A 71,643-nucleotide genomic window follows, 5' to 3' on the forward strand; every position below is an offset into this window, starting at 1 on the left:
GGCTGTCAGTGCAGAGGGGGGCAAGAAGCTGGCAGCCACTGTGCACGCATACCCTTGATCCCCCAGATTTCAGTGTGACCTGCTGCCCTAGTTTTTTTTGCTGTCCCTGAAAACCCTGGGATTGAGTCTCTCCTGGGCAGGAGCTGCTGATGGGTTGGATCTCGAAGGGCTGTTACCTGGCTGTGAAGAGTGGGGGCGGTTGGGGGGGGGGACTGGCATCCAATTGCTTTTCTCTCTTTTTTTGGCCATGCGCACGCGGCCCCGGGGCCAGGCATAGAACCCATGCCACAGCAGTGACCCAAGCGGCTGCAGTGACCACGCTGCATCCTTAACCCCTAGGCCAACCAGCAAACTCCACAACTGCTTCCTAAAATGGCCTTTTAAGACTCACCCTCGTTTCAGCCTCCTCTCTCACTTCCTGAGGGATCTAGAGCCATCAATTCCTCCACCTTTCCAATGATGCTGTGGTGTCAGTTGGGATCCTTCTCAGCATCCTTTGCTGCCCGCTTAGGCTTCAGTTCTTTTGGTCCTGCTAAGCTATTTGATTTCCAGCTTCCAAAATTTTGTTTCTATTTTTCTCCTCTCTCATTTCCCCCTGTGTGGTGGTTTATGCCTATGAAAAATTCCACTCACTCTCACTTTAGTAGGGGTTACAAGTGTTCCATCCGTGATTTTTAACAGTCTGTGCACAAATCGCTCTGCATTCTTGATTACTTCCTTTGGATAGCGTCCCAGAAGTGAAATTATTGGGCAGAGTGCGAAATCCTTTTGGAGGCTCCTGATGAATGTTGCCAAATTGCTTTTCGAGAGGATTATATTTTCATCAAGTTTCCATGACTTGCCTCTTTTCCTGAAATTCTGTCTGCCTGAGGTAGGATTATTTTAAAAACACAAAAACACGTGTTATTTTGATGATGGTAATATTAACTAGTTTTGGCCCAGTTCCCCCTAAAGCATGATTTTTTTCAGAGAGAAGCTCCAGGTAGGGGCAGGAGGCGGAACGGTGGATTCAGCTAAATGGCTGGGGGCGGAGAGGTTGGGTGGGGGGAGTGAAGGGGGGAGTTGGACTCTTTTTTTTTTAGGGCCACACCTGCAGCATATGGAGGTTCCCAGGCTAGGGGTCCAATCGGAGCTACAGCCGCCGGCCTACACCACAGTCACAGCAACACAGGATCCGAGCCACGTCTGTGACCTACACCACAGCTCACGGCAACGCCAGATCCTTCACCCACTGAGTGAGGCCAGGGATCCAACCCGAAACTTCATGGTTCCTAGTTGGACCAAAACAGGAACTCCTTGTTTTTACTTTTTTCTTTTTGTTTTGGTTTTTAAATGATTTTTATTTTTTCCATTACACTTGGCTTACAGTGTTCTGTCAATTTTCTACTATACAGCAAGCAAAGTGACCCAGTCACACATACACATATACATTCTTTTTCTCACCTTATCCTCCATCAGGCTCCATCACAAGTGACTAGACAGAGTTCCCAGTGCTACACAGCAGGATCTCCTTGCTTCTCCACTCCAAAGGCAATCGTTTGCATCTATGAACCCCAGCCTCCCAGTCCATCCCACTTCCTCCTCTTCCCCTTTGGCAACCACAAGTCTGTTCTCCAAGTCCATGAGTTTCTTTTCTGTGGAAAGCACTTTTTTTTTTTTTTTTTTTTGCTAGGTGGGTGTTGATAACACTGATGTCCATTTCTCGCTCCAGGATGCAGTCAAGGCCCGCACCTTGTACGTAGATCTTATGTCTCCTTAATCTCCTCCAATATGTGATGGTTATTTAGTCTTTCTTAGTCTCTCGTGGCTAATTGCAGCTTGTCCCTCAGTCTGTCTGCTGTGCTCTCAGGATTCAGTTGAGGTTTTGCATTTTGAGCAAGGTAACCACCACAGGGAGGCTGTGCCCTTCTCACTGCCTCATAGCAGAGGGTACATGGTGTCTACGGGACTTACGACCAGTGATGCTGACCTTGACCACTTGGTTAAAATCGTCTGCCAGGTTTCGTCAGGGCAAATTTACTATTTTTCCCCTCGTAATTAATGAGTATGTAGTGACAAGATAACTTTGAGGTGATGCCAGCATCTCCTTTCTCATACTTGGATCTACTAGTTTTAGCCCCCACTGACCATTTTCTTTGGGGGGGTATACCCATGGCACATGGAAGTTCTGGGTCAGGGATCGAATCCAAGCTGCAGCTGTGAGCTCGGCCACGGCTGCAGCAATGCCATGTCCTTCACCTGATCTGCTGCAGTGGGAACTCCCCCACAGACGATTCTTGCCTGTGGGAATTAAGACCGTGGTGTTTGCCCAGTGGTGATTTTTCCATTCCCATCATTTTTTCTATTTTTTTTTGTCTTTTGTCTTTTTGTTGTTGTTGTTGCTATTTCTTGGGCCGCTCCCGCGGCATATGGAGGTTCCCAGGCTAGGGGTTGAATCGGAGCTGCAGCCACCGGCCTACGCCAGAGCCACAGCAACGCGGGATCCGAGCCGCGTCTGCAACCTACACCACAGCTCACGGCAACGCCGGATCCTTAACCCACTGAGCAAGGGCAGGGACCGAACCCGAAACCTCATGGTTCCTAGTCGGATTCGTTAACCACTGCGCCACGACGGGAACTCCTTTTCTATGTTTTTTCATTGGAATTCTACTCTAAGAAGAACTCTTGCCTCCCCCATTTGTTTATTTATATGTTTATTTTTATCTGGATGGTCGCTTAAGAATTGACTTTATTCTATGGGTTATAAGCCGTTATATCATTATTTATTTTATATTCAAAGTGTCCCCAATTTGGCTACTGGCAGCCCCTTCAAGCTGGCTCCTGTGTCTTTTTAACATGCCCCCAATTTTTTGAGCACCTCCCTCCTTTCTGGCAGCACAAGATTACTCCAGGTTCATCTTATACTGTCCCTGTTCTTAATCTTAGAATCAGCCACTCTTACCAAGGGCTCTTTTCTTTTACTGAAGAAACCAAGACCTAGGCACTAGGTCCTGGGGTGTCCCTGCTTAGAGGCCATCTCAGAGACAGAGCTAGGAAATATATTTCTTTCTTTCTCTCTTTCTCTCTCTCTCTCTCTTTCTTTCTTCCTTTCTTTCTTTATTTCTTTCTTTCTTTCAGAGCTAGGAAATATCTTTCTTTCTTCCTTTCTCTCTCTCTCTCTCTCTCTCTCCCCCTCCCTCCCTCCCTCTCTCTCTCTCTCTCTTTCTTTCTAGGCTGCACCGGCAGCATATGGAGGTTCCCAGGCTAGGGGTCGAATCAGAGCTGCAGCTGCCGGCCTACACCAGAGCCACAGCAACACCAGATCTGAGCCGCGTCTGCAACCTACACCACAGCTCACGGCAACGCTGGATCCTGAACCCACTGAGCGAGGCCAGGGATCGAACACGCAACCTCATGGTTCCTAGTCGGATTCGTTAACCACTGTGCCACGATGGGAACTCCTAGAGCACAATTTTTGTAGATGGTTCTTCTTTCCTCTCTCCTTTTAAACTGAGGTGAAATCCACATAATATAAAATTAGCCATTTGAAAGTGTGTTCGCAGTTCTTTTTGTTTTTAGTTTTATACCATGTAGTCAAAAGGCTTACTTTGGGAGTTCTCATCATGGTGCAGTGGAAACGAAACTGATTAGGAACCATGAGCTTGAGGGTTTGATCCCTGGCCTCGCTCAGTGGGTGAAGGATCCGGCGTTGCCGTGAGCTGTGGTGTAGGTCGCAGATGCACCTCGGATCCTGCGTTGCTGTGGCTGTGGTGTAGGCCGGCAGCTGTAGCTCCGATTGGACCCCTAGCCTGGGAACCTCCATATGCTGCAGATGCGGCCCTAAAAAGCAAAAAAAGAAAGTCTTACTTTCACGTTACTTAGATTATTTCCTCTGTGTAGCAATTTTACTCATTTGTGATTGAGTTGGGCCCATCTGTTATGGTTTGTATTTCATTTTAGTTCAACCTGTATCCTGTTTGACCTTCGTTATTTAGTTGTAGGTCAGGCGAGGCATTCCCATGGTTCTAAGAGTCAGGTTTGTGCAAAAAGGTAGACTCAGAAAAGATTCCCCCCTTCCTCATCCCCCCAGTCCCACCCCCATTCCTCTTTTTTTCCCCCACCCCATTGACACCCACCCCCTGTAGGTATCTCCTTAGCTTCTGGTGTATTCTTTATTCCACACACATGTATATTTTTTGCATCACAGGTGAACGGATACACAGATGTGTTATCTCTCTCTTTTTTTTTTTTTGATTGCACCTGCGTCATGTGGAGATTCCTGGGCCAGGGATCGAACCTGCGCCACAGCAGCCACCAGAGCCACAGCAGTGATGATGCCAGATCCTTAACCGCTAGGCCACCAGGGAACTCAATATTTCCTTCTTTCTTACATGAAAGGTAGCATCTGAGAAATACCCTTGTGTGCTTTGCTTTTTTTTTTCTCACGTCACTGTCAAACTACAAATCTTAATTTGTACTTAATTTGTCATCTTACAAATCAATTCCATATCAGCTCCGAGAGATCTCCTTTATTCGTTTGGAGGGCTGCACAGCACTCCGTTGTGTGGATGTACTGCAGTTCATTCAAACATTCTCTCATGTGAGGGCATTTAGGTTGTTTCCAGTATTTGCAATGACAAACAACACTGCAATAAATAAGCCCAACGCACTGCCTTTTGCTAGAGGAGCTGGCGCAGGATCTGCAGGCAGACCAACAAGTCTGCTGCCAGAGCCGCTGCTCCCTCTGTGCAGCTGCACCACCGCCACCACAGACAGCTCAAGCCTCAGACTATGCCCTGGTCACCCTAGTGGGCTGGGGGTGCTCCCTCTCCTCGTCTGCTTCTCTAAAGCCACTTGAACTGGTTGCTCAGCTCCCCTTGGCTGGCCTCTTCCTCTAGGTTGCCTTCTTGGAGGGTTATTCTATCTGCACATTTCGGGGGCCCCCTGTGTGGGTGTTGACCCACCCCTGCACAGCCCGCAGCTGCGACCGATTTTAAACAAGGACACAAAGAGCTGGGGACACACTGGAGTATGCCTGTGTGCACCTGAGTGCAGCTGTGCCAATATCTGTGGGCGACAGGCCTGGAGTGGGCAGAAAAGCCACATCACCACGCACAGGCAGGGAGCCTGGAGCTTTCGACGGGCCAAGATGGATACTTGGGGCGCCTGGATACTGAGTGTGAATGGACATCTCGAGGCCCCCCATGTGTCCTGCCTGAAGAGGATTCCCTTCTGAGCCTGAGGGAGGGCCAGGCTGGGCTGGCGAGTGCAGGGGCTGCCCAGCTGCCTTTCGTGATCAGCTCAGAGTCTGGATATGGGGAGGGAAGAGAAATGGCCCCAGTCGCAGACTATCTCGCAGCCTGCGGCAACCTGGAGGTTCCTCTGAGCGGGAGCAGAGTCTTGGGCCAGGGATCGGGGTCCCTCCCAAACGGCTGCAGCACTCACCTTGGCTGTAGGAGCACTTTCTGCCAGACAGCCCTCTGCTCCTTCCCTCCATTTACCATCAAATCTAGAATGCCCATGTGCGCCAGGCTCTTGAGAGACTGTATTTCTCCCCCCCTCCCTTTTTTATAGCTTTTTAAGGCTGCACCTGCAGCATACGGAGGTTCCCAGGCTAAGGGTTGAATCAGAGCTGCAGCTGCCGGCCTACACCACAGCCACAGCCACGCCAGATCCGGACCACATCTGCGACCTACAGCACAGCTCACGGCAACGCCGGATCCTTCACCCACTGAGCAAGGCATGGAACCCGCATCCTCACGGATCCAAGTAGGGTTCGTAACCCGCTGAGTCACAAATGGAACTCCAAGTGACAGTGTATTATTTAAACAGACCAATAACCCTGTGAGGGTAAATCTTTTTCTCACCATTTTATGGATGAAGAAAGTGAGATTCAGAGAGGTTAAGCAACCTGCCCAAGGTTACACAGTAACTGGCAGAGTCATGATTTGAAAGCAGGTCTGCCTGCTTCCAGGGCTCTAGATCTTTCCAAAATGAACACAAGTCCAACAAAGTATTTATTTTTACATCTCCGTTCAGGCTCATGCAATCAGTGACAGGCAGAAGTCAGATGCTATAGGGGAGGACTGGGAAAGCAGGAGACCTAAAAATTGGCATTTTGAACAAATTGCTGGGAGCAGCCTCCACATTCTGAAAAGCGGGACTTGACCACAGGGCTGTAGGGACACCGACCTGATAGCTGCCACCAGTGGAGTCTGTTCTATGTCCATTTCTTTGCCCCGGTGGTTATTAAGTAGTTTATATATCACCTTGGGTTCCACAGCTACTCCCCTTGGTTGTGCAGGTCAAGTGAGACCCCAGAAAACCCCAAGAACCCTCTACGTGGGGGTTAATTAGTCCTCTCAGGCACCCAGGGCTGGCTTTGTGAGCATGTGACCTATCCAGTCGCATGGGACCTGTGCTTAGTTTAAGGCACAGCTGGCCCCATCCTGCAATTCTCACATTTTCATTTTGCACTGGGCCCCACAAATTATGTAGCTAGTCCTGCAGCCAAAAGGACAGGGGCCAGTAAAACTCAGAAAAAAACACTCTAATGCCTCCAATCAGACTCCAGGGGACTGAGAATATGGTAAGACGATTTTTTTTTTTTTTGCCTTTTAGGGAGGGCCGTGCCTGTGGCATATGGAAGTTTCCAGGCTAGGAGTCGAATCAGAGATGCAGCTGCCGGCCTACACCACAGCCACAGCCACAACAGATCCGAGCCGTGTCTGTGACCTACACCACAGTTCACGGCCATGCTGGATCCTTAACCCACTGGGTGAGGCCAGGGAGCGAACCTGCATTCCCATGAATACTAGTCAGATTCCTTTCTGCTGAGCCATCAGGGGAACTCCCAGTGCAATGATTTTGTTCTGGCTGGCATCGTCTTGAGTGTGGATTCACTGCTCTCCTGGGTGTTGAAGGGAAGGATGCCATGCTTTGTCCACTCCAGCTGCTGTATCAGTACCACAGACTGGCTGGCTTATAAAGAACAAATATTTAGTTCTCACAGTTCCAGTGGCTGGGAAGTCCAAGACAGCCACACTGGCAGATTCACTATCTGGTGAGGTGAGAGTAATCTTCTTGGTTGATAGCCTGGACTGTCTTGCTGTGTCCTCACGTGGTGGAAAGAGTGGGCGAGCTCCCTGGAGTCTCTTTTATGAGGGCACTAACCCCATTCATGAGGGCCCCACCCACATGACCTAGTTACCTCCCAAAGTCTTTGCCTCCATACGCCATCACACTGGGGGTAAAGATTTCAATCTGTGAATTTTGTGGCGGACACAGTCTGGAGCACATGGTATATGAAGAACCCCGAACAAAAAAGGATTGAAGAACACTGCAGTTCCTGTCATGGCTCAGTGGTTGACGAATCTGACTAGGAACCATGAGGTCACGGGTTCGATCCCTGGCCTCGCTCTGTGAGTTCAGGATCCAGTGTTGCCGTGAGCTGTGGTGTATGTAGGTCGTAGATGTAGCTCGGATCCCATGTTGCGGTGGCTCTGGCATAGGCCGGCGGCTACAGCTCCCATTAGACCCCTAGCCTGGGAACCTCCATACGCTGCGGGTGTGGCCTTAGAAACGACAAGGAAGAAAAAAAAAAAAGGTTGAAGAACACGTTCTCAGCCCGATCATTTTCCGAGCACCTACCCTGTGCCCAGCCCTGTGCTGGCTGCCATGGGGAACACAAAGTGGCCCTGTGCCACTGCCATCCTCAGGGAGCTCCCAGCTGGCTGGGAAGGAGGGGCACAGATCTCTCTGGAATATCCTTGGGATAAGCCTCAAATGGGTGCAGACCTGGGGTTCAGGGGTACAGAGGTGGGATTTGGAGAGAGCTCGCTGTGGGGCTGGGCTGTTGGGAAAAGCTTCCTGTCAAGGGAGTGCTTGGGTCTTAAATGAGGCCTGGGACTTAGCAAGTGGAGGAACACAACCGTGCAAGCCTCATTCCCGGGTCTGGGTACATAACACACTCCTTCCTGGTGGGTCTGGCTTTTGAATCCATCACAAGAGACTGGAGTTGAGGAGTATTTCAAGTTGGGTTCTCTGGAAGCAGACACTGAGAGTTCAGAGTATGTGTTTGTTTCCTGTGGCTGCTGTAACAAATGACTCGGAAGTGAGGGTCTTAAAACAATAGAAATGTATCCGCTCAGAGACAGAGGAGGCAGAAGGTCTAAGATCAGTTTCACTGGACAAAAACAACTGGTTGGGAAGGGTGGTCAGTCCTCACCCTCCAGACCAAGCCAGGAGGCAACAGCTTCAAAGACTCTCAGGCAGCCCAAGCATGCCCTTCCAGAAGCTTGGCCTGGCAACCTCACTGTCATGGTTGCCCCGGAAGTAGTGCCTGGAGAGGTCAAAAGGGAAGCCCCAACAGCAACGTAGTGTACCACAAAATATGACTTTTCTTGGCTCATCTTTAAATGTGAGTGAAGAGACCAGAACCGGGCAGGATGGAGGCTGAAGGGGAAGGCAAGAGGAGCCTGGACTGGTAGCAGGAGTTCTAGAACTATCCCAGCAAACCGCTTTTCCTCCCTGGGCCTCAGTTTCCCCTGTCAGCAGCATGAAGCCTGTTAAGCCAGGCATTCTGACCTTATAGGTGGTGATTCAGAGGTAGAAAAGAGGGGGCCAACTGAGAGGGCCCTGGGCGGGTAGAGCTGGCAGGGAGGCTGGGTGAAGGTCCAAGGAGCCCCCACTTCATGTTTGAGGGGCCCAGACGGGAGTTTACATGGAGACCCACTTACCACATGGCTCACTATTTGGAAAGTCCCAAACAAACACACTGCTGAATAAAATATATTCTGTTGGCTGACCTTGAAAAAAAAAATTTTTAGAATGACCTCTAAGGCCAAGATTGAATGAAAATTCTCAGACTCCTTAGAGTCCTGCCCTGGAGGCCGTGTGGAGAGAGCTGGCCCTGGTCCCCAGCTGTGGCTATAGCGAGAATGTTCTACTCACAGACCTCCTGCTCCAGGGAGCAGAGCTGGCTAAATGCCCCGCAGGGTGCTTTGAAATCTGGCTTTGTGGCTGGTGGGGCTGAGGCCACGCTTCCCCCCTGGCTGGTCCCTGAGGCAGGAATACAGGGGCCATGTATTCTTGGTTCCTCTGCTGGCTGGCTTTGCCTCAAGGACACGCTGATGGACTTGGGTTGCCTGGACGGCAGTCTAGGATGCTCGCACCTGACCTCCTCATCCTCACTCGGGGGGTCAGGCAGGCTCGTATGGAGCTTCCAGGCGGCCCTGGCTCCTTTCTCCCTCCCTTCCACGCAAGCATCCTCCTTCATACAATCCTTGCCCATTTAATCCTGTCCTGACACCTGCCTCTCAGCCCCGCCCCGTCCTCCCATCTTCCCTTTTTACTCCTGACTCCTTCCCACACCATGAAATGTCTCTGGGCACCCCTGGAACAGAGGTACCTTCTGTCCGTGTGTTCCCTTGATCTGTAGTCTCCTCACCCCATGGCGTGTGTGGGGAGCGGGGCAGGGCAAGGGCGCAGGAGTAGGAAGGGGCGCTCCCCTTGTCCAAGGCTAACATGCTACTGGCCAGGGGCCTCACCTTCCTGCAGTCTTTCCTCCATGCCAGCCTTCTGAATTCCCCAGGCTCTGTCTCATTGGCCCTGCCTGGGCATGCTTCTGGAACATTCTCTGTAACTACCTGGGCTGGGAGGAGTCAGAATGGATTCCTGACCGTTCACATCTCTGTCTTGTTTCATTAACTCAAGAGTCTGGTGCTGAAGAGAGAAAACAGAGGCTCAACAAGGCCGAGGGGCCACACCCCAGTCCGCCGATGCCCCACCGTGAGCTCTTCCGTGACGGCCCAGCCAGGGCTGGGGGTGGGATGGGGGTCACGCCACCCTATCGATGGGGTGTTCCTCCATCCCTGGGAAAGGAACGGGCCCTTCTCCCCACGTCTAAAAGGGCGCTGCAATGGGAGGCCAAGGATGTGGTCCCCCCGAGGCCAGCAAGACGCCTCAGAACTTCTCATTATACTTGCAGTCCGGGTAGCGGTAGGCAAATCTGGGGTCGCAGGTTCTCAGGGGCCTCAAGATGTCCTTCAGCCGGCTGGCGGCCCCCAGGACCTCGGGGTCTGGCCGGGCCCCCTCCCCACAATGAGCGAGCGCGGCGTCTATCTCCTCCTGCACCGGGGACGGGAACTTGGCCCGGAGAAGGGCGGGCAGCACCTGCCCGCACACCAGCACCAGGCTCTGCTTCTCGGGGATGGCGTCGCAGGAGGGCAGCTCAGCCTGGCAGCCAGAGACCAGGCAGCTAAAGATGTCTTTACTCTCTCCTGTCCGGGCGGCTTCTTGGCTGCCTGCAAGAGAGACGGAGGCTATTACACGCCCTACGGCCTGAGTCCCCCCCCCCCCCCCCCCACGAATTAGACTGGCTGGGCAAAGGGCTTCAGGTGGCCAACCCCTCCGGCCACCAGGAGGTTGAGGGCTCAGGAACACCAGGGCCCCTGCTGAGAACCTGGGAGGGGTGAGGCTGGGGGCAGGGGTCTCTCTGCTCCAACGAGATGAGGCCTGGGCATGGAAGTTTCCAGAACTCGGGCTTCAAATTGTAGGGCTCACAGGTGTATGGTGATGCTCCCAAGATTATGACTGATTTACAGAACTCAAGTAAGTCCCAGGACGGGTTTCATTTGCCCCTTTTAAATACAAAGTTGGGGGAAAGACCAAGCCGTCCAGGACGTGAATTCAACCGGTGGTCGTGGGCCTGACGTTCAGTGGCTTACATGTCCCGAATACTCTAGAATCAGCCCCATTTCTTCTAATGTGACTCTTCGTACTAAAGGCAAATCAGGAAATGAGTTAAGTGTGGGCTAATGGGCCTTTCTTTGTAGGCCTTCTCACATGAACAGAATCAGAAATCGGAGGTTAAAACCCTCGGTCTTATTATTGGGCTCGGAAAAATCTGGTTCCCAGCAGAGACTGGGATGTTTGAAGGGTTCTAGAACCCTGGATGAGCCCGTGCACACCGTGAGAAACATGATTCGCTCATACACCCTGTTTGGTGCCATGCTTTTCCAATTTGAAAACTTAATAAAAAGCCCAGGTGCCCAAAGGGATTGTGAAATGTGCCAGTGAATCAGCCAGATGGTTCAGATAAAGGCTAAAAGCATTGGATGAGAAAGGCTCTAGGAGTTCCCGTCATGGCTCAGTGGTTAACAAATCCGTCTAGGAACCACGAGGTTGCGGGTTCAATCCCTGGCCTCGCTCAGTGGGTTAAGGATCCAGCGTTGCTGTGACCTGTGGTGTAGGTCGCAGACGTAGCTCGGATCCTGAGTTGCTGTGGCTCTGGCGTAGTCCAGCAGCTGTGGCTCCGATTCAACCCCTAGCCTGCGAACCTCCATGTGCCTTGGCTGTGGCCCCAAAAAGACCAAAAAAAAAAAAAAAGAAAGAAAGAAAGGCTCTGATGATGGGGGAGATGGTTCTGGGCGTGGCCGTGTGTGAGGAGGGACAGCGCAGGTCCCTGAGCCCCACAGACCCAATCGGCAGCAGCAGTGCCCCAGGAGGGTGGAGTTGGGGCCGGGCCATGAGGCAAAATGCCCCCTCCCCTGGCCATGGACAAGGTCAAGTTCAGTTCTCCTTGGGAGCAGAGACTCAACAGGGCGAGAGGGGCAGTTTACAAGACAGCCAACAGCCCCCGAACTCGGGCTGACTACACGTGCAGACCCGCAAGGCCCAGGAGTGCCACCCCCTGTCACCCCTCCCTAGCTCCTGTTCCCCTGTGACAGCTGCTTGGCCAGGCCCATGCTGGGTACCTTCCTGCCTGTCGATGACGCCCAGCGTGCTGGCATCTCGGATGAACAGATGCCCGTTGTTGAAGATGCCAAACATGCTGGCGTCCACGTGGGTGAAGTAGAAGAAGTAGTTCAGATCGTTGCTCCTTAGAGACTCCAGGACGCCCAGGAGCTGGTAGGCTAGGTCGGCCGCCTGGTCAGGGGGTGCACCATAGAACTCCTGGAGCGGGCTGGTGCTGGTGCTCACCAGAAATCGGCCACAGGAGCCCAGGTACTTGGGCAGCGGCCAGCCCTCGGCGCCCGGGAAGATCTGCCAAGCCGAGCAGAGGAGGCATTAGAGGATTAGAGAGGAAAACTCCTGGAGGCAGTGCTCTGACTCCCACCAGGAGCAGACAGAGAGATCAGCCTTACACAGGCACCCCCCGTCCCAAGACACTCCAGCAAAGCATCCCTTAAACCTCGTTCACCCCTCCTGGAGCACGGCGATACCCTCCTCCCCCACCTCCACCCCCACTGCCTTTTAATTCTGTTATTTATTTATTTATTGTCTTTTTAGGGCCACACCCGTGGCATATGGAGGTTCCCAGGCTAGGGGTCCAATCGGAGCTGTAGCCGCCGGCCTACACCACAGCCACAGCCACGTGGGATCCGAGCCGCGTCTGCCACCTACACCACAGCTCACGGCAACGCCGGATCGTTCACCCACGGAGCGAGGCCAGGGAGCCAACAGGCATCCTCATGGAGGATACTAGTCTGGTTCTTAACCCACTGAACCACAGCAGGAGCTCCCTAGTTCTATTATTGGTGGAAGGATTTGGGAAAAGCAGCTCTTCTTTCCATAGTGAGGACTGCATTTCAACAGAGTTGCTGTGAACAGAATGCCAACGCGCTTGCCACGATTTTTTAGAGGGTGTTCAGGCTGCAGGAGAATGTTTTTCAGAGTTGTAGAGTTGAAAAGACAGAACGAGCATTTCCGATTTCACAGCTATCACTGCTTAGAAAGAGGCTATGGGGAGGAAAAAAGAGAGGCAACGTCAAGTTGATTTAAAGAAAAATATTTTTAAAAATAACGATGCAGGCACTAGGTTCTGGGATGGGGCCCAAATCATGAAGGTGACCCTTGAGTGACTCAAATTTTAGGAACCACTGCACTGGCCCCGGGCGAATCTGCCTGGCTGGGGTAAGTCCACACTCACAGAGGCTGCTCCCCAACTAACTGGAACGTTCGACAGCCTCACACTTATCTAGGGAAGCACACAGCCCCAGCCAGTCTCCTCCGTCTCCCTGTAAGAGTGCCAGGAGGCTGGGACTGGCATATACCCACTACTATATATAAAACAGATAACCAACAAGGACCTACTACATAGCTCAGGGCACTCTTCTCAATACCTTGTAATGATCTCTAATGGAAAAGAATCTGAAAGAGAATATGTATCGATGCACAACGGAATCATCTTGTTGTATACTTGAAAGTAACACAACAGGACTTTCCATCGTGGCTCAGCGGAAATGAATCTGACTTGCATCCATGAGGACACAGGCTCCATCCCTGGCCGTGGTCAGTGGGTGAAGAATCTGGCACTGCCGTGAGCTGTGGGGTAGGCTGCAGATGTGGCTCGGATCCTACGTGGCTGTGGCTGTGGGGTAGACCGGCAGCCGCAGCTCCGACTGGACCCCTAGCCTGGGAACCTCCATATGCCGTGGGTGTGGCCCTAAAAAGACAAAAGAAAGAAAGAAAGAAACACAGCATTGCAAGTTAACTGTACCTCAATTTTAAAAAGAGAGAGAGAGGAGGGAATCCTGGCCTTTTTTTTTTTTTTTTGGACTATTGAGGCAGCTCTATCTAGAATGTTTCTTTAAACAATGGGAGAAATGACAGAAGCTATAAATACTTAGCGCGCTTTTTTTTTTTTTCCCCTAATTTTCCTTCTTCAAAAAATGAACTCATCCCAAATGAGATCCTGCTGTGTAGCACTGGGACCTCTATCTGGCCACTTCTGATGGAGAAAAAAGAATGCATACATGTATGTGTGACTGGGTCACCTTGCTGTACAGTAGAAAACTGACAGAACACTGTAAACCAGCTATGATGGAAAAAATTGAAATTAACAAAAAAGAAAAAAGAACTCATGCCCTCTTCTGATGATTTTCTGTGGCCCTCTCCATTTCAGCCCACTGACCATGTTCTGAAGACCCTTTTCTTATTTGCCCCACCCACCGGGACCTCTCCCACTGTGAGCCCGGGAGGGCGGCCCAGGGCCCCCCAGCGATGTCTAAATGTGTGGCCAAGGAGCCATCCCTAGGTTGGGGGCAGATCCACGCCATGCCCTTCCTGGAAGTGGCCAGGTCGCTGGCCTTGGCTCCTAAAGGTAGGACAATGGGAGGAGAAGGCCTCCGTGGGTGCAGGACAACCAGCGATTCCTCCTCCTGCTCCAGGATTGAAAATGCCAACGTTACTAGGCAGCTATTCACAGAAAGAGCTTGGACCCCTGAGGTCAGGCAGCTCGGGGTCTGGATTCCATCACTGACACTGGCTAGGGGACTGCGACCAAGTCCTTCACAGCTCTGAGCTCCACTGACTTTGTCTGCAAAAGGGGACAATAATAATAGTCCTGTGGGGTTGTCGAGTTGTCGTGAGCATTCAGTGAGGTGATGATGTGAAAATGCAGCGCAATGCCTGGTACATAGCAGGTGCTCAAGAAATGAGTTGTTAATTTGTACTCAGCCATGATGCCTTTGGCCAATAATATAAAATTAATACCTTCTACTAAAAGAATATATAATCATCTACTATATAGCATAAATAATCAAAATAAATATAACAATGCCTTAGATCATAATTACAATGTACTGTATTATAAACCATTGGAATAAAATATATTCTAAATAATTAGAATAAAATATATTAAAATAATATAGTTATATGTCATTAGAATAAAATATATTATAAATTATTAGAATAAATATAAATATATCATAATTATTCTAATATATTAGAAATAATTATGCTATAGTTCATAACAGTAATAATTATTCTTAACTGCTGTCGCGTGGCTTCTTCCTCCTCCACCTCCTCCTCTATTTGCACCTTCTCTCTCCTTGGCCCCTCCGGTCTCCTCTTTCCCTCTCTCTCCTCTCCCTCCTCCTCTTATTCCTCTTCCTCCTTCATCTCCTCTCCTTTCTCTTGCTCCCTCCTCCTTTCTCTGATCCACCAACCCACTTCCTAGTTTCCTTTGTGCCCGTTAAATACATGTCCAGACTCTTGGGAATCTGGGAGACATGGGTGTGCTGGTGTCCGTGCCCCATAAACACCTGTGGACGTGTTAAGGGGCTGTCTCTACCGCTGGACTGGAAGCTGCATGAGGGCAGGTTCCCCGCCTGTCTTGTTGACCAGTGTGTCCTCAAGTTCTAGTGCATCCTTACTCCTTTTGTAGTGGGAGGGGGCCACTGGCTCCCTGATCAAAGGGAAGGAGAGGTGCGCGCGCATGCATAGTTCTCTAGTCATGTAGCATAGCCTGGTATCCATGAACGCGGGCGCATCTATAGTTGTCTGCCGAAAATGTAGAGTGTACCTGCTAAGGGGGACAAAGAAACTTAGATGTCGCGGGAAAACAAGAGGGGTATATAAGGCGTCCCCTGCGCTGTGTTCGGGGCTCAGCCTCTGGATACTAATCCACTGAGCCAGTGCCTGGCTGGAATAAACGCTGCTTCCTGGTAAAAAGCCTTGATGTCTGGTTTCTCTGCACAGAAGTCCCACTTACAAGTTGGCCATTTCCTTACTGATGGACATTTCAGTTACTTCCATTTTTCTCTCCTTTCCAAGCGCAGCTGCACAGCACATCTCTGAGGGAGTCATTCGTTGGTTATTTCGCCACCTCCTGAGCTTGCTCACATTTTGCTGATCTTTGAGGCACCTGGGCAAAGTTGCCCTCTTTCCCAAAGTCCTTCAGGGCTGTCTCTGGCAGGGACAGTGGCCATTCCCCTCCGGCCCCCTCCCCAGCTCCCACACCTCTTTCCTCTGCCGCGACCACAGCACTTCCCCCCTGCAGAAGCCAACACGTAATTACCAAATGCCACGAAGGTACGAAGGTGGGCTGGTGGCCCCCAGGTGTGCAGGGGAAGGGAGCGAGAGCTCAACCCAGGGCCCGCCCCCTTGGAGTCCGACGTGAATCGCCCCCCTGGACGGGCTTTCCGGGGGTCGCTGCTTCGTACCTGTAGGAGGATGGGATGTGCGTTGACAGCCAGCGTGTAGAGGAGACGCAGCTTGTCGCGGTCGGTGAAGTGGTCCATGAAGATGCTGCCGGCGTCAGCCACCTCCGCGTAGCGCCGGACCACGCGGTCCAGGAGTCGCTGTGATGGGCAGCGCAAGAGAGGGCTGGGCAGGCCCTGCAGGGGGGAGTGGGAGAGACCCTGTGAGAAGGAAAGGGCGCTGAGGGCTCACGGCGGGCAGGCAGGACCTGCTGGTGGGCTGAGATCCCACTACTGGGGAGCCAAGGGGAGAGATGGGGGTGGGGGGTGGAGAGATCTGAGCAGGCTATGTGGGAGGGGCATAGGGTGGGATGGGGTGGGATGCGGTGGGAGGGGGAGGCCAGGGGGCGCCCAGGAGAAGGGACTGAGCCGTCCATCCTGGGGTCAGCGTAGGAAAGCACTGGACAGGCAGCACGCCCCCAGCAGTCAGTTGGCGCTTTGGGCCCCCTCCCTCCCACCCCACCCGCCTCGTGTCTCCACCGCATTCTGTAGCTGGGGAATTGGAAGCTTGCAGAGTGTAGATAACCAGCGGAAGATTCAGGATTTGAACCTGTTATGAACTGCGTTTTTGCCCTCCACCCCCCCAGTTCATATGTTGAAACTCTGAGCTCCAAAGGTGAGGGCGTTAGGAGGCGGGGCTTTGGGGAGGTAATGGGGTCCTGGGCGCGGAGCCCTCGTGAATGGAATTAGTGTCCTTGTAAGAAGAGGCATGAATGAGAGAGCTTGCTTCCTCTCTCTTCTCCATCCGTGCGGAGACCAGGAGGAGACGGCTGGCTGCGAACCTGGAAGAAAGCCTTGACCAGGAACCAACGGGGCTGGCACCTTGATCTTGGACTTCCCAGCCTCCAGAACTGTGAGAAACAGACTTCAGTTTTTAACCCACCCAGTCCACGGATTTCTGTGACGGCAGCTGGAGCTGACTAAGGCAGAACCCGATCTGACAGATTCTTTTTTTTTTTTTTTTTTTTGCTATTTCTTGGGCCGCTCCTGCGGCATATGGAGGTTCCCAGGCTAGGGGTCTAATAGGAGCTGTGGCCGCCAGCCTACGCCAGAGCCACAGCAACGCAGGATCGGAGCCGCGTCTGCAACCTACACCACAGCTCACGGCAACGCCGGATCGTTAACCCACTGAGCAAGGGCAGGGACCGAACCCGCAACCTCATGGTTCCTAGTCGGATTCGTTAACCACTGTGCCACGACGGGAACTCCTGACAGATTCTAATAGATTCTTCTATCCATGCTTTGTCCCCTGCAATAGGTCCTGCCCCTCCCTCCCCGATCCCTGTAAGCTCCCTGGGTGGAGGCCAGAGATGATTCCAAGCTATGGGAACATCTCGTTGCTTCCGACAGTCTTTTCCTACACAGCCTGAAATGCGGGTATTAGAGAGAATTATTGCTGGGGCAGCGGTGGTGGGAAGGAAAGTAATTTCGTCTTCTCTTTTCCAAGAGCCAACTTTTTTTTTGGCTGTGCCCATGGCATGCAGAAGTTTCCAGGCCAGGGATCGAACCCACGCCGTAGCAATGACAATGCCGGAGTTTTAACCCGCTGTACCACCAGGGAACTCCCTTAAAAGCCGACTTTGAAATGAAAGCACCTGTGGGAGAGGAAGGACTCTACTTGGCTGCGACGACAATAATAGGTCATAATTATTGAGTGCTTATTATCCAACAGGGGCTGTTCTAAGCCCCTCACAGGTAGTGTGTTCTTTCATTTCCTTGCCCAGGAGCATAATGAGGTAGGTACAATTATTGCTCCTATTTTAAAGATGGCAATACTGAGATTTAGAGAGACTGAATTGCTCCAGGTCACACATACTGACTCTTTGAACTCAGGCAACATACCAGGTCATTGGTAAGTAGATGGAGCCACTCAGGACCTGCATCCTTATCTTTTTTGGTGGTTTTTTGGCTGCCCCATGGCACATGGGGTTCCGGGCCAGGGATCAGATCTGAGCTGCAGTTGTGACCTATGTGCAGCTGAGGCAATGCCAGATCCTTTTAACCCACTCGGCTGGGCAGGGATTGAAGTGCATCCTAGTGCACTGCAGAGACACCACCGATGCTGTGGTGCCACAGCAGGAACTCCTACGGTCCTTATCTTTCCTGGGGTTGTAACCCTGCAGTTGGGTGAGCTCAGGGCGCTCATTCTTTCACCCACCAGTGTTTGCAGAGCCTCTACCAAGGACCAGGTTGAATTCTAGGCACTGCGGATGCAAGAGGGGACCACAACAGGGCCTGCCCTTTCAGGCCTGTCCGGTGGAGGACACCATTGAGTGCCCGGCCATTAGGATGCAGTACAGGGAGAGCTGTGACTGGTGTTTGATCCAGGAACGCAGGACCCGAGCCTCTTCTGCAACCTACGCCACAGCTCACGGCCACGCCAGATCCTTAACCCACTGAGCGAGGCCAGGGATAGAAACCGCAACCTCATGGTTCCTAGTCGGAATCATTAACCACTGAGCCACGACGGGAACTCCCCATTGTTCCGATTTTAAAAGAAATCAGAACATTTTTGTGGGCTCCACAAAGGCTTCTCGGGAGACAGGGAAGTCTACATGGAGGCCTGAAGCAAGGGTAGAGTGAGGTTGCCAAGTGGGTGGGAGGGCATCTGTGCAAAAACCTTAGTGACTTTGGAGTTCCCTTGTGGTGCAGTGAGTTAAGGATCTGGCATGGTCACTGCAGCGACTTGGCTCACTGCTGTGGCGTGGGTTCGATCCCTGGCCTGGGAACTTTTGCATGCCATGGGTGCAGCCAAAAGCAAAACAAAAGAACAATAACAAAAAACCTTAGTGATGCATATGGCTGCCCAGAATAAAGATTCCCTTCTCAGCTCCCTTTGCAGCTAGGTGTGGTAACATGATGAGGTACTGGCCAATGAAATATAAGTAGAAATTTCTGAGAAAGATCCTTAAAGGGAGCGGGTGTACATCCTTCTTCACTCCGTCTTCCTTCCTGACTGGAATGTGGAAGTGATGGCTGTGCCTGGGCAGCCATTTTGGACCAGGACACGCTAAGGATTGTGGAGCAGAAAAATGGAAGTAGCCTGGATCCCTGACACTTACACAGCCACTCGATCAGCCCCAGGCAGCTATGTATCAGCTTCTGTTATGTAAAAGTGAAGTATATTTTGATCTTTAAGCCATGGTTACTGGGATTTCTTGTCACATGCAGCTGAACTTAATCCTAAATGCCACAGAAGGAGTGAGTGGAGGCAGGAAGGTCAGTTAAGAAGATGCAATGGTTCAGGAGTTCCTCTCGTGGTGCAGCGGAAACGAATCTGACTAGGAACCATGAGGTTGTGGTTTGATCCCTGGCCTCGCTCAGTGGGTTAAGGATCTGGCGTTGCCATAAGCTGTGGTGTAGGTCGCAGATGCGGCTCGGATCCCGCATTGCTGTGGCTGTGGCGTAGGCTGGCAGCTGTAGCTCTGATTCAACCCCTAGCCTAGACTGGGAACCTCCATATGCCATGGGTTCGGCCCTAAAAAGCAATAATAAAATAAAATAAAGAAGGAGAAGAAGATGCAATGGTTCAGATGTGGGAGATAAGAGAATGAAAACTCTAAAGATGTTTGTAGGTAGTAGAATCTACAAGTCTTGGTGATCAGCTAAATGGGGGAGGGGGAGCCAAGGGAAAGAGAGGAGCCGGAGCTGGTACACAACATAAGGGTGGACACCAGAGGTATCACTTGCTAGGGTGATCTTAAAGTGCGCTCAAGGTTCCTTAAAAAACTAAACGTAAAACTACCATATAATCCAGCCATCCCACTCCTGGGCATATAGCCAGAGAAAACTACAATTAAAAATGATACATGCACTCCAATGTTCATTGCAGCACTGTTTATAATAGCCAAGACATGGAAGCAACCTCAATGTCTGTCGACAGAGGAATGGATAAAGATGTGGTCCATATATACAGTGGAATACTATTCAGCCATAAAAAAGATGAAATAATGCCATTTGCAGAAACATGGATGGACCTAGAGATCACTTATATGTGGAATCTAATAAAAATGATACAAAAGAACTTATTTAAAAAACAGAAACAAACTCACAGATTTCAAACCCCACCTTATGGTTACCAGAGGCGAAACTGTTGGGGGAAGGGAAGAATTGGGAGGGTGGGAATAACATATTCACACTAGTGTATAAAGGAGATGATTAGGAGCTCCTGTCGTGGCTCAGTGGTTAAGGAATCCGACTAGGAACCATGAGGTTGCAGGTTCGATCCCTGGCCTTGCTCAGTGGGTTAAGGATCCGGCGTTGCCGTGAGCTGTGGTGTGGGTCGAAGACGTGGCTTGGATCCCGTGTTGCTGTGGCTGTGGTGTAGGCTGGTGGCTATAGCTCCGATTCGACCCCTAGCCTGGGAACCTTCATATGCCGTGGGAGCGGCCCTAGAAAACACATACACACAAAAAGTAGATGATTAACGAGAACCTACTGTATAGCACAGGGAAATCTACCTGATAGTTTGTAATAGCCTATGTGGGAAAAGAGAATGGATGTATTTATGTGTATGACTGAATCACTTTATTGTACACCTGAAACTAATACAACATTGTAAATCACCTATATTCCAATAAAATAAAATTTAAAAAAGCATGTTCACCAGATAGGGACTCCCAGACATTGAAAAACTTATGGTCTCCAGAGTTGGGGGGTGGAGCATGAGCTGGGGCTGTGGGATGGAAATCCTGTGAAATTGGATTGTGATGATCATTATACAACTACAGATGTGATCAATTCATTGGAGTAGTTAAAAAAAATAAAAATAAAAATAAAAAAGCATGTTCACAAATTCTTTGACACCCCTCTCATCAAGGGCGGAGTCTACTTCCCCTCCCCTGGAGTATGCACAGGCTTTGGTGACTCATTTCTAGTGACTGAAATGCTTATGGGAAGGCTGCTGTAAGAGGGCTGAGCCTCAGCTATAAAAGGAGATACGGCTTCTACTTGGCTTGCTCTTGTTCCCAGCCACCATGCTGTAAAGAAGCCCAGGCCACATGGAAAGAAGTCACGATGGCTCGCCCTCACCCAGCTGAGTCCCTGTTTTACAGCGGCTTCAACTTGCTGGCCATGTGACTGAGCCATTTCCAAGAGGGCTCCTCCAAGCGCAGCATCGAACCACACCAGCTGACGCCACACGCAGGTTGGTGAGCCTTCCTTACAGAGCCCCGCCCAAACTGAATATGCATGAGTAAAGTTGACAACTATTGTTGTTTTTAAACCTCTAAGTTTTGAGGGGGTTTGTTACACAAATGTGTGTGTGTGTGTGTGTGTGTGTGTATATATATATATATATATATATATATATAATTTTTTTTTTTAAGGAGGTTCCCAGGCTAGGGGTCAAATTGGAGCTGCAGCTGCCAGCCTACACCACACTCACAGCAATGCAGGATCTGAGCCACGTCTGCAACCTACACCACATCTCACGGCAACGCCGGATCCTTCACCTGCTGAGAAAGGCCAGGGATCGAACTTGCATCCTCACGGATCGTAGTCAGGTTCGTTATCACTGAGCCACACTGGGAACTCCCTCCGTCTATTTCTGTTTGGTATGCGCTGGCCAAGTGCAAGGCCACAGTGTTACTGGCCGATGGCAAACAGACTCGGGAAACCAAACATTGCCAATAAAATAAAGATTGATTTCAAAACCAAATACATACTTTTGGGGGATTTCTCATTGCTTTGGCATTTCTACATCACTACTCCTTTCCGTACACAGGGGCTGCAGCACCAACTCATCATCTCCCGATGAAATGCCAGAGGAAAATCAAAACCAGGCCTTGTGTTGCCCCCTCCCCTTCTCATGCCATTTCCTCAGCCTTGCACTTCCTGCCAGCTGCCACCCCTAGGGAACCAGCCAGCCAGTCAAGGTTGGCGTGGCGCTTGTGCCCGGGCTTTTGTTCGGCCGCACTGTCACGAACCCGGGGTGTCCGTGCTGCGTGGTACTGACAGTGGGGGTCACGCTTGTCCACCACGATCCTTGACAGTCCGTAAAACAGTCAGTGAAATGTAGTGAGTGTGTCATGGTGATGGTGCGTTTTACGTGTCTACGTGGTTAGGCTATGGTGCCCGCTTATTCAATCAAACGCTAGGTGTTGCTGGGACGATGTTGGGTAGGGGTGGTTAACACGGGCAGACCGCTGACTTCTAGTAAAGGAGATGATGTTTGATAATGTGGGTGCTCCTGACCCAAGAGGCTGAAAGGCCTTAACAAGCAAAACTAAAGTGTCCCCGAGGAAGCAGAAATTCTACCCGTGGACCGTAATGTCAGGTCCTGCGCAAGCCTCCTGGCTTGTCCTATGGATTTTGGAACTTGCCAGGCCCTCAATCTCATAAGCCAATTCCTTGAAATAAATATGTTTTGACATATGCTTATAATATATATATAATATGATATATGTTACATATAATACATATTATACTACATATAATTATTATACTATTAATATTATAGTATTGTATATTATGTAGTATAATATATATTTATATTAATTTACACTCTATTAATATTGGTCACCAAATTATCAGTATTGTGTATTTTATTATATTTATCTTCATCCAACATATATATCGCATTTATATAACGTATACCAACACATATCATACACTGGTGCCAAGGGAAAAGCACTCGCTCTTGGCGGAAATGACAGTGACTTTGACGGAAATCTAGATTTCCTTTCACTTTTGAAGCTTCCAGTGAAATCTGAGTACACAGGAAGGAACTTCCCCAAGGAGTCGTTTGACCTTTGGCTGGCTTTTATCCATATCCTCACGTGTGTTTGCTCAGAAAACATCCCCAGCCATCGACAGTGCCCTTGTATAAGGGTTCTTACCAGAACGGAAGCATGAAAGGTAAATTGTCTAGACAAATGCTTTTGTGCCTCCGATGCAGGTACTTAAAAAGTTAACAGAGCTATGCTTGTTGTTCCTGCCTAGAAGCTAGAGATAAGTGCGTCCAAGAGAGCAGGAAGGGGGTTTCCTTAGAGCGGACCACACTTTAGAAGTTACGTGGATCTTCCATAATCTTGCCAGAATTGCCTTAGCCCTTCTCAGGTTCCATGCCATGGGTGAGATCTGCCCTGCCTGAAGGTCCCGTTGGAAGTGGAAGAGGGCAGCAGGGCTGATACGGACGCCTCTGCAGTGACCACTATTTGGAAATACGGTTGGCATGACCCACTTGGGGAAAGGAGGGTGACGCTTGCCAGAAGTGCTAAGGGTCAGGCCACATGGCAAGCCTTTTTCACAGACATAATCTAGGCAGACACAAGGTCTTAAAGCCTTTAGTTCTCTTTGCTCTGTGATGCTGCTGGAAGTTTAAAGTGATTGATTTTTAAAAAGCGTCAACAATTTGTGGAAAATGCGGTGACCTTAATTCTGGCAGCTGGTGCTAGCCAATGTGAATGGGAGGCTGCATTATCAAGGGATCTAGTAAAATTCTCCCATTTTCCAGATGAGAATATTGAGGCACAGACCAGGAAAGGGAGGTGCCTTGTTAGGGATCCTGCTGTTTATTGGAGCATATTATCCTCAAGCTCTTTTCCCATATGAATCATCCCACTTGGTTCTGGATGACTTTTGGCCATTTCCCCAAAGCACATTCTACTCAAAAGGCAAAGATTTATGAAGCAACTTGTGTCCATCAACACAGAGGAATGGATAAAGAAGCTGTGGTATATACATATAATGGAATACTACTCAGCCATAAAACGAGAATGAAATGTTGCCATTTGCAGCAACACGGATGGACTTGGAGGGCACTATGCTAAGTGAATAAGTCAGAGAGAAAAGGACAAAATACTGGACATTTTATCACTTACATGTGGAATCTAAAAAATACAACTAACTAATGAATATAACAAAAAAGAAAGAGACTCACAGATATAGAGAAAAAAACTAGTGGTTACCAGTGGGGAGGGGCAAGGGGGAGGGACAGTATAGAGGCAGGGGCTTAAGAGGTACGAACCATTAGGTATAAAATAAGCTACAAGGATAGCTTGTACAACTTGGGGAATGTAGCCAATATTTGATAATAATAACTATAAATGGAATATAATCTTTACCAATTACGAGGCACTCTATTGTACCCCTGAAACTTAAATAATCGTCTACGTCAGCTCTACTTCAATAAAAAATGATAGAAAAAAGAAAGTTAAAGGTTTACCACCACTGAATACACTTGTTCTGCTGGAAATAAATGTGTAAAAGAAAGACACTAGCTGTTTTTAAAAAGAAAATCTAAGACAAGAAGTGAGGACGCGCCCCCCCCTTTTTTTTTTTTTGCTTTTTGCTATTTCTTTGGGCCGCTCCCACAGCATATGGAGGTTCCCAGGCCAGGGGTCGAATCAGAGCTGTAGCCACCGGCCTACGCCAGAGCCACAGCAATTCGGGATCCGAGTTGCGTCTGCGACCTGCACCACAGCTCACGGCAACGCCGGATCGTTAACCCACTGAGCAAGGGCAGGGACCGAACACACAACCTCATGGTTCCTAGTCGGATTCGTTAACCACTGCACCATGACAGGAACTCCCAGAGGATGCCTTTTAAGATCAGCAATTCGGGGTCACACTGCTAACTGAAGGCACAGTTTGATCCGAGAAAGCAACTTTCTTTCCAAGGATATAGACAACGGACTAACGAAGAGAATTGATTTTCATTTCTCAGATAGAATTTGTTCGTTTGTTCTAAGGTTTTAAGGAACATAAAAATAAGGAAAATAAAATGACGTTTGGAGAGTTCTCCTTATGGCACACCAGAAACGAATCCGGCTAGGATCCATGAGGATGTGGGTTCGATCCCTGGCCTCGATCAGTGGGTTAAGGACCCGAGTTGCCGTGAGCTGCGGTGTAGGTCGCAGACAGGGCTTGGATCCTGCGTTGCTGTGGCTGTGGCATAGGCCGGCAGCTGTAGCTCCGATTTGACCCCTAGCCTGGGAACTAGGGGTCCCAGGTGTGGCCCTAAAAAGCAAGAAAAAAATATGTATATATTATGGTTGTGAATTATGGCATACATCTAAAGACAGCAGATGTGCTGACACTAGTCACTTAATTCCCTCCTTACCCTTTTTTTTTCTTCTTTTCTTTGGTCTTTTTGCCATTTCTGGGACCGCTCCCGCGGCATATGGAGGTTCCCAGGCTAGGGGTCTAATGGGACCTGTAGCCACCGGCCTACGCCAGAGCCACAGCAACGCAGGATCCGAGCTGCGTCTGCAACCTACACCACAGCTCATGGCAACGCCGGATCCTTAACCCACTGAGCAAGAGCAGGGATCGAACCCGCAACCTCATGGTTCCCAGTCAGATTCGTTAACCACTGCGCCACGACGTGAACTCCCCATCCTTACTCTTTTTAAGGGCCGCCACCATCTTCTCTGTGGATGGATCAGGACACAGACGGCGCCCACGCCGTCTATAGAGAAGAGTTAGCCTGTGTACATTGCTTTTATTTTGGCTGCGCCCATGGCATGTAAGTTACCAGGCCGGGGACTGAACCCGTGCCATAGCAGTGACCCGAGCCACAGCAGTGACAATGCCAGATCCTGAACCAGCTGAGCCACCAGGAAACTCTGTACATTTTTTGTTTGTTTGCTTGTTTTTGGTTTCTTTTTAGCCCATGTACTTTCTGCCATGCACCAAGAGGACAGAGGTTTCCAAAGTTAGTCATCCTGGGCATGCTCATTGTGAGATGCTCAAACATTAGGGAACTGTACAGTGTGAATATAAAAAAAAAAGCTCACATCGATGCCCCCGAGGCCACCCTTGTTCTATGTGGGGATGTATGAATAACACACATATAGAGACACCAGAAAAAAAAAAGATCGGGAGTTACTTTTTCGCTTAAGCAGGTTGCCTGTGGCCAGCTCAACTGGAAAGGAGGGAAATCTTGAATAAATGAGTTTTTACTTTTAGCGAATTTACTGTTATCAAGCGTTCCTGGCACCCAGGGAGAAGAGAAAATTCTAGTGCTAAGAAACCTGTGAGTTGACTTTCTGATTGCATACCTCAACACTTTTCACATGACTTAGCTGTTGAATATGCTTGCGAAGCAGGGTGTAGGCTAATTATGTATCATCGTGAATCAAATGTGTCATAATTAGAACAATGATGACTCAATAAGCATATCAGTTGCGGATAATTAAGCCAAAAGTTACGGAACGTTTCTTCAAGCTGCATTGTATTCAAAACCATGAAAAATCCTGTTTGGCTTATGTTATTAAGAAAAAGAGCTTAAGGTTCTTATCCTACTTTAGGAGGTGGATTTCCCTATTAATTAATTAATTAATTAATGTCTCTTTAGGGCTGCACCTGCGGCATATGGAAGTTCCCATACCAGGGGCCGAATTGGAGCTGCAGCTGCCAGCCTACGCCACAGCCACAGCAATGCGGGATCTGAGCCTTGCCTGCCACCTACACCACAGCTCAATGCAACACTGGATCCTTAACCCACTGAGCAAGGCCAGGGATCCGACCCGCATCCTCATGGATCCTAGTTGGGTTTGTTACTTGCTGAGCCACAGTGGGAACTCCTTTTTATTTTATTTTGTTTTGTTTTATTTATTTTGGCTGTGCCCATGGCATTCGTAAGATCCCAGGCCAGAGATCGAACCTGCACCACAGCAGAGACCTGAGCCACAGCAGTGACAACTGCTGGATCCTAAGGATTTGTTACTTGCTGAGCTACCAGGGAACTCCAATTCCCCCTCTTTTATTAAAGTTCTTTCTGATTGTTCTTTTTTTCATCCGAAACCCAAACTCGATGTTAAGTTTTCTTGTTTGTCATCTTTTCATTCTACAAGTGCCGGCCACCACAGTGATTATTTTGGAGAAACCATTTGGATGATTTTAAAAGTTCAGACTTCCAAAAATACCCTCATAAATTTCCGTCTTTTATGTGACTTTATGACACAGCTCATCTCAGCTGCTGTTCCTGCTAGTAGAGGAGGGAGGAGATCTTGTAGAATAGCTGGGCCCCAAACTGTTTCCATTTTGCTTTGAAATCCGTAACATACGGTCAACTCAGGCCCCTTCCCCCATTAGGAAGTTTCCCTCTGCTAACCGGTTGCGTAGGCTGATCAATTCGGGGTCCCTGCAACTCAGTCACTGATGGAAAGTTAGTCACAAAGGGTGGATGGGAAGTCAGCCAAGAATGGGTCCAGAATTTGGAATTTGCCTTGGATCATCTCAGAGTGGATAACATACTCAGGAGGGTTGGAGACATGTTAAAACAACATGAAATCAAAAACGAAACAGGAGTTCCCATCGTGGCACAGCGGAAACGAATCCGACTAGGAACCAGGAGGTTGCGGGTTTGATCCCTGGCCTCGCTCAGTGGGTTAAGGATCTGGTGTTGCTGTGAGCTGCAGTGTAGGTTGCAGATGTGGCTCTTGGATATCTGGCATGGCTGTGGCTGTGGCGTAGGCCCACAGTTGTGGCTCTGATTCAACCCCTAGCCTGGGAACTTCCCTATGCTGCAGGTGCGGCCGTAAACTAAAACAAACAAAAACCAAAAAAACCCCAACTCACTGTGCTTTACACACTGTCAAGTGCTTTGTAAATACAATGTAGTGTCAGCTCCAAGGGTCACTGGGGTCAATGGTAATATGCCTCCTCCTCAAATGCCATGAGAAGTTGGATCTCAGGAGGAAATAAGGTTGCCTTTGGAGGGTCATCAAACAAATGGACTATCTCTCCATTTGGAGAAAAACAGTTGGGAGAGAAGGGTTGGGGAGGGAGCATTACCATCTCGCACCCTGGTTGGAGTGGCCCAGTAGACAGAAGGGATTGGTGGGATGGGGCACTCAGACAGGAGTTGGCCTTGAGGTCTGGGGAAGAGGATGCCCAGCCGGTGGCCTCCAGCAGCGCCACCCACGGGCAGGTGGCCAGGCCAGCGAGGGTCACTTGGTTGACCCCATTTTGGATCAGCGTCCGCCTACCAGGCTTCTGACTACAAGCGGTCTTCCCCTGACGACCCCTACTTGGTGGTGGAGCCAGGATTTGAACCCAGGCCTGTCTCCCAGGCCAGACTGTACTGCTTTCTTGCATGGAAACTCAGCTCTTTGTTGGGCTTTTTCTCTCTGGTACTTGCAGGTGGTCTGGGCCACGAATGCAGGATGTGGGTCCTAGGGGGTCCTCCTTTTACCAGGAACCCCAAGCATCATTGGCAGGCCTATGGCAGCTGTGTTTGGGGGACCTACTTTGGCCACGCCACCTCCCTGACCTCACTCCCTTGCCCATCCACCCTGCCTACCACCTTGGGTCCTGTTGGCAGAAAGATCACTTCAAATCACTCTTCATTAGAAAAGCAAATTCTCACACCAACATCAAATGCTATCACTGACATGTGGAATCTAAAAAAAGGACACAACAAACTTCTTCGCAGAACAGATCCTGACACACAGCCTTTGAAAGACGTATGGTTTCCAAATGAGAGAGGTTAGGGGGTGGGGGAGTGGGGATGCACTGAGGGTTTGGGATGGAAATGCTGTAAAGTTTGGGTGTGATGATTGCTGTACACCTATAAAGGTAATAAAATTCATTAAGTAATTTAAAAAAAAGATTTAAAAAACAGAAATGCAAATTTCAGACCTGCTGAGTCAGAGGCTCTGGGGCTGGGACCCGGCAAGGTGAGCGTTAACCAGCCCTCCAGGGGATTCTGATGCGCGCCCAAGGGTGAGAATAAAATTTAGCCCCCACCCACCTTGTCCTAGTCCTACCGTTGCAACATTTATCTGCTGCTCTTGACACATGCCATAGCTATGGGTTATTTATTTATTTATTTATTTATTGTCTTTTTAGGGCCATGCCTGCAGCATATGGAAGTTCCCAGGCTTGGGGGTCAAATCAGAGCTGCAGCTGGGGGCCTACGCCACAGCCACGCCACAGCCTTAACCCACTGAGCGAGGCCAGGGATCGAACTCGTGTCCTCGTGGACACTAGTCGGGTTTATGACTGCTGAGGCATGATGGGAACGCCCATGTTTTAAAGTTTTATTGACGTACACTTGATTTACAGGGCTGCGATGATGTCTGCTGTACAAGAAAGTGCCTGGGTGATCTGAATTCTCACTTTCATGGCTTTGCCCAGCATGCTCTTTTATTCTCTGGAGGACCTGCTCTGGTCGGGGCAAGCTCCCCTGGCCTCCCGTGCCCCTCGCTGTCAAACCTTTGGCAGCCAGACTGTCACTTGGTGGCCGTCAAGGCCCCTTCTTCCACGAGGGAGTCAACATCTTGGATGACCCTGCTGGTGGAAGTAGTAAGTAGCTTTTTCCTCCTCCTGGAGCCTGTCTCTTTCTTCCTACCTCATCCTCCATCCTGGTGCATTCCAGGGCCCTGGAGGCTCTGCCACTGAAGCATTTGTGGGCTGCTCCAAGATTTTTCACTGTGGCAGATGAAATAATCATTGTGGCAGGCAGTTCAGCCGAGAGCTGAGACAGGCAGGGCAGCTGACAGAGAGTAAAACACATTTCATGGTCTGTCATTTTGATTCAGGTATGGCAAGGCTGGTCATAATTCTCCACTGGGCCATTTCATTTTATATGCTGGGTTTTTTTTTTTTTTCTTTCTCTCTTTCTTTCTTTTTAAATCAAAAGATAGGAAGCCAAGTGCTTCTGACAACTCATTTGTGTGTGAAAAATTGCAGAAACTTTCATAGAAGCTCAGTGGCTTTTGCTGTGCAAAGGTCCTGTGGTCCAGGAAGCTTAGAAAGAATTCTGATTGTCAGGAAAACCTTCAAACCAGCCTTGAGTTTGCTTGGGCGGAGGGACTGCCAGGTTTCTTTTTATCCCTATTCCCTCTGTTGAGGTTGTACCATCTGTATCAGTCAAGGTTCAATCAGAGAAGCAGAATCACTAGTGTTTCATTATTATTATTATTATTATTTTAAATAGTTATTTCCCTTTTTTTAAAAAACAGGATTTGAATTTATATAATTGCCAGCTGACATAGATAAGAATGTTTGCAGCAGCTTTCATTTAAATTAGCCCAAACTAAATATGACCCAAATGTTTATCAGTGGTGGAATGAATACACTGTGACATCATCATCCAATGGAATAGTCTACTGCAATGAAAAAAACCCGAACTATTGATTCATGCACCGACATGGATACATACCATGACAACGTGTTGAGTAGGTACCGTGTAATTCCATTTAAGTGAAATGCAAAACCAAGTAAAAGTAATTACGGTGAGTTAGGTCGGAATAGTGGTTACCACCAGGGAGAGCGTGGGGTGATCAGCTGTTCCAGTTTGCCTGGGACTGAGGGGTTTCCCAGGGTGTGTTACTTTCAGATGGTTGGTCACCCTTGAGGGAGCCTTTTTAGGGAGGGGACAGGAAAGAGCCTTCCAAGAGGTGGGAGATGTACAGCATCTTGATGTGGACGGTGGTTGTATGAATGAACACACGTCAAAATTTAGCTGTACATGTAAGATTTGTGCATTTAAGAAACTAAAGACCTTTGCATAGGGCTGTGGGGAGAATTTTGGTGGATAACAAAACAAAGGCCCAATTTTCACTCTTTTTTTTTTTTCATGGCTGCACCCACGGCATATGGAAGTTCCCAGGTTAGGGGTCGAATCAGAGCTTCAGTGACCAGCCTACACCGCAGCCACAGCAACGCAGGATCTGGACTGCATCTGTGACCTTATGCCACAACTTGTGGCAACGCCAGATCCTTAACCCAGAGATCAAACTCGAATCCTCATGGATACTAGGTGGGTTCTTAGCCACAACGGGAACTTCCTTTTTATTATTGTTAATGTCTGATTTTTTTCTGTTTTGTCTTTTTGCCTTTTCTAGGGCCGCTCCCATGGCATATGGAGGTTCCCAGGCTAGGGGTCAAATCAGAGCTGCACCCGCCAGCCTACACCAGAGCCACAGCAATGTGGGATCCGAGCCGTGTCTGCAACCTACGCCACAGCTCACGGCAATGCCGGATCCTTAACCCACTGAGCAAGGCCAGGGATTGAACCTGCAACCTCATGGTTCCTAGTCAGATTTGTTAACCACTGCGCCATGATGGGAACTGTAGATTTTTTAAAAAAGTTTTTCTAAATTAAAGTATACTTGATTTACAATGTTGTGTCAATTTGTTTCATTTTTAATCAGAGAAAATAATCTTTGGTATTTCTACTTTTTTTTTGTCTTTTTCTGGGGCTGCACCCACGGCACATGGAGGTTCCCAGGCTAGGGGTCTAATCAGAGCTACAGCTGCCAGCCTACACCACAGCCACAGCCACACCAGATCCGAGCCTCATCTGCGACCTACACCACAGCTCACGGCAACACCGGATCCTTGACCCACTGAGCGAGGCCAGGGATCGAACCCGCAACCTCATGGTTCCTAGTCAGATTCGTTAACCACTGCGCCATGATGGGAACTCCTGGTATTTCTACTTTTCAAAATGTATCAAATGTTTTCTGTGGCCTAATGAACAGTTTTTAGAAGGTAGCCAATATATCGATTATTTCCATCATTGATTTTTTTTCAAGTGAATATCTGTACAGATATATTTGTTATATATATATATTATATATAAAACAAAGCGTGACATCTGTTTACTTCCTATTATGTGGACGTAGGTGGAGGCACAGCCAAGCCCCAGGACTCTGAGCCGAGTCACGTTACAGCAAGAGCATCTGTTCCAGAGTCCATCACAACAGGACACAAAGAAAGGAAAGAAATCAAAGAAAGAAGAAAAGATGGCTTGATTCCTTTAGGAAGGAGCTTGATGGGCTAAGATCTAATTTGAGGGAAAGCCGAGTGCCATGAAAACTGTTCTGGATGGTCCATCTTGGCAAAAGTCTAGGCTTCAGTAATGCCTTGGCTGGGGGCTGCTTCTCTTCTGCATTTGCAACTCATTGGGAAGGAACCACTGGCAACTCATGTCATGGAGACTCTCCCTGAGTCATCCATCTCTGGCCTCCTTTTTCTTTCCCAGCTTGGCTTTGTCAAGGCTGGTGAAACCTTTCACTGTCTCCTTTTCACTCATGAGATCCATCAAGAATAATTTAGGAGGGCGTTCCCTTCGTGGCTCAGCGGCTAACGAACCCGAGTAGGACCCATGAGGATGCGGGTTCGATCCCTGGCTTTGCTCAGTGAGTTAAGGAGCCAGCATTGCCCTGAGCTGTGGTGTAGGTCGCAGTCACGGCTCGGATCCGTGTTACGGTAACTGTGGTGTAGGCCAGCGGCTGAGCTCCGATTCGACCCCTAAGCCTGGGAACCTCCATATGCCACGGGTGTGGCAGAAAAAGGAAAAAAAAAAAAAAGGAATTTTTTAGGAGTCATCTTAGAGGATATGGTGGGTGATCTGAGTTCCTTTTCTATGAGCCTATGATACACTGGAGACCTGGAGGTTAATAAGTTAATCACCGTCCCATTCCAAATAACCCCTTTGCCACAAATGCTGAGGTGACGAAATCTCGGGAGTTTTAACCCTAAACAAATCCCATGATTCAAAGTCTTGGTTCTTTCAGCTCTCAACAAGGATGTGATTGAAAGGAGAAAGTGGACTCGGGAGGGCTCGCGTCAATGCCATACAATCTCTCCAGCTGGCTCCTGAAACTCCCATGGGCAACAAAAGAGAAGCACCATCGGGGAGAGGAGGCTCTCATGACATCGCGGTCACAACATGCCTCGGAAGGGGCTCTGCTTCCTGAAGACCGTCCAGCCAGAGGGTGTGTACTGATGTCCTGACAATATTGCCCTGTGTGTGGGCACTTTTAGTTGCTTAAATTTCCTTTTCCACTAATAGTCATTTCATCTTTTGGGGGTTTTCTTTGGCCGCGTCCTCGGCATGTGGAAGTTCCCAGGCTGGGGATCGAACTCTTGCTACAGCAGTGATCCGAGCTGCAGCAGTGATCTTGCACTCCCTAGACCACCAGGGAACTCCTCATTTCATCTTTCATTCCAATGTTAGGTAAGTGTGAAAATGGTACAGCTGCCAATCAGCTGCTTTCCTTTCAGCATCAATATAGCCATGTTATTTTTAAAAACATGACCGCAATTTTTTTTGGAAGGGTCCTTGACCTGGTAGTTTGTGAAGGATTAAAATATTTATAGTCTGGAAACTAATGATTCCAATATAAAATTTCCATCTTCATTCAAACAGTTTATTTAAAATTTTTATTTTTTCTTGTTAGGGCCACACTTGTGGCATATGGAGGTTCCCAGGCTAGGGGGCGAATCAGAGCTGCAGCTGCTGGCCTACGCCACAGCCACAGCAACATCAGATCCGAGCCACTTCTGTGACCTACACCAGAGCTCACGGCAACACCAGATCCTTAACCCACTGAGCGAGGCCAGGGATTGAACCTGTACCGTCATGGCTACTAGTCGGGTTCTTTACCACTGAGCCACAGTGGGAACTCCTCAAACATTTTATCATAGCCTGTCTTGTATAGAACCAGTCAAATATGGTCTTTCTTCCCCATGGGAGTGCCGTCTCGCAGAGTGCAGGGACCTTGTCTTCATGCCCTTATATCTTCCTAGGATCTAGCATATGTCCTGCAAATACCCCTTAAATATTTTTGAATTACATTTAAATGAAAGTGAATTTTATTTGTTTAGCAGTTACCTCTAAACCTACAATCTGATTAAATGGTTAGCGTCATTTCATTTCCCTTATGTATTTATGTAAAAAAGATAATTGAGGCGTTCCCATCCTGGCGCAGCGGGAACGAATCCGACTGGGAACCATGAGGTTGCGAGCTTGATCCCTGGCCTTGCTCAGTGGGTTGAGGATCTGGCGTTGCCGTGAGCTGTGGTGTAGTTCGCAGCTGAGGCTTGGATCTGGTGTGGCTGTGGCATAGGCCAGGAGCTGTAGCTCCAATTAGAGCCTGAGCCTGGGAACCTCCATATACCACACATGTGGCCCTAAAAAAAAAATAATAATAATAACAATAATAATAATAATAACTGAAACCGAGGAAGTTATATTGCCAGCCATCCTTGTTTAAAGCTGCCTGAACACTCTATACCACCATCTAGAGGGGAAAAGGCTCCAGGGTCATCCAGCCGGTTCCCATTTGAGGAAGAAACAGGGTCTGGGTATTGAACAATGTCAGAATCGATTGGCAGCTGAGGGCGATGGGAGGGGGACACGATGGCCACCTCTTGGCGCTTGGCACAACAGTGCAGGAAGCCTTCTTGGTGGTTTTTCCGAGCAAGTCCATCAAGATAAACCCTGGGTGCTGTTCTTGGCTGTGGTTCTATTTGTGGACTAGGAATTTAGGCAGTGGGATATTCCCACGAGAACAATGCAGCTTTGGGAGGAGGAAAGTCAAGGTTTTATTAGCATAAGTGCCCCCCCACACACACACACTGCACTGTTTCACCCTCTTGCTGATGCCTGGTCTGGTCCTGCCTCCTTGCAGTGTATTGCCTGTGGCTCAAGAGTGCCCTTAATATTAAGCCCCACTTGACCCTGCAGGAGGGGAGCCGCGGTCTCGCTCGCTGAGCCTCTGATGGTGATCCCTGGGGGCTTTTCATCCAAGTTGACTTTCTTTATTCAGAAGCAGGACTTGACAGTCAAGGTTCCGGGGCTCCTGCACCAGTCAGCTCCCTCCTGCCTTCAATTTTCTTTTATTTGTTTCTCCGCCATGCCCTGCCTTGCTAGTCCTCTGAGCCGACCTGCGAGTTTCCTGTGGCCCCCTCTGCAGCCTCCAAACACACGTCCTCGGCCCATCCGCACTCAAATACACACACTTGAGGGCCCTGGCCTAGATCCCCGTGGGAAAGTGGCTCTCGAGGCAATCAGAGAAGGCCCACTTAAGCCACGCGCCGAGAGGACCCCTGGAGCTGGCCCAGCGGGTAGCCTCAGTTGGCCTCAGGCCATTCGGTATGAGTTGAAGGATGAGGCAAGTCTTGGCACTGTCCATCCAACCATCTCTCTCCACGTGGCTTCTGAAACCCCCACATCGAAAGAGAAAGACCGTAATTTTCAAATCAGAAATGAGGACTTCATGTCTGACGGGTTATCAGAAAAAATAGGGCAGAGCTATTTGGCCAAATCTGGAGTGAAGAGCCACTCAGAAATAATAGAGTTCACAGACTCACAGACCTGGAGAACAGACTTGTGGTTGCCAAGGGGGAGGTGGGGAGGGAGTGGGATGGACGGGGAGTCTGGGGTTGGGAGATGCAAACTGTTCCATTTAGAGTGGAGACGCAATGAGGTCCTGCTGGACAGCACAGGGAACTATGTCCAATCTCTTGGGATGGACCAGGATGGAAGGTACTATAAGAAAAGGAATATATATGTATGTATGACTGGGTCTCGTTGCTGTTCCACAGAAATGGGCACAACACTGTAAATCACCTACATTTTAATAATAATTAAAAGGAATAGATTTCACCCCATAGTCCAGCTGAGATCATGGCAGACTGCTCGCTTGGAGCACCATGGAGAAGGATTCTGGGGGTACATCTGGGTTTAGTGGGGGGAGTAATGCACGGATGTATTAGGAAGGTTTGAGATAGTCATGGGATGAGCCAGAGGGAGCACTGCAATCTTGGCTTTAGACACAAATGGTTTCTTGGAGGGCAACCAGTGAAATGCTATTAGCTGTCAACATCCTGAAGTGAATTAAATTATTAGTTATTATTAATTAATTAGCTATTGCCAGTCGTCTCGCAGGGCGCTAAGGGAATGGAATCACAGGATTGGTGAAGTTTTTTTTTATGGCTTATTCCTCCTTTTTTTAAATCCAGGTAAAATTTACATCACATAAAATTCGCCATCTGAATTATACATATTCACATTCAAGTTTTTGTTTGAACATCTGTCTTCATCTCTCTTTTGTTTGTTTGTTTGTTTTGTCTTTTTGCCTTTCCTGGGGCCATATGGAGGTTCCCAGGCTAGGGGTCTAATCAGAGCTACAGCTGCCAGCCTACACCAGAGCCACAGCAACGCAGGATCTGAGCTGGGTCTTCGACCTACACCACAGCTCACGGCAACGCCGGATCGTCAACCCACTGAGCAAGGCCGGGGATCGAACACACAACCTCATGGTTCCTAGTTGGACTCGTTAACCACTGCGCCACGACGGGAATTCCAGTCTTCATCTCTCTTAATTGGATAGGTGAGGGTTTTTTTTCTCCCCACCTTTGGCGATAATGGATCCATTTGAAAGGGTTTAATTGGTGGGTTTTGCTAAGACGAAAAGAGTAGGAGTGTAAGTGCTGCCTGGCTGAGGTCTGGGAGGGAAAGGGTACAGAGGTGGGGTCCTAAGGGCGACGGGTCTCTGAAAGGAGGACAGGAGAGGGATGGCAAGGACCTTGAGCTTGGTGGATGTGGATGAAAGATGAATGGGTGTGTCCAGAATGGACAAAATGGCAGCTGATATTTTCCTGGACTTTATAAGGAAAGGAACATTCTCTGGTGGAGATGAAAAGAAAGGCTACAAGAGGGGCCCTTCAAAAAAAAAAAAAAAAGAAAGAAAGAAAAGAAGGCAAATGGTATGGCTTTGACTGTCTTAACAGGATGCTATTAATCAATGCTTTTTTTAGCAGAAAGAAGGAAAGCTGGCTTAACTGTATGTTAATGCAGGATGACACATTTGGTAGAGCGAGTTTGAGCACAACAAACTGAGGAAAGGCATCCGTGTATTACAATGATGCTCTGAATTTCTATGATGATGGACTTTTCTAAAGCATCTTCCTATCGATAAGCTCACTAGGCTGAAGGAATCGGGTAAAGCCGGCACTACTGGTTGCCTTGTAACAAACAGGAAATCAAGGCACCCAGCGCGGTGCCTGGTGAGAGCAGACATGCCATGAGGATTGCTTCAATAAGCGAAGCCCAGACACATCCAATCAAAGAATGTCAGAACGGGGAGGGCCTTTGAGATCATCCAGATGCTTCCCCACCACCACCCTCAACACAGTTCTAGAGGCAGAGGGTCAGGGCGGAGTGGGGAAGTCCCTAGACTTCAAGGTAAGGTCCACTCGTCAGCGAGGGAAAGCCCCAAGCCAATCGCCTGTCCTTTGTCCCTGAACAGGCTGTCATCATGACATCCCCTGCAACAGACACTTTGTGGTGGCATGTGTTCTTGTCTGTCCACACCATTGGGCCGCATGGTCTTGGAGGGCGGAGCTTGTGCCTGATTCATCTTCGTGGGATGCAGTGACCAGGAACCGGAAGCGCTCTGCTCTTCCTGGGTCTCTGCTCCTTCGTGTTCTGCCACGGGTTGGAGTGGCAGAGCCAGGACTCGGCCGCTGCTTCCAGGCCCCAGGGATCTTGTGCCACAATGTCTATACTCATCAAGGTACATGACATTAGATGTACCTGGCAGGTTGCTTTGGATGTTGTAGGCCCCGTGGGATAATCCCCACCGTATTAGGGAAATGAGGGAAAGAGGGAGTTTCTTGAATTCAAAGCCCAAGGCCAGTCGAGCTACTTTCTGAGAAATCTCAAGTGCGCCTTGGGCACCAGGAAGTTCTGTCCTTTGGTACGTTGTCCAGGTCCCAGGTGGAGGTGGTCTGGGGCCAGTGCCTTGGGAACACCATGTCCTTCTGTGTGGGACCTCTCAGCAATGGTGGCAGGAAGAGGTGATGGGGTCTTTCAAGGGGTTCTGAAACAATTCCTTGCGTATCTTGTTTTGCTCTTCCCGAGGACTTCATGCCTATTTGAGGCAAATCAGAGGTCTCATAAGGTCCTTCCCATGCCTCGGGACTAGTTGTGGCCAGCGGGAGAGAGGCACAAGGGCATGACACCTAGGGTGTGTGCCATGGTGTGGGCTTTGACATCTGACTTCTGGCCTCTGGTTCTGTCCATTGGTGAGCAGCCTCCGTAGGGTTCTTCCCACCCGAGCCTCCACTTCCTGTCACCCACACCAAGTCCAAGACCCTTAGGCTGGGTCCTGCCACCACTTCCCCATCCTGGGAACAGCTTGATCTCCTCTGGCTCATTTCCTCTCCACTCCAGGTCAGTGAGCTCTATGACGTGCAGAGTATAAAAAGACCCCATTGCAAAGCTCAAGGTCAGAGGATGGCTAGGTTACCAGCAGCTTGATTACTCTTGATTTCAAAGCAGTTTCTGCACAACCTTAGAGCAAATCCACATGGTCTTGCCACGTGGTTGAGACATCCAGGGATGAGTGATTCTCTTCTGTTCTCTGTGTCACTTGTCTTGAAGAGACCAGGGGGGAAGGTCTGTTCGCGCTCCGAAGTCACCCAGGCAGCCTTATTTGCCCACGTGAAGGGGCTGGTGGCCTGGGGACCTAGAGAAACCGCATGGGGATTGAGGTGAGCCTCTTCTTTCCCACCTTTGCTGAACATGAGTGGATCCCCAATCCTCTGAGATGGCATCTTCTGCCCCAAGGGAGGTGGAGGGAACTGACTGTGACGGTTGGGGTGAAAACCAAATGACACCAGCGATGATAATGCAGGAGGGGACCAGCGCAGGATAGGATGGCACCAGCAGCGTGCTGGAGTTCTGAAGGCAGCCTTCTCCTGGGAGTTGTGGGGGGGGGGGCGCTCTCAGATGGGAGGAGGGAGCTGCTTTCGCAGGGAGGGAATTTGGGTCTTCTTTACCGTGGGAGATCAAAGAGGAAGCTGGTTTTCAAGGTGGGATCTCGGGATCATGAAACAGGGTGCTTCTAAGAGCAGTCACAGTTGAGGGGGTGGCCAAGTCCCCACCCCGCCCCCATCCCTGGAGAATGTTGTAGATGAGCTAAGCCCCGTTGGGGGAAAGACTGGTGAGGGGCATCCATCAGATCTTCAGACCAGAGGTGGCAGCTGGGAACTGTTTCCCAAATAGTTGCTGAGGGTCATATCAGAGAGAATGGAGAATGACAAAGGGAGGGGTCCCTAGGACTAAATCTGTTTATTTCTTTTAATTTTTTTTTTCTTTTTAGGGTTGCACCTATGGGCATATGGAGGTTCCCAGGCTAGGGGTCAAATCAGAGCTGCAGCTGCCAGCCTACCCCACCGCCATGGTAACACCAGATCCAAGCCACGTCTGCAACCTATACCACAGTCACGGCACCGCAGGATCCAAGCCGCATCTGCGACCTACATCACAGCTGGGCAACCCCTGAGCGAGGCCAGGGATGGACGCCACATCCTCACGGATACTAGTCGGGTTCCTTACAGCCGAGCCACAACAGGGACTCCTGACTAAACCCGTTTAGTTCCTGTCTTGTCACAAGCCACTCTGTTTCATGACATTGTTTTGTCCCACTTTAGACAGACTACAACTCCTTTTCTTCAGCTCAGAGGTGAGCTGGGAAAGGCTTCTGCACCCCCCCTCCCCCCACGGCCAGTGCACTCACCTGCACCAGCTCTGGTGTGAGACGCTTGGCCTGCAGCCATTTCTGGAACCTCCCTGTTTTCCGCAGGACACGCTCAATGCTGCAGGTCTTTGGGGCAGCCGCGGAGGCACAGATTCTCCTGTCTGAGATCTCGCTTTGGTTTTTGCTGACCAGCCTCGAGATCTCCACTGGGCGCCAGGTTTTGGCATCATCGGAGTAATTGGCAGGGTAAGACAGCACGTCATCCCCAGGAGGCAGTCGGAGGTGTGAGGCCGGCCAGTTGTCAAACCTGGAAGAAGAGCCCTTTTACCATCAGCCCGGGAAGCTGGTGAGAGGGAGCAAACACTAAGCAGCCACCCGTCACACTGCCAGAGCCAGCGGAGCCCGGGGACAGGGAGTCAGGGGACAAGATCTGGCCTCTTTCTTCTCCTTAGATCAGGGTACCCCACGCTCTTCATGTGAAGATAGCAGCCTACGCGTGCATGTGCCCTTGAGGCTCTTCATACCCCATCCCCACTTTACAGATGTGGAAACGGAGGCTTACAGAGCTCAACTGCCCTGCCCAAGGTCAGACGATGCGTTGCTAAGCAGGGGCACAAACCCAGAGCTGTCTGTCAGCAAAACCCAGGATCTTTCCTTCTTCCTGGCATGGGTCCCAGCAACCACCCAGGCTCTGAACAATGGCTGGGTCTTGAAACCACCGTCCTTTTTTTCTTGTTTAGGCAAAACAAACTTTTTTTTTTTTGGTCTTTTTAGGGCCTCATCCGAGGCATATGGAGGTTCCCAGGCTAGGGGTCGAATCCGAGCCGTAGCCACCGGCCTACGTCAGAGCCACAGCAACGCAGGATCCGAGCCGCATCTGTGACCCACACCACAGCTCGCGGCAATGCCGGATCCCCAAGCCACTGAGCAGGGACAGGGATTGAACCCACAACCTCATGGTTCCTAGTCGGATTTGTTAACCACTGCACCACGACGGGAACTCCCAAGGCAAAATAAACTTTTAACTTTAAAAACTTCCAAAGGTGATTTAGATGGTCCTCATATGGGGAGAACTACTTGTTTAGACAATCTGCAAACGAGAGATAAGTAATGGATGAAGAGACGCTGGCTTTGTTTACATCCAGTGAACTGTTTTAACATAACTGGCCTACAACTGGGGGATTATGAGGCAAATTCGGAGCTAAACAACATCGAACGACAGCCAGGAGAAAAGCGTGTAGACCTTATTTTATGAAAATACAGACAAGTGAACAAAGAGCATTAGAGACGTTGTGTATATTAACCGTAAGTCTGTAAAGATAAAATGCATGGATGCGGAGCCAAGGAGAACATCCAAATTATTCTAAATTATGGGGTTTTTTTTTTTTTTTGGCCTACAAGGTTACTAAGTCTGTAGTTAAGATTTAACTAGCTATAAAATAGTTGTTTTTTATACAAGTGTAGTTGATTTACAATGTTGTGTTAGTTTCAAATGTTCAGCAAAGTGATATACACAGATTCTTTTCCCGTATAGGTTAATACAAGACTTCCCTGTGCTATATGGTAGGCCTTTGTCACTTCTCTATTATATATATAGTAATGTGTCTATGTTAATCCCCAACTCCTAATTTAGCCCTCTCTCTCCACTCCCCTTTGGTAATCATAAGTTTGTTTTCTATATCTGGTACCCCACAACTTTTTGTTTTTGCTTTTTGGCCCATGGACGTTCCCAGGCTAGGGAGTGGAATCGGAGCTGTAGCCGCCGGCCTACACCACAGCCACAGCAACGCGGGATCTGAGCCGTGTCTGTAACCTACACCACAGCTCACGGCAACGCCGGATCCTTAATGCACTGAGCAAGGCCAGGGACTGAACCCACAACCTCATGGTTCCTAGTCGGATTCGATAACCACTGCGCCATGACGGGAACTCCAGTTCATACTTCTTAGAGCAGTTCACCATGCTCTTCCTAAGCCTATCTCCAGCCGCTCCCCTTAGAAGCTTACTTTGGTCTCACCAAACCACTGACCATCCTTGGCTAGACCATATCATTTTGGGCCTTTGAGCTCCCACTCCCCTAGTCACGCACTGATCCCTTTGTCTGAGACACCTTTTTCCTCTTTCTTGCCCGGATAAGCCCTACCCACCCCATTAAAAGACAGACAGGCATCATCTCTTCTGATTCTCACTCCATCGCTCCCCCAGCTGAGATAGATTCCCTCCCCTATGCTGCCATGGCATCCTGTGTAGGACTTTTTTTTTTTTTTTTTGTCTTGTTAGGGCTGCACCCATGGCATATGAAAGTTCCCAGGCTAGGGGTTGAATTGGAGCTGCAGCCGCCAGCCTCCACGACAGCTACAGCAACGCGGGATCCGAGGTGAGCCGTGTCTGCGACCTACACTGCAGCTCACAGCAACACCAGATCCTTAACCCTCGGAGCAGGGCCAGGGATCGAACCTGCGTCCTCATAGATACTAGTCGGGGTCGTTACCACCGAGCCACCACAGGAGCTCCCTGTGTGGGACAGTTTGGATAGTCCTCATACTCTTCTTTAATCATTGCTTCCTGTCTCTGTCTTCCCAGTAGAAAGTCAATTCCTTCAGGGGCCAAGTTTGATCCTCCTTCACCTTTGTAACTCAGTGCCTAGGCGAGTGCTTGGTATCAAGTTAGTACCCAATACACTTGAGGTGGACGGATGGATGGGTGGATGGGTATTTGAATGAAGAGAGGGATGGGTGAGTAGAGGGGTATGTGGAGGGTTGGGATCCACACTGTGGGATGCACGGAGTGATGGCAGGATGGGAGGATGCATGGAAGGTTGCCTGGATGAAGGGGTGGATGGATGGACGATCGAATGTGTAGATAGACATTTATATCAAGAGCTCTGGAGCCCTGAAGCTCCCAAGTCCTCCGAATTGATTGGAGGAAGTGAATTAAAGCAATAATTACTATCACCTTCCGAGGTGAAGAAGACAGATGGAGATAAAGCAGAAGGGAAGGCAAAATCAAGCCTAATGATTTACTTATTTTGCCACGAGTCCTCCACCACTTAAATATTCTTTTTTCCCCCATTTTTAATTTTTTAATTTTTATGTTTTTCCCCATGTTTAAAAAGCCTTCTTGAAGATTAGCTGACTTACTGTAGGAGAAACTGTCCTGATAAAAAAGTAGAAAGGAGAGACCTGGGCCAGGATGACTAAGCCAAGTCCAGCCAATGGCCCCAACCACCCCCCACACGCATCTGCTTCTGTAAAGCTGCTTCCGCGATGACAACCCTGCCTGTTCTCACTCCGGTCCGACCAGCCAAGCCCGGACCAGAAGAGCGAGCCCACAAAAGCCTTGTGAACGCCTTCTTCAGGGGTCAGACTCCGGAGAGCGATCTCCGAGCCTGCCAGTGTAACAAACCTGAGTCCTCCACCCCTCTGAGAGCTCGCTGGGTTTCTCAACGCCGGGTCAAAGAGCTGATGCCCTGCAGCCACAGGGCTGCTGGAGCTGGTACATGGCAGCCCCAGGGCTGGCGCCAGAGCTGATACGCTGCGGCTGCGGCGCAGCTGGGCAGCTGCCGTGACATTACAATGTTGTGAGAATTTCTGCCATACAACAAAGTGATGCAGTTATGTATATACGCACACATCCATTCTCTTTGCTTCTTTTCCCGCAGAGAGGATCACAGAGTATTGAGTAGCGTTCTCTGGGCCATAAAGCAGGTCCCCGTCGGCCAATCATGCCATATATCTCCGTGTGCATATGCCAAGCCCAAACCCCTAGTCCACCCGTCCCCCTCCCCCAGCCTGTCCCCTTTGGTCACCATAAATTAAACAGACTTTGGGAATGGGGCTGGGGTGGGGTGTGAGGCCTAGGGGGTACAGTAAGGAAGGCAAGGTAAGAGCCCAGAAATCCTTAGGAGTGATTCTGATCAGAAATACTGCCCCTCAGTACCCCATCCCCCACCCTTCCCCCCTACCGATTTTTCCCCCATTTTTAATTTTTTAATTTTTATTTTTTGCTCATACATAAACATGGATCCGTCAGATCCTGGCAGATCTTGCCAGTGGTCACTTAGGATTTTCTCCATAGGGATATTATAATTGGAAAAATGGAGTTCCCGCGGTGGCGCAGTGGGTTAAGAATCTGACTTCAGTGGCTTGGGTGGCTGAGGAGGAGCAGGTTCGATCCCTGACCTGGTGCAGTGGGTTAAAGGATCTGGCATTGCTCGGATTTAATCCCTGGCCAGGAAACTTACAAGGGCCTTGGAGGCAGCCAGAAAAAAAAAAAATTCAAAAAGTGGAGAAATTTTGGGAGAGGAACAGGAACAAGATGAACAAACACACCACTGGACAGAGAGGCAAAGGATGTGACCTGGTAGATAATCTAGCAACGAAGAAATACAAATGGCCAATCAGCCTGGAAAAAGGGCTTAACTCAGAAGAAATACAAAATAAAATATCTTAGTGATAGTAAACACTTCCGAGTGTGCAAGAAGTGAGCTCTAGAGGTAGACACTTCCATTTGTATATATATGTATATCTCAAAGTCCTCAAAATTCACTTTATTTCTTGACCTAGAAATTTCACTTTGGGGAATGTTATAGGAATTAATCACTGATGTGATTAAAAGTCTAGGCACAGGGATGTTCAACAGAGCGCTGTTTATAAGAATGAAAAGTGAGGCGTCCCCGTCGTGGCTCAGTGGTTAACGAACCTGACTAGCATCCATGAGGACGCAGGTTCAACCCCTGGCCTCGCGCAATGGGTTAAGGATCTGGTGTTGCCGTGAGCTTGTGGCGTAACAGCTCTGATTGGACCCCTAGCCTGGGAACCTCCATAAGCCGTGGGTGCGGCCCTAAAAGAAAAACAAACAAAAAGAATGAAAAGTGAAAAAAAGTCTAGTTGTCTCACAGGAGTGGGTTATTTAATAGATTCTGGTTGACCGATGCCACTGAATTCTACAAAAACCACTAAAAATCCAATCATGGAGAAGAATTGTTAATGCGGAAAGGCATCATTCCCCGCATATTGCTCAGGAAAAGTTTACAAAAGGGTATGCAGCGTATGATCACATTTTTTGGTTGAAAAGCACTTTAATCCATACTTAGAAAACAAGAGGCAAGGATCATATACCAAAATGTTGACTAAGGCATGATATGATCTCTTGGTGAGGAATTATCCGTGATTTTTATCTTGGGCTTTCTTGAATCAGTATTTCCTGAAAATCGTCAAATAAAGAGGGATCGCTTTTAAAATAAGGACATGGCTGTTTACGATGTAGAGAGAAGGACTCGAAACAACTGCACGTTCCCAGACCCAGTCACTGCCTCTGGCGGCTTCCTTGCGCTGAGGATGTGACTTCTCACCATGAACCCCTCCAAACCGGCCCCGCCTGCAGCTTTCCTGCTTGGATGTGCACACTTCCCTTTCAGGCAGGCACCCATGGAAAATAAATTCTGTGGGAGCTGAAGTAATATCCTGAACTCGACTAGAACACAAACCTATTGGAGGAAATGCTTCCTGAATTTGGCCGCTACCTGCCTGGTGGGAAAAACCCCATTTCTGTCTCGATGGTAAGATTCGGATACTCTTGTTTATTTATCTGGAGGACGCTGTGACCCCAGAGTACTTCCCGAGTTGACTCCCTTAATTTCCCTTCCAGGAGTTCCCGTCAGGGCGCAGCAGTTAACGAATCCGACTAGGAACCATGAGGTTGCGGGTTCGATCCCTGGCCTCACTCAGTGGGTTGCGGATCCGGCGTTGCCGTGAGCTGGGGTGTAGGTCGCATATGTGGCTTGGATCTGGTGTTGCTGTGGCTGTGGTGTAGGCCAGTGGCTACAGCTCCGATTCGACCCCTAGCCTGGGAACCTCCATATGCTGCGGGTGCGGCCCTAGAAAAGACAAAAAAAGACCAAAAAAAAAAAAAATTTCCCTCCCACCTATCTTAAAATAGGTCCATATTCTCAAGGCTTTCTTTCTTCAAGGAGGAACCAGCCCCACTTCCCCTGTGTCTTTGGTCCTCTCCGTCCCATTTCTCTTTTCATTTTTTAAAGTTTTATTGAAGTAGAGTTGATTTACGAGGTTGTGATCATTTCTGCTGGACAGCAAAGTGATTCTGTACACACATCCATTCTCTTCCTGATTCTTTTCCCACACAGATGACCACAGAATACTGGGTAGAGTTCCCTGTGCTCTACAGCAGGTCCCTGGCGGCCAATCATTTCATTCCATATACCTCAGTGTGCATATGGCATTTTTCTTTTCTTTCTTTCTTTCTTTTTTTCTTCTCCCCCTCTTCTTTTTGACACGCCCATGGCATGCAAAAGTTCCCAGGTCAGGGATCAAATCCCCGCCAAAACAGTGACAACCCAGCTCCTTAACCTGATAAGCCACAAGGGAACTCCTGCATCCCATTCTTAGGAGAGAAATCTTGAGTTTCTTTTCTTTTCTTTTCTTTTTCTTTTTTGCATATGGAGGTCCAATCAGAGCTACAGCTACCAGCCTATGTACGCCACAGCCACAGCAATGCTGGATCCCTGACACACTGAGTGAGGCCAGGGATTGAACCTGCATCCTCATGGATACAAGTCAGATTCAGTTCCACTGCATCACAATGGGAACTCCCAAGTTTATTTTCTTTTTTAAGGATTTTTGTTGTTGTTGTCTTTTTGTCTTTTCTAGGGCCGCACCTGTGGCATATGTAGGTTCCCAAGCTAGAGGTCCAATTGGAGCTGTAGCTGCCGGCCTACACCACAGCCAAGGCAATGCCAGATCTGAGCCGTGTCTGTGACCTACACCACAGCTTACAACAACGCCAGATCCCCAACCCACTGAGTGAGGCCAGGGATCGAACCCACAACCTCATGGTTCCTAGTCGGGTTCATTAACCACTGAGCCACGATGGGAACTCCTTTTAAGAAATTTTTAAATAGTTGATTTACAATGCTCTGTCAATTTCTGCTGTACAGCAAAGTGACCCAGTTATATATACATATATATACATTTTTTAAACATTATCCTCCGTCATGTTCCATCACAAGCGACTAGATATAGTTCCCTGTGCTATAAAGTAGGATCTCATTGCTTATCCACTCCAAATGCAATAGTTTGCATCTACTAACCCCAAACTCCCAGTCTTTTTCAGATTCTTTTCCCACACAGATGACCACAGAATACTGGGTAGAGCTCCCTGTGCTCTACAGCAGGTCCCTGGTGGCCAATCATTTCATTCCATATACCTCAGTGTGCATATGGCATTTCTTTTCTTTTCTTTCTTTCTTTCTTTCTTTCTTGGACATACCCATGGCATGCAAAAATTCCCAGGCTAGGGACTGAACCCTTGCCCAACAGTGACAACCCAGCTCCTTAACCTGCTGAGCCACCAGGGAACTCCTCCATTCCGTTTCTGAAGTGGGAAATCTTGAGTTTATTTTCAACATTCTCATCTCTATTTCCTCTCACATTGAGTCAGTCAACAAAATGATTTTCTAGCTGAATTGACTTGCATCCTTCCTAGCCTACTTTTTTTCCCAATGACCTTTCTCTTGGACTAGGAGAACTGGTCTGGCAGCCCCTGGCAGCATCATGAGGCCATTCTGAACACTGCTTTCCCTAAGATCTTTCCAAAATACGGGTCTCATCTTGTCTCCTTAAGAAATGGTCTACCCACTCCTGGGCATCTATCCAGAGAAAACCATGACTCGCAAAGACACATGTACTCCAGTGTTCATTGCAGCACTATTTACAATAGCCAAGACATGGAAACAACCTAAATGTCCATCGACAGAGGAGTGGATCCAGAAGAGGTGGTACATATACACAATGGAATATGACTCAGCCATTAAAAAGAACGAAATACCAGCATTTTTTGCAACATGGGTGGACCTAGAAACTATCATGCTAAGTGAAGTCAGCCATACAATGAGACACCAACATCAAATGCTTTCACTGACATGTGGAATCTGAAAAAAGGATAGACGGAACTTCTTTGCAGAACAGATGCTGACTCACAGACATTGAAAAACTTATGGTCTCTGGAGGAGACAGCTTGGGGGGTGGGGGGAATGTGCCTGGGCTGTGGGATGGAAATCCTGTGAAATCAGATTGTGATGATCATTATACAACTACAGATGTGATAAATTCATTTGAGTATTAAAAAAAATGGAAAAAAAAATAGGAGTTCCCGTCGTGGCACAGTGGTTAACGAATCCGACTAGGAACCATGAGGTTTCAGGTTCGGTCCCTGCCCTTGCTCAGTGGGTTAATGATCCGGCATTGCCGTGAGCTGTGGTGTAGGTTGCAGACGCGGCTCGGATCCCGCATTGCTGTGGCTCTGACCTAGGTCGTAGGCCGGTGGCTGCAGCTCCGATTCAACCCCTAGCCTGGGAACCTCCATATGCCGCGGGAGTGGCCCAACAAATAGCAAAAAAAAAAAAAAAAAAAACCCACAATAATAGTAGGTTGTAAAAAAAAAAAAAAAGAAACGGTCTAATAGAAAAAGTTCACATCAACTCCATATAATATCTCACAAAAGTTCAAAATTTGTCTTGAGGCTTTCTATTTGTTACTTCTGCTTAGTAACTTGGTTGAATAGTCAAATGTGTCTTTGGAAATAAAATGACTGTAAATTAATGCCTTTCCTTTGGTCACCAAATCTTACCAGCCAGAGGCAGGTCCTTAGGAGGAAGGCATAAGAAAAGAGGCCTATTACAAAGGGTCTTTGGTATTGAAAGGGCTGGGAACCATTGGCTCACAGGTTAAGGTCTCGATCCCTTGATACGACATTCAAGGCCCCCACGGAGTTCCCTGGTGGCTCAGCAGGTTAAGGGTCTGGTGTGGTCACTGCTGTGGCTTGGCGAGGTAAAAAAAAAAAGGCCACCTTGCCCCCATCTGACTCTTCCAACCTCCTTCTGCCATGCCCGCCCCCACCCCCTCGACGCCAGCCATGTGGTCCAAGCTCTAGCCACCAAGACTTCTCACCTCTTCCTACGCCTCTGGGCCTGTGCTTAAGCTGATCCTGCTGCCTGGAGCCCCTCTCCTCCCACTAGATTTCAGCTCATCCTTCAAGGCCTTCAAGGCCTCGCTCAGAACACCTTGCCCTGGAGAAGCCTTTTGGAATTAATAACCTCTTCCGGAATCTGCCCAGGGAGAAGGGTCCTTTGCACTTCGTTTCTGGCCTGTATCAGATCAGGCCTTATTGCAGTTATTTGTAACACCGTCCCATCCCCCTCCCCGAACTCCTGGAGGGCAATGACCAGCGTTAGAACGATGTCATTACAGCACATGCTGCATCTTGACCCTGGTAAAGGCTCACTGGCCCTGTGCTGACAGGCTTGAATTCCACATTGCAGCACCATTTTGGGGGGGTGAGAGCCAAGTGCATTGAGATTTGCTAAACTTAGGTTCCCATCTGATCGAGGCAACCTCTCACAACAGAAGACTCGTTGAGAAACTTTGGAGTCAACTGCCTTGGTTTGAACCCCAGATCTGCTACATATTATGGGGTGACCTTGGGCAAGTCACAGAACCCTCCTATGTCTCAGTTCATTTCCTGAATCGCAGATGCAAAACATTAACTCCCAGGATGGTTGTGAGGAGAAAATAAAAATAGCCTTAAAATGGCTGTCACATAGTCAGCCTTCTATACATTTTAGTTTCCGCTTGCTCTGAGAAATGAACTTGGTAAACTTAACGATCCCAGGAGACTCCATTCACAGAAAAGAAACCTTTAAGCTCCCACTTCAAAAGAAAACTTTGGATTTAGCATTCAGAGCTGGAATTTGCCTTCACATCTTACCCCCTCCCTACTCCAACTCGAACCCACCACGGCTCTGATCAAATGGCTTCGTGTCAGCTCCCCACCCACACGTTACTGCCTTGGCAAGAAACTCCTGGACATCGTCACAGGAAGGGAACAGAATCTTGCCCCTCAAGAGTTATCCGATTGAGATTCTGACCTTATTTCTTCTTTAAAGAACTTCTTGCAAATAGATGTTCCGATGCAGGCATTGCATTTATCAAGACCGAGGAGAGTCCTTCCAAAACCGTAGCTGGTTCGGACCCGGGGCACCAGAGAGGGAGAGGGTGAAGCCGGCGTGGAGGAGACAGAACAGCTCAGGCCTGAGACCCACAGCAGCAGGGCTGGCCAGCCCAGGTGGAGGGCGGCCGCCTCAAGCCCCAGCCGGGGCTCCATCCTGGGCTCGGGATTCCAGCTGCAGCCCTGGGCTGCCCACTTAGGGCTGCGCAGAAGCAGGTCTTGGCAAAAGGCTCGGGGGCTGGCTTTAGGGCTCGGACCCCATCCTGGCTTCCCAGGTTTCTCTTTGAGGTTGCTAAAGAGCTTGGGGCTAACGAGGCTGGGGAGGAGGTGAGGAAGTCCACGGAGGGTGCTGATAACACCGGAGTTACTCTTCCTCTGCCCCCACGGCGGGCGGCTGCTGCAAGGCTAGGGAGGGGCTGACGGGTGGATTTCGGGCCAGACAATGGCCAGGGCCTCCCTGTGCAGTCCTTTTGACAAACACAGGATATCCTGGCTGGGTAGGAAAGGTCCATGCAGGATGTATGTCCGACCTGGTTTCCACCTGGGAGTTTCAAAGGATCCTGAAGGCCTCCGCCCTCCACTGTTTTAATTCTGGGTGTTAGCTGGCCCCATGGTCACGTGCGCATGCGCACGCGCATGCAGAGACGCACGTGTGCGCACGCGCGCGCGCACCCCCCCCCTGCACACCCCCTCCTAACCCTCTCTCCCATTCCCCCCTGCAGTGGATAATTCGGCCTGCCCCTTACCCAGTCATAGGTGGCTGTGAAATATCCAGAAGTTAGTTTGTGGCACATTTGCTACAGATTTGACAGGCGATGGCTTTTGGCTGCTTAGGGAATAGAAACGCTCAAGCGAGTCTATGGTTCGCCTGATCTTGCTGATCTTGGGAAGAAAAGAGGGGAAAAGGACCTGGTGGCCGCTGGTGTGCAGAGGGGAGCACCAGAAAGATCCTTGGGCCTACGCCCAGCTGTGTCCGTCTCTCTGAAACTGCGCGACTCAGATTGGGACTTGAACTCACTGTCTTTTTTCTTTTTGTCTTTTTAGGGTCGCACCCGTGGCATATGGAGGTTTCCAGGCAGGGGTCCAATCGGAGCTATAGCTGCCGGCCTGCGCCGCAGCCACAGCTACGCCAGATCTGAGCCTAGTCTGCGACCTACACGATCTAGTGTTGCTGTGGCGTAGGCCAGTAGCGTATGCTTGGGTGCGGCCCTAAAAAGACCAAAAAAAAAAAAAAAAAAAAGAACCATAGTTTCATTCTTCCCCCTGAGTTATTTGTCACTAGAGGTTAAAATAATGGAAAAAATAAAAATCACTAAAAAATAAAAGAGCTTCTCTCAAAAGTCAATCAGACCCTATGACAGATAGCTTTTCTGGAAGCTGACAACAATTCTTCGTGATGTATGCTCCACCATGGCAGAGATTTCTTTAAAATCTGTTTTGCCTCAAGCATCCAGAGCAGTTTGTGGCATATGTTGCCTCATTTTAAGTAAAAACTAGGGATCCGAAGTTAATATCCAGCTGCAGTGACAATGAGATGAACAGATCCCTTCTACATATTGCAAAATCCTCAGTCTCAGGCAGCAAGGACCCTTGCACACCTCCTTCCTCAGTTCTGAGGCTGACAGTTTTCTTGTGACCTTGAATATAAGGTGCTTCCTAATTTCAGAAACAATGAAGATTAAAAAAAAAAAATATGCAGCTCAGCATTGAAGAAATCTGCAAGGCAGCCGACAGCCAGGAGGAGGCACAGCAAGAGCGGTCCTTTGATTTGTCTGATCCTGGAGGTGGACATTGGGGCAAATGGTGAGACGAGGGGAACAAGTAAAGGACCCCACTCTAAGGGCCTTGGCTAGCGGGTCAGTGGTGTGGAGTGTGGCAGGAAAGGTCCATGTGAATGGTATGGGATGGGTTAAATGTGTGAAGAACACTTGGCAGGCTACGCCATGGAGTCAGTTTGAAGAAATGGTATCCAGGGCCAAGGACATGGCGGTAGGAGTGTAAGCAAAGGGAAGGATGTGAGCAGTAATAAGAAGCAGAGTCATGGAGTTCCCCTCGTGGTGCAGTGGTTAACGAATCTGACTAGGAACCATGAGGTTGTGGGTTCGATCCCTGACTTCGATCAGTGGGTTAAGGATCCGGTGTTGCCGTGAGCTGTGGTGTTGGTCACAGACCCGGCTCGGATCCCGTGTGGCTGTGGCTGTGGTGTAGGCGGGTGACTACAGCTCTGATTGGGCCCCTAGCCTGGGAATCTCCATATGCCACGGGTGCGGCCCTAAAAAAAAAATAAAAAAATAAAAAATAAAAAAAAAAGCAGCAAAGTGTGCATGACTTGGAAACTAGGTCAATGAAGAGAATAAAGGAGAAACAAGCATCCGTGGAAACTCAGAACTGAGAGCTTTCAAGTCTGGATGGCTAAGAAAACAATGCAGTTGCCAGACACAGGGAATGAGGAAGAGGAGATGGTGTTGGAAAGAAACAAGAATCCTGGTTTGGGATCTTTTGTTTTGTTTTTTAAATTATTGAAGTTGCCTTACAATGTTGGGCTAGTTTCTGTTGTACAGCAAAGTGACTCAGTTATTCATACATATACATTCTTTTTTAAAATATACCTTTCCATCATGGTCTATCCCAGGAGATTAGATAGAGTTCCCTGTGCTATAAGTAGGACCTCGTTGTCTACCCATTCTAAATGTAATCGTTTGCCTCTACTACCCCCAACCCCCCAGTCCATCCCACTCCCTCTCCACTTCCCCTTGGCAACCACCAGTTGTCTTCTTGTTTGTGGGTCTTGTAGATAGGTTCATTTGTGCTATATTTTAGACTCCACATAAAAATGATATTACACTGTATTTGTTGTTCTCTTTCTGACTTACTTCACGTAGACTCTCTAGTTCCATCCATATTGCTGCAAATGGCATTATTTCATTCTTTTTTATGGCTGAGTAGTATTCCACTATATAGACACCATATCTTCTTTATCTATTCTTCTGTTGAAGGACATTTAGATTGCTTTCATGTCTTTATATTGTGAATAGTGCTGCTATGAACACTGGGGTTCGTGTATCCCTTTGAATCATTGTTTTGTCCAGGTATATGCCCAAGGAGTGGTGTTGCTGGATCATACGGTAGTTCTATTTTTAGTTTTCTGAGGAACCTCCGCACTGTTTTCCACAATGTTTGCATTCCCACGAACAATGTAGGAGTGTTCCCTTTTCCCCACACCGGTTTTGGATCTTTGAATTTATTTATTTATGTTATTACTATTTTATCTTTTCTAAGGCCGCACCCACAGCATATGGAGGTTCCCACACCAGGGGTCTGTCTAATCGGAGCTGTAGCCGCCGGCCCACGCCACAGCCATAGCAACGTGGGATCTGAGCCACATCTGCGACCTACACCACAGCTCACCTCAATGCCGGATCCTTAACCCACTGAGCGAGGCCAGGGATTGAACCCGAAACCTCATGGTTCTTAGTCAGATTCGTTAACCACTGAGCCATGACGAGAACTCCAGATCTTTGAATTTAAAACATTAACTGCTAACATAGGTCTTACTAACTGAGCTCCATGGATATGATTGCTTTGGAATATCAGAATGTGCCCAACTAAACTATTACCCAGTTCTCATATTTCTATCTTGATGATAAGCCTTTAGCCTTAAATGTTGATAGATATCTTACTGAAATCCAATTGTACTGTATCATCGAAGTTCTCCTGTGCCTGTCAGACAAGGAAAGTAAAAAAACAGTAAGGGAGAGGAGCTGTCATGGCATTTTCTTGGTGAACCCCTACAGATCTCCACTGCCTGTTGTACATGCTCACAAACTAATTTTGCTCAATAGTCTAGTCTAGGCTTTCTAGAGGCCATCTGGAAAAAATCAACAGTATATCTGGATATCTTCAATCTCCTGGCATCTCCCTATTCACCATTATAGCAGACGTGGTGGTATATGCTGCTCCGTTGCCTTTCATGAAAGAAGGTGCGGATCAACCATGAGAAGCTCAGTTAACTGGGGCTTTCCAGCTCTTGGCACTTCAGGCTCCATCTGAAGCTTGTCTAAATACTACAAAATCTATTAGCTCATGTGAGAAGTCCCAAGATTTAGTGGGCTCCAGCTGCTCAACTATATGTCATCAAGGAACCTGTGTCTCGCCATCTCTCCATTTTGCATGTCAGTTCTCCCTCCAGGTTGGCTCATAAGTTGGTGGCTGCCCTTTGGGGCATCAGATTCAGACATGTCAGCTCCTCCGGGAAGAAAAGGGGACATCTTTTTTCTTGGAGCAAGAAATTGCTTCCCAGAATTCTCCCTGCAGTGCTCATTGGCTGAAATCCAATTATAGGATATCAATTTGTATAATCAATCCGGTTATGCTATATCAATTATACTATATACAAATCCAATTATATTATAAAACAATTTGATCAAATCCTATCCCATCACTGTGCCAAGGACTGAAATGACCACTCTGGCATGATGGACCACTAAACCCAAACGAGGAGTGGTTAGGTAGGAAGAAAGTGGGGAAATGAATGTTCACGTCTTGGTTTGGGTCGCCCGGAAACAAACTCTGAAACAAAGATTGGAGGATTGAGAGGTGATCTCAGGAAATACTGGTGGGGAGGGGAGAGCTAAGAGAGGGAAATGAAAGAAGCCAAAAAGGAGTACATTGCCAAGCAAGCTGCTACCGTGGACAACTGGGGTTCAGTCCTGCTGAGGAATATCTAGGAGATGGCAGAGAGACCACACACTTCAGAGTTTTTCCAACTGAGGGGCAGGAAGCTGGGGTATTTGTAGACCAACTCTCATCTGCCATTGGTTGAGGGCTTCTCTGGGGTCTATGACCTCCATAGTCGTTCCAGCCTGCCCCACACAGGCGGTCAATAGTCAGAAGAAGGTCTCAGGCAAAATGTTGCAGTGTTTGAAGCTGGAAGCCATCAATCAGTGAGGATGGGAATGAAGAAAGTACCAAGGGCAGGTGGACTGGGGTATCCACAGTTGGCACCAAGGAAAGCCTGCCATCCTCCAATGTCAAGGCTAGTCCAGCAGGAGGAATCACAGAACTTCAGAGACGGAAGCCATCTCAGCTGTTATCTAGACTAGTTTACCTCCTTTACCATTTAACTGGAACCAAAAGATGCCAGTTGATGACTTTGGGATCAATGAATGGCAGATCCCAGGATAGGAATGCTGGCAGGACCAGTGTTTCGGACACCAGCAGAACAGGAGTCTTACTTTTTTGGCAAGAATTTGATATTTCAGATATTGAAGTTATTATGTTTTTTTTGTTTTTTTTTTTTTGCTTTTTAGGGCCGCATATGGCAGTTCCCAGGCTAGGGATCAAATAGCAGCTGTAGTTGCCAGCCTACACCACAGCCACAACAATGCCAGATCCGAGCCGCATCTTCGTCCTACACCACACAGCTCACGGCAACGATGGCTCCTTAACCCACTGAGTGAGGCCAGGGATCGAACAGCATCCTCATGGATAGTAGTCGGGTTCTTAACCCACTGAGCCACAACGGGAACTCTGGAACCATTCAGAATTCTGTGATGCTTCCTTGTGCTAATTTTATAATTTGAGTTAGGTTTATTTTGATTTATAGTATGTATGGGGCGGGATGTACATACTTCGGGTTTTTTCTCAGGTTTCCCACCTAGACTTAAACCCAGGGCTCTGGGCTCAGTCTAGTAAGCATTACCTTACACCAGGCTCTTCCTCCCAAGGGAAGGACTTTCTCTGCTCTGCCCTGGGGCTGCTGTCAACACCAGGCTCCAATGTACCTGGGGCCACCTTGATCTTCTGAGAGTCTTGCCATCCAGACTGACTCAGCATCAAGCCCTGAGCTGCTGAGTGGGAAGATATATGCGGATGGGCCTCAGCATTTCTTGACGTGTCTTCTGGGACAAAACAAATCGACAAGAATGCTCATAGGTTTAACAAGAATAAAGGCCGCTCTGGTTGCATAAACATGGTTCTTGCTGCTCTTGGGTTTAATAGCAGGACTTTTTAGAGCTCTTGAAATGTCACAATGGTCTGTGAAATTCCAACGGAAGAGAAGAATACACAGTGTCTCCTGCGAGTTTTTGAATAAGGTACACTTTCTGGTGGAAACTTTCACAGGCCGGAGTTCCTCACACCCTCGCAGAAATGCTAAGCTGGTCTCCACTTAACCAGTCTTCCTATGAAACTCAGGGAAAGGATGGGGTTTTGAGGCCTGGGCTATGTTCCCCCCGCCCCCCCAGTGGGACATGATATTACGGATGCTGTCATAAAGTACATTCCCGCTTCATTTTCCAGGAGCAGTTGAGGTTTTGCATCTACCCAGCTATAGAGTTGCTTACTCTGTTTGTCTGGTCATCAAAACCAGATGACCCACACCAGGCAAAATGTGAAATCAGATGAGCCACAGAGGTTATGGTCCAACCAGTGAAGCAAACTTCAGGGGCTCCCGAGGACCAGGGACTGGAGACAATTCTTCCCACTTCTTCTTCTTCTTTTTTTTTTTAGTGACTTTTTCTTGGTCTTTTTTTCCTTTTTAGGGCCGAACCTGTGGCATATGGAAGTTCCCAGGCTAGGGGTTGAATCAGAGCTGCAGCTGCAGCCACAACCACAGCAACTTGGGATCCAAGCCCTGTCTGTGACCTACACCACAGCTCATGGCAACGCCAGATCCTTAACTCACTGAGTGAGGCCAGGGATCGAACCCGCATCCTCATGGATGCTAGTCAAGTTCATTATCCCTGAGCCATGATGGGAACTCCCTTCTTTTTCTTTTAATTAAAAAAAATTAAGATATATTTGATTTACAAGGTTGTGTCAATTTCTGCTGTATGGCAAAGTGACCTGGTCATACATATATATACATTCTTTTTCTCATGTTATCTTCCATCATGGTCTATCCCAGGAGATTGGATGTAGTTCCCTGTGTTATACAGCAGGACCTCATTGCTTATCCATTCTAAATGGAATAGCTCGGGGGAGGGGAGGAAGTGGGATGGACTGGGGGTTTGGGGTTAGTAGATGCAAACTATTGCTTTTGGATTGGATAAACAAGGAGATCCTGCTGTATAGCACAGAAAACTAAATCCAGTCACTTGTGATGGAGCATGATGGAGGATAATGTGGACAAAATATATACATATGACTGGGTCACTTTGCTGTATAGCAGAAATTGATGGACCATTATAAATCAAGTTTAATAAAAAATCTTTGAATGTGATTATGTCTTCTTTGGAAAAATATCTATGCAGGTCCTCTGTCCATTTAAAAAAATCAGATCGTTTTTGATGTTGAGGTGTATGAGTTCTTTGTATATTTTTTTGATATTAACTCCTTATTGAATATACTATTTGCAAATATCTTCTCCCATTCAGTAGGCAGCCTTTTCATTTTGCTGATAGTTCCCTTAGCTTTTTTACAAAAAGCCTTTTAATTTGATGTAGTCTCCTGTGTTTATTTCTGCTTTTGTTTCTCTTGCCCAAGGAGACTTCCAAAAAAAATATTGCTAAGGCCAACGTCAGAAAGTGTATTGCCAATGTTTTCTTCTAGGCGTTTTATGGTTTTAGGTCTTCCATTTAAGTCTTTAACCCATTTTGAGTTCATTTTTGTATATGATGTGAGAAAGTGGTCCACCTCTGTTCATGCAGCTGTTCCACCACTTATTGAAGAGACTGTCTTTCCCCTGCAGTATATTCTTGCCTCCCTTGTTGTACATTGACCATAAGTGTGTGGGGGGGGTTCATTTCTGGGCTCTCTATTCTGTTCCATTGATTTATATGTTTGTCTCTGTGCCAGCACCATAATGTTTTGATTATGGTGCATTCGTAGGATAGTCTGAAGTCAATGAGCACGATACCTTCAGCTTTGTTCTTTTTTTTCCTCAAGATTGCTTTGACAATTGAGGGTCTTTTGTCATTCTAAATAAGTTTTAGGATGATTTGTTCTAGTTCTGTGAAAATTTCATGGGTATTTCGATAGGGATTGCATTAAATCTGTAGATTTCTTTGGGTAGTATGGACATTTTAACAATATTAATTCTTTCAAGAACACAGGATATCTTTCCTTTTTTTTACCGTTTTAATTTCCTTCATCAATGTTTTATAGTTTTCAGAGTATAGTTAGTTCTCCTCTTTGGTTAAGTTTCTCTGTAGGTATTTTATTCTTTTTGATGCAATTTAAATGGGAAAAGGTGGGAGGGGTGCAAAGTCCAGGGAAGACCAGGGGCAATTTTCCAAGCGTGTGCTCCCAGTGGAGTCATGAGAGTGGTGACAATACATGTGAAAGGACTCCAACCCTGGGAGCTTCTGGGAAACTTAGCACTCAGTGTTTTTACCCTGGGCTGGTCACGTAGGCACCCTCTGCAGGGCATGCACCCAAATTCCAGACTCCCAGAAGGAGAGCCAGAGTTGAGCATAAACCACCTTGTTTGCATACGCAGTCTAGGCACAGGGAGCCGCCCTTCTCAGGCAAGGAATCTCCGGCATCCCTCCAAATCCAAGTTCTCAGACGCCAGCCAAGGGCCAGCCTGGCCAGGAGGCTTTTCCTAGGATAAGCAGTCGGCCTGCTGTGTTAAAAGACTTTTTTTTTTTTAATATTTTTAAAATTTTTGCTTTTTATGGCCACACCCGCAGCATATAGAAGTTCCCAGGCTAGGGGTCAAATCAGAGCTGCAGCTGCCAGCCTACATCACAGCCACAGCAATGCCCAATCCAAGCCGCATGTGTGACCTACACTGCAGCTCACAGCAACACCGGATCCTTAACCCACTGAGCAAGGCCAGGGATCGAACCTGCATCCTCAAGGAGACAATGTCAGGTTCTTAACTCACTAAGCCACAATGTAAATTCCCCAGATCCTTCTGAGTGTGAGTTCCGGGGAACCACACAGAAGCTGCCTCTGGATGCTCTCCTGCCACTGTAACACAGCCTTGTTCCAGAAAGGGGTACAGGAGACTCAGGAGTACAGGCTGCTCTGAGGATGATGGGCACAGAGAAGAGCCTTAGAAGTTTTCAGCGTCAGTGGCTGTGAGGACAAGGAGCTTTGGCCACTTGGCTGCAGTGGCCTCTAGTGTTGGGTGGAAAACAGAGACTGAAAGTGCCCATTTTCACCTTCTGTCCCTTAACCACTGACAAGGTCTCTTCTTCTTCTTTTTTTTTGCCATTTCTTGGGCTGCTCCCACGGCATATGGAGGTTCCCAGGATAGGGGTCCAATCGGAGCTGTAGCCTCCGGCCTACGCCAGAGCCACAGCCACATGGGATCCGAGCCGCGTCTGCAACCTACACCACAGCTCACGGCAACGCCGGGTCCTTAACCCACTGAGCAAGGGCAGGGACCAAACCCGCAACCTCATGGTTCCTAGTCGGATTCGTTAACCACCGCGCCACGACGGGAACTCCCTTTTTTTTTGCTTTTTTTTTTCTTTTTGTCTCTTCTTGACCAAACTTTAGTCAGTCAGGCTTTTCTGAATCCTTTCTCCAACCGGGCCTTCTCTTTTGGGATTCTGTATTCATCTCCACGTTGTCTAGATTTAGCAAGAATCCTGCTTAATTGGTTTTGCCAGGATCCTCCATCCTTCACATCTGATTATTCTCCATATCCGATAGGGTCCTTCAGGAGTCCCTATCGTGGCTCAGCGGGTTACCAACCCCACAAGTATCTGTGAGGATGCGGGTTCAATCTCTGGCCTCGCTCAGTGGGTTAAGGATCCGGCGCTGCCCTGAGCTGTGGTGTAGGTCACAGATGCAGCTCGGATCCCACGTGGCTGTGACTGTGGCGTACGTAGGCTGGCAGCTGCAGCTCTGATTCGACTCCTAGCCTGGGAACTTCCATATGCTGCAGGTGTGGCCCTAAAGGAAAAAAAAAAAGGGTTCTTCATCTCCCAGGTGATATCTGATCACTCTGGCCTGATCTCAGCAAGAATCCTGTTAGGATTCTTAGTAATTTTCCACCCTCTGGTGACCCTCCCCCTACCTCCATGAACCTGCCCCTGCTCCTTGGCTATAGATTTCTACCTTTCTTTGTTGTATTTAAAGTTGAGCCCAATTTCTCCTCCTCCCTGCAAAACCCCATTGCAGGGCCCTACACCTCCAGCAACGGTCCTGAATAAAGTCTGCCTTAGCGTTCTTTGGCAGATGGCACGAATAATTTGTTTGTTGCCACTGCCCCTCGCACCCTTCATTTAACCTAAGCGCTACCCACAAGAGGAAAATACGTCTTAAAAATCAAAAGTGAGGGGGAGGGAGTGGGATGGATTGGGAGTCTGGGGTTAATAGATGCAACTATTGCCTTTGGAATGGATAAGCAATGAGATCCTGCTATACAGCGCTGGGAACTATATCTAGTCACTTAATGATGGAGCACGATGGGGAATAAGGTGAGAAAAAGAATATATGTATGTATGTGTGACTGGGTCACTTTGCTGTACAGTAGAAAATTGACAGAACACTGTAAGCCAAATATAATGAAAAAAATAAAAATCACTTAGAAGGTAAAAAAATCATCAAGTGACAATAATTACTTGTAGCATGAGATTAAATGGACCCTACTATATATATATATATATATATTTTTTTTTTTTTGGCCTTTTCTTGGGCCACTCCTGAGGCATATGGAGGTTCCCAGGCTAGGGGTCCAATAGGAGCTGTAGCCGCCGGCCTACACCACAGCCACAGCAACACTAGATGCGAGCTGTGTCTGTGACCTACACCACAGCTCACGGCAATGCCGGATCCTTAACCCACTGAGTGAGGCCAGGGATCAAACCCACAACCTCATGGTTCCTAGTCGGATTTGTTAACCACTGAGCCACAACGGGAACTCCTGAGCCTACTATTTCTTGATCCACCTGCACTTTGTTCCTTCTCTTAATAAGAAGTTCACCTTCTAGACTTTAAAGGAGATAAAAATTTTAAAGGAGATGGAAAAAAAAAAAAATTGCTGCCTAACAAACCGCTCCAAACCGCAGGGAATGCCTTGACACACTGACCGTTGATAGGGCTCCCAAGTCTCTAACTTGGTCTGGGTTCAGCTGGACACGTTCTTCTGTTGGTCTCAGCTGGGCTCCCTCACACGTCTGCACTTAGCTCCCCATCATCTGGTGGCTCTACTTCTAGGGTTTGGGTGACAGCGGGGTCATGTCTCTCAGGCCAGGGTATGTTTAGAGACAGGGAGGTTTTCAAGAGAAGCAGGAGAGAGCAAGCTCCAACGCACAAATGCTTTTGAAGTCTCTCCTTGCATCACATATGCCTGCATCCCATTGGTCAAAGCAAGTCACATGACCAACCTGGATTCAACAGGTGGAAAAATAGACTTCATCTCCGGATGCGAGGATCTGTCATGTACCTTTCAGGGGCGTGGCTGTTGGGAGCAGAAAAATTCATAGCCTTCTCTCTAATCTACACACTATGTTATTGATTCCAGGCAAATCCCATTGTGGGAAACAGACAAATCAGTTACAACTGGTATAATATTTAAATTGGATTCCAAACCACTCTAAGATTGGGTGCTCTTTGATTCTTTTATAACAATCGAGTCATTTTAAAGAAGGCTGCATTGAATATAAAGAAGCGCAAATCGCTCATTTTTAGGGGACCTAAACAGTTTGACAACAACAACAAAAACGATAACAACAAAATGCACACGCACAGGCATTGATTTACTTTTCAGTACAGGACAAAACATCAAAATATAAATTCTGTCTGAAAATTAGTAGATGTACCAGCAGACCACAGTGGAACTCTATTTTCACTCTTGCTGCCTAGCCAGAAACCATTAATAAAGCCTGTTTCTCTGTTTGGTATTCTTTTCTTTTCTTTTGCTGTTATTATGCCATATATTGGGGGTTGTTTTCTCTCCTCACTACTCAGACTTGAAATGTGGAGCAAACGAGTAATTTTCTTCTTCTCCTTTTTTTCTTTTTTACAGCTTTAACAGAAGAATTAATTAAAGTCACACAGAATGTATACTATCCCCGGAGTATTGAAGTTTTTAAAGAAGCAGAACTTCCCGTCTCTGAGATCTTAATTTTGTGGAAAGTAACATAATGTCTTTTCAATCTAAGGAAATCTTGGGGACTCCATTTTGCTCTGGTTTCAGCTGAATCGCCTTCCTGCAACCTCCCCCCCCTTCTCCCAGTAACAATTCGTTTCAAATGAGCCAACCAAGAAGAATGTGCGCCCTGACCTGACCCATGGGAAGGGGACAGGTCCATCACCTGCCTTCGGGAGAAATAGGGAGGGTCTTTGCTTCTTGGCGCGCGCTTTCTGAGCACCTGCGCCCCTTCTGTGGAAGTCAAGAGCCTTGTCGAGATGGCCCCGTGTTCATGTGTCTCCTTTTTCGACACTGACGATCCGAGCCATGTCCCCAACAATTTGACCTTGACACCACTCACACAATGGGATGTTGCTGCTTTTACTGTCAGTAAACTTTAAAAATATGTCTTCCAATTCAAATAAACCTCTGATTGCTTTTGCTTCTTCCTGCAAATTATGTGGATTCGAAAGCGTGCCATCTAGCCTTTAGAAATGTTTAGCTGTCAGACGAAGCCTAGGCCTTGGCACAGAGGGCTCGGGAGAACACTCTGGGGAGAGAAGACCCCTCGCCTCTGCCTTTTCCAAGGCAGAAAGCACCCTAGGAGGGGGTCTCTTCACAGAGGAGCTTGGGCCACCAGGCTTGCATTTCCTGTAGCCGCTAGCTGGTAGCTTAGCTCGGGGGTTGTTCTTAGGCGTGGGTGGCCTTGTTGAGTTGGAGGTCAGAGGGCAGGCACCCCCTCTTAGGACACACCCTGCTGCAGGCGCTTTGGGAGGGGACTCCCCAGTGCTTTCACTTTACTCCTTTGAGCACCTGCCCTGCCACCCCCACATTAAGAGGGGGAGTCTCTGTCCCTTCCTCTGGAAACTGGTGGCCTTTTGGACTGCCTCAACCAATAGAATGTGAAGAAAGTGATGCTATGTATCTTCTGAGGTGTGAGCATAAGACTGCTCGGCCCTTCCATCCTAGTCTCTTAGCATGCTCCCTCTTGGAACCAGCCATCATGCTCTTACAATCAGGCGTTTCTGCTGTGGCCCAACAGGATTGGCGGCGGCGTCTCTGGAGCACTAGGATGCAGGTTCAATCCCTGGGCCTGGCACTGTGGCTTGGATCTCTTCCCTGGCCTGGGAGCTCCATATGCCATGGGTGGCCAAAATAGCCCATACAGAAAAATCACATAGAGAGCCATGGAGAGGAGTTCTGGATGACAGCCCAGCTGAGGCTCCAGCCCAAAACCAAGTCACCTCCAGCCTTGGATTCTTCTCAGTGGAGGCCCCAGAAATTGGAGAGCAGAAGCTAGCGATCTCTACCACTTTCTGTCTGCATTCCTGACCCATAGACTCCATACGCAGAACGGAATATTTCTTGGTTTACATCACCAGGTTTGGGGAGGTTCATTATGTAGAAATAGCGACCGGACCAGGGGTGCTTTCCTAGGGTCCAGAATCAGAAGGAAAGGCTTATAACCCTACTTGAGAAGCAGCATTCTGAGGCCCGTGACCAACTATCCCGGTTGCCTGGGACCAAGCAGTTTTCTGGGATGCAGGACTTTTCGGTGCCAAAGCCCTGAAGCACAAAGACCTAAAGGCATACGTTATCCACGTGGTCAGCTGAATGAGGACATAACGCGCTGGTCTAGGCACGCCGGACCTGTGCAGATTGGCACGCCATTTGCACAGCATGGTATGTCCTCTTCAGAATAAGAGGAAGAGGAGCCTCATGGCCCCAAGGGGTTTATGAGGGGCCGTTAGCAGGATATGCATTTGCAAGGAGAACCGAGGTGCAAACCTAGGCACAATGGGTTGTCTGCAGAAGCACAATGGTGATTCTCTAGATGTACAGCGCTGACGCCAAGCTTCCTCCATGCTAATGATTGTTAAATGCCTAAAGGTCAGAGTAAAAGCTTAACCACCTACCAGCTATGTGACTTTTAAAATAATAAAAGAACTTAAAAAATAAAAAAAACCCAACCCTATATCCTGCACCTATAGCCCCCTCCTCACTTGACCCCATCCTCAAGAGCACAATAAAAGCAGTGTGGTTTCTTGAGGCAGCGCTCTTGGTCCCTGAGACCTTGAGTCCCCTGGTTCCCACCTTGAATTAAGATAAATGTCTCTGTGTCTTGTTTTATGTTAACTTTTTTCCTTAAATTCCACAGCACTCGTTCTTCAGCCCTCACCTGCTGAGCCGGTCTCGGCACTGTGACATATGGGGGTTCCCGGGCTTCAGGTCCGATCAGAGCTGTAGCTGCCGGCCTACACCAGAGCCACAGCAACGCGGGATCCGAGCCACATCTGTGACCCACCCCCCAGCTCACAGCAACGCTGGATCCTTAACCCACTGAGCAAGGCCGGGGATCGAACCTGCATGCTCAAGGATACTAGTCGGGTTCGTTACTGCTGAGCCACGACGGGAACTCTCCACCACTTTTTGTTGTTGTTGTGGTGAGATCATTTAAAAACTACTCTCATAGAAACTTGTAAGCACATAATACAGTGCTGTTGCGTATAATCACCGGGCTGTACATTACGCGTCTGGAAGGTCTTTCTTTTATAACTGGAAGTTTGTACCCTTTGACTGACATCATATCATTTCCCCCCACCCTGGAGGACTTAAAAAGACACAAAAAGAGCCCTTGGAGTCTTATTTGCTTAATGGAAAACATCCAAAAAAAATTCTTAACCCTTAGGGATTAAGAATCTGGGTTGGAAAGCAGGAAAAGGGAGGGATTTAAGGGTGTGTGTGTGTTGAGGTTGTAGTTGTGATAGGATTGGAAAGCTTGTACGTTGCTCACTTCTTGGGAAGTTGTTACTGGTCTGAATAGGGCTGGGAGCAAGTGAGGCACTCGCCTTGGGTGCAAAATTTAAGGAGGCGCCGAAACAGTCAGCAATCAAGGTATGTAGCATTTTATCTTATTTTGTTTTATTTTATTTTGCTTTTTAGGGCTGCACCCTCGGCATATGGAGGTTCCCAGGATAGGGGTCGAATCGGAGCTCAGCTGTGGGCCTGCACCACAGCCACAGCAACGCCAGATCCGAGCCGAGTCTGCGACCTACACCACAGCTCACGGCAATGCCAGATCCTTAACCCACTGGGTGAGGCCAGGGTTCAAACCTACAGTCTCATGGTTCCTAGTTGGATTCATTTCTGCTACACCATGACGGGAACTCCATGTTTTAATGCAATCTTTAAAAAAAAAAAATCAAATTGGCAATCTACAAGCCCATGGGTAGCCGCCTGTTTTGATAAATAAAGAACAGGGCCGGGATTAGCATGAGACCAGTGAGACAGAACTGAATCCTTTCTTGATGCAAAGTATTGCTATGTTCTTCATCATGGATTTTTTGCACTAATTTTGGTTGTTGACATTTTTCCCAAAGGAGACATATAGATGGCCAACAGGTACAGGAAAAGATGCTCAACATTGCTAATTATTAGAGAAATGCAACTCAAAACCACAATGAGATGCGACTTCACACCTTTTAGAATGACCATCATCAAGATGACAAGAGATAACAAGTTTTGACAAGGGTGTTGAGAAAAGGGCACCCTCCTGCACTGTCGGTGGGTATGTAAATTGGGGCAGCCAATGGAAAACGGTATGGAGGTTCCTCAAGAAACTAACAACAGAACTACCATATGACCCAGCAATTGCACTCCTGGGTATCTATCCAGGAAAAAAAATGCTAATTCAAAAAGATACACACACCCCTATGCTCATTGCAGCCTCATGTATAATAGCCGAGCTATGAAAGCAACTCAAGTGTTAATTGATGGATGAATGGATAAAGAAGATGTGATATACTTATTCAAAGGAATATTTCTTTTGGCCACGTCCACGACGTGTGGAGATTCTGGGCCCAGGGGTTGAACCTGTGCCACAGCAGCGGCCTGAGCCACAGAAGTGGCAACATTGGGTCCTTAACCCACTGAGCCACCAGGGAACTCCTGGAATATAATTCCACCATAAAAAAGAATAAAATTTTGCAATTTTTGACAACTTGGATGGCCCCCCAGGGCATGATGTTAAGTGAGATAAGTCAGACAGAGAAAGAAAAATACCGTATGATCTCTCTAGATGTGGAATCAAAAAAAAAAAAAAAAAAGCTCCATCCAACTTGTAGATATAAAGAATGGATTGCAGAAGGTTTCCAGAACCAGGGGCAGGGAATGGGAAAAATGAGTGAACTTTTTTCTTTAGTTTAATTAAATAATTTATGAGCAACCATAAATAAAACCTTGTGGTAGTATAGCCTTTGAGGAATATTCGGACATATAAAAACATTGCATCATGCTATGATTTATCTTAATTTCTGAGATTGGGGCACACCTAAGGGAGTGACATTTAAGAATTTTGTGCCCAGGGTGAGAAGCTCACTTGCCTCACCCTAGTTCTCCCACCTTGTTTGGAAGAATCCCACTTCTTAAGAGTAGCCCGAAGCTGTGAGTCTTAAAGGGTTTAGATTCTCTTTGCTGGTGTGATAACACCTCTCTCCCGCCTTTTGTGGGCTTTGCTGCTAAGGTCCTGTGCCTTCGACCTTCTGCAAAGGGCTTGCCTTGGACTGTTGGGGCCAGAAGTGCCTGAAGATTCATGTCCTTGAGGTGACCCTTCGCCAATGTCTGGCAGAGGCCGAAGTACAAAGGCCCAGCTCACTGGCTTCCAGATCTACCAAACTTTGAAGCTCAGTTTTTGTCTCAGAGCTTCCTGGAGTATCAGCTGAGGCTGGGGGCATGACCTAAACTCCCAGCCTGGCTTAGCACCAGCCCCTGCTCCCTTCCCAATTTCTCCCAGGAACCCCTTCTGCATAAATCACTGCCGCTTGAGTCCTCCTCGCAGAGGCTGCTTCTGGAAGAAACCCCATCACTCTGTAAAACTTAAGAGCCCCAACTTAAGAGCCTTGTGGAACTCTTTCTTCCCCCCTCAGGTTCTGCCAATGAAATAAGGTTTCCTTAGCAACCAGATTCATCACTATGGCAACAGTGAGCGGTGGTTGCCAAGGGAAACTCGACTTTTAGAGATCGTCACTCATCGCTTATCTTGGTCTTTTGTTTCCCCCGCCTCGATTCTACTTTTTCTCTTCATGGCAGTTGTGTGTGGGCTGTAGGGGTCTTTGCTTCTCTTAAAATGATTCCTATTCAGGAAACTTGCATGAACTGGATCAGGCATGGGACCCCAGAGACCACGGCTTGGTGGCCCCTGTGTTGCTCAGGGGGGAGAGCTCCAATGGGCTCAGCTAGATGCCAGGGGGCAGGGTACCCACAGATGTGGTTGGTCCGCGGAGTGAGGTCAAAATATAGAAGAGAACCAGCTGCTCCATAGCCTGTTCGCTTTGCCAGACTCTCCCCCGAAAATACCCAAGAAAGGGGGTAGCTGAGGGTGGGTGCCATTCTAGCATGGCAATATATGAAGTTTTACCATAATTTCAAAACCATGGTTTAATGAGAGGTGCTGGTACATTTTTTTTTTTTTTGGTCTTTTTCTAGGGCCGCACCCGTGGCATATGGAGGTTCCCAGGCTAGGGGTCGAATCAGAGCTGTAGCCACCAGCCTACACCACAGCCACAGCAATGCAGGATCCAAGCCACATGTGCGACCTACACCACAGCTCACCTCAATGCCGGATCCTTAACCCACTGAGCAAGGCCGGGGATCGAACCCACAACCTCATGGTTCCTAGCTGGATTCGTTAACCACTGAGCCACGACGGGAACTCCTATATATATATATATTTTTTAAGTCAAAAGAACTTATGAAAAAACAGCTAGCTCTTTGCATAAAGCTTTGTTCTCCGTGGAGGTACACTGTTTTTATTTTTTCCTGACCGGCTCTCTCTCTTCAGGGCTGACAGTGTGTGTGGTCTCCCGCGATTTCAGGCTATTTTGGCTGATGAGGAGGCCTGGGGACTGGCAGGTACCCTCTTGCGGTTCTGTCCTGCTGTCTACTGACTTCTCGGGAGAGCAGTGCAGGGATCAGGGCTGAGAGAAGGGAGGCGCCTTGCTGGCTTGATTTAAAAAAAAAAAAAAAAAAGCAACTCGCAACACAAAACCCTCTGTTGTTCTAAAGAGCCTTTCTCTTCCCCCGGCTGCTCTCTGTTTCCATGGAAATGGAGCGAGTCCCCAGCCGGTAAGTCAAGGGCTGCCATGGTTGTATATTGTTCTTTGTTCTCTTCTTCATGGAGGAAAAACACCTTGATTTCCATCTGTCCTCTTTGTCAGTGGTGGGGTATTTGTAAAGCCCCAGAGAAGACACGGAGCCATCAACGGGGCCACGGAGAGGAGAGTGAACTGGTTTCTCCAAAGACACCCCCTCTTCTTCCTCTTTGCCACCAGGCCCCGGAATAAATGCCTCCGGTGGAGGGGGGGGGAGCAGAGTTCATCTAGGCCCCCTAACCTCCAAGTTCAGCCTGGAGACTCAGTGATGGAGGTGCGCCCTGGCTTGACTTTGAGCCTTAGCGGTATGACGGTTTGCTCCCTTGGGCAAGAAATAACTCAGGGTGAGTCCACACTGGGGCAGGGGAGATTAATGTCGGTGTAGTGGACATGGCAGGTGTAACACAGGAGGACCCTGGGAAGCCTTCCCAGAGTGGACACCGCGACCCCGCCACACTCCTGCCCTCCACCTGCCTTTTTATCTATAGAAAAACTTTAGTCAAAGGACCCGTTTCATCAGAGAAGTGAAAACAAAAAAATACAGAGAAAAAAGGCAACACTAATAAGAATTTAGCTGCTCAACAAAGTCAAGGCCCTTCAGTTCTTCTGCAAAGACTAGAGATCATATTCCCAGCCATGTCCTTGGAGCTGCTTTGCAGGGGCTGAAGCCCCCACCGGAGGGGCAGAAGTCAACTGGATGCTGCCCACAAGCACGCGGCCCCCAGACGGGTTGGAACCAGAAGGTCGATGATGCTGACTCCCTGTGACCTCATCCCCCACCAATCAGGGTCACTGTCCATGAGCGGATCACGCCCTGCTCCCCCACCACTGTGAGACTCCTCAGTACCCCCTCCAGGGGGTGGGGGTGGGGCCACAGTCCTTGAGGCGCTAGCCTGCTGGGTTCCCCTCTTTGCCTGGCAATTAAAGCTCCCTTCTCTGATTCCTCCAACTCTTGTCTCCGTGTTTCTATTTGGCATCGGTGTACAGAGACAGCTAATATGTCGGCAACGCTGGCACCCCACCCAGACCCCTTCCATTCCTTTTACAAACCCTGTGTGTCCATCCCCAGCCGCAGCAGACTAATGTTTGTGACTGGCACCCGTGACTTTCAGAGGCTAGTCCCTGGGCACAAGAGTCATCTCATCTGTATAGGGTTAGTAAATGCTTAGCAACTGGCTCTATAAACAAACAGCAAACAAACTCCACAAAGTCTTGTTTTCCCCATTTTTTAAAGGTTTCAGCTGGACACCAAAGTGGTTCTGTTCTACATACATGCACACGCGTTCTTTCTCAGATTCTTTTCCCACATAGATGGACACAGAATATTGGGTGGAGTTCCCTATGCTCTACGGCAGGTCCCTGTTGGCCAATCATTCCATATACGTCAGCGTGCACATGCCCATCCCAAACCCTCAGTCCATCTCTCCCCCCGCCTGTCCCCTTTGGTGACCATAAGTTTGTTTTCAAAGCCTGTGAATCTGTTTCTATTCTGCAAATAAGTTCATTTGTCTCCTTTTTATCTTTTTTTTTTTTAAGATTCCACATATAAGTGCTATCATACGATATTTGAATGTCTCTGTCTCACCGACAGTGTGGTACTCTCTAGTTGTATCCATGTTGCTGCCAATGGCATTATTTCATGCTTTTCTATGGCTGAGTAATATTCCATTGTATACACATACCACATCTTCTTTAGCCATTCCTCTTTCGATGGGCATTTAGCCACAACCAAAGTCTGATTTGTAGCATTTGCCATATTCCATGGTGTAACTATTCCCACTATGGTTTGTTTTAACCTACCAATGTGACGGTACTGAATTTGGAATTGGGAATAATAGCCTCTTGAGAGCCAGTATGAACTGGCTTTAACACACCACTTGTTGGAAGGGCCTAGGGCTTCCAGTTCCATTCCTTGGGGTAGCCAATGACTGACTCATGTGGGAATACAAAACCCAGCTCCTTGTCCCTAAGCAAAATAAACTCTGAGGTGTAACCAACACTTCAGGGCTCCTTTTGAGGATCAGACCGAGTCTGGGATTTCATGTGAAAGCACACCTTTATTTTCCCCCGTTCACAACCTGCTTCCTTGATTCCTTTGCTGGCTTCTTCTGGGAACATGTCCTTAATGAGTCATTGCCTACAAATCCTCACCTCAGGGTCTGCTTCTAGGAGAAACTGATCTAAGACAGTCTATTCCTTATTGTGCTGCCAAGGGCAGAGAGAAACTCTTTTTTCTTTTTCTTTCTTTCATTCTTTTTTTTTTTTTTTTGCTTTTTAGGGCTGCACCTGTGGCATATGGAGGTTCCCAGGCTAGAGATCAAATCGGAGCTGTAGCCACTGGTCTACACCACAGCCACAGCAACACTTGATCCAAGCCACATATGCGACCTACACCACAGCTCACAGCAACGCCAGATCCTTAACCCACTGAGTGAGGCCAGAGATCAAACCTGCAACCTCATGGTTCCTAGCCGGATTCATTTCTACTGTGCCACAACAGGAACTGCTTCTTTTTCTTTCTTTTTTGGCTGCACCCACGGCATGTAGAACTCCCCAAAATACATTTTTTTTAATTTGCTTTTAAAGTTTTATCGAAGTATGGTTGATTTACAAGGTTGTGGTAATTTCTGCTGGACAAAAAAAGTGCTTCAGTTATACATGTACACACATCCATTCTCTTTCAGATTCTTTGCCCACACAGATGATCACAGATACTGGGTAGAGTTCTCCGTTGACCATCCATTCCTTGTACCACAGTGTGCTCATGCCAATCCCAAAGCCCCAGTCCTTCCCTCCCCTTCACCTGGGTTTGGTCACCATAAGTCAAACTGGAAAATCTTAAAAAGTGCTGACATTTCATTCCTTAAAATCTTTCTGAAGATTATTGTACATTCATTTGGCTGAATGGTTTATGGAGCGAAATTTAGCTAAACTGCTGTCAAGAGTCAGATGATTTGATTCACCCTCTGCTACCTATCAGGGAGTGAGGTCTTTATGAGACTGGGCAAGGGGCAAGGGGGGTGTTGTTTGAAAACATGTCCACTGGAGTTCCCTGGTGGCTCAGCAGGTTAAGGAGCTGGGGAGTATGGCCAAAAAAAAGAGAGAGAGAGAGAGAGAGAGAAAACGTGTCCACAAATTCATGAACCCTCCTCCCGTTAAGAGGGAGGTTAACTGCCCCCTCCCAATATAGGCTGCCTCTAGTGACTTAAACAGGATGCAGTTCCCCATCTGGCTGCAACTACAGCAGACACCCTGAGGGCGAAACCATCAAGCTGAACTCAGCCACCTCCCAGACTGGAAGAGAAAACAAATAATTGTTGCCGTTCCACACCATTAAGTTGGGGGTAGTTTGTCCTGCAGCCGTACATAACTGGAACAGAAGAGTGTATCTGGATGGTGACTGGTGGGGGCAGTGAAAGGGGACCAAGAAAATGAATGGACTCTATGGGTAGTGGAGGTATGATGGGATGTAGGGGTTGGGGGCGTTGCAGCTGGGGGGCGCTGGTTGGCCAATGCAATTAGCTGTGTTCATGATTCATTTGTTCATTCATTCATTCATTCATTCATATTTATTAAGGACCTACCTTGCTAGGCACTGAGAATGTCGAGAGAACGAGACCCAGTGTCTTCCCTTAAGAAGCTTAGAAGCTAGTCACGGAAACTAGGGACATAGACCCAATAAGCCAAGGTGGGCACAATATATGTAGAAGTAGCACAGGAAGTGAAAAAGCACTTTTATCTGGGAGGGGAAAAGGCATATCAGGGAATCAGGGAAGACTTTCTTCAAAGAAGTTTGTTTTTGTTTTTGTTTTTAAATGGCCACACCTGTGGCATATGGAGGTTCCCAGGCTAGGAGTCGAATCGGAGCTGCAGCTGCTGCCACAGCCACAGCCACAGCCACACCAGAACGGAGGCGTATCTATGACCTACACTACAACGTCAGATCTTTAACCCACTGAGCGAGGCCAGGGAGCGAACCCCCATCCTCGTGGATCCTAGTCAGGTTCTTAAACCACTGAGCCACAATGGGAACGCCTCAAAGAAGACTTCAAACATCTTTTTTCAAAGAAGTTAGAGTTTTGAGGAATGAATAGAAGTAGAGGTAGATTTACTGTGTAGCCATAGAGCCCCTCACACAAATGGGCCCTTTCCGAGTCCCTAGGATGGGCCTTAGTAATACACGCATATGGGCCTATATTTTGGCAACATCTTAAAAAATTGTTTTTTTTGGCTGCACTCGCATCACA

At 48.3% G+C, this 71,643-nt stretch overlaps 1 protein-coding gene across 1 annotated transcript; it reads right to left on the reverse strand.

Annotated features, from left to right (window-relative positions):
• Window positions 1–7,553: 7,553 nt before the first annotated feature.
• Window positions 7,554–49,735, reverse strand: DIPK2B (divergent protein kinase domain 2B). Its single transcript, XM_047765462.1, has 5 exons — window positions 49,137–49,735; window positions 39,233–39,500; window positions 15,927–16,100; window positions 11,736–12,024; window positions 7,554–10,283 (listed from the first exon to the last, which is right to left on the reverse strand). Exons 1-5 carry the CDS (start codon window positions 49,370–49,372, stop codon window positions 9,943–9,945), a joined length of 1,308 nt encoding a protein of 435 aa, XP_047621418.1. The 5' UTR covers window positions 49,373–49,735; the 3' UTR covers window positions 7,554–9,942.
• Between the last annotated feature and the right edge of the window lie 21,908 nt (window positions 49,736–71,643).

Source organism: Phacochoerus africanus, chromosome X (genome assembly GCF_016906955.1).
Source record: "Phacochoerus africanus isolate WHEZ1 chromosome X, ROS_Pafr_v1, whole genome shotgun sequence".
NCBI lineage: Eukaryota > Metazoa > Chordata > Mammalia > Artiodactyla > Suidae > Phacochoerus > Phacochoerus africanus.

Excerpts from the sequence above, each read along its gene's own strand:
- DIPK2B (XM_047765462.1), bottom strand. The coding sequence starts at position 49,372 with ATGGAGCCCCGGCTGGGGCTTGAGGCGGCCGCCCTCCACCTGGGCTGG. Across the intron at positions 39,501-49,136 it reads TTCTTTAAAGAAGAAATAAG|GTTTGACAACTGGCCGGCCT; the intron begins GTCAGAATCTCA and ends CTCTTCTTCCAG. Across the intron at positions 12,025-15,926 it reads CACATCCCATCCTCCTACAG|ATCTTCCCGGGCGCCGAGGG; the intron begins GTACGAAGCAGC and ends TCGGCTTGGCAG.